Source organism: Gigantopelta aegis, chromosome 2 (genome assembly GCF_016097555.1).
Source record: "Gigantopelta aegis isolate Gae_Host chromosome 2, Gae_host_genome, whole genome shotgun sequence".
NCBI classification, from domain to species: domain Eukaryota; kingdom Metazoa; phylum Mollusca; class Gastropoda; order Neomphalida; family Peltospiridae; genus Gigantopelta; species Gigantopelta aegis.
This window is the reverse complement of record NC_054700.1, coordinates 23,997,751-24,069,839: the sequence shown is the minus strand read 5'-3', so window position 1 is coordinate 24,069,839 and position 72,089 is coordinate 23,997,751. Positions and strand designations below refer to the sequence as shown.

Genomic DNA, 72,089 nt, shown 5'->3' with positions numbered 1-72,089 from the left:
GCAAAACATTTGGAAAACACTCAATTCCGGTCACATCGAAAATCCAGATTATGATTTAATTTATAAAATGATAAGAAACGTAATTGCAGTGAGAAAACATCTATACGAGTGGCAGATTGAGCCCACTCCGGAATGCCTTGTGTGTAACGAAGTGGACTCAGTCTTGCACGCCTTTTTTCACTGTAAGAAAACTAAAACATTTATTAAACAATTACAACCGATCTTCAGGAAAATTTTAGGCAACAATTTCCGCTTGAACCCGTACGCCATGATTTTTGGCATAAAACATAAGCCTGGAAACAATGCATCGAAACTAGGAATCTTTCTGTGGAGTAAAGCTATAAGGGTAATTTGGACAACACATAAATTATTAGAGGGAGATAAGCCATGTAATGAAATGGCATTGTTTAAGCACTTAGTCTATTCAAGGGTTGAAGCCGAGTATTTCGCCGTCTTAGAGCGGCCAAACAGAAAAGAAACATTCCTGAAACACTGGTGTCTCGGAGGGGTCATTGCCAAGTGCAATGACGCTTTCGACATTACATATCAGTTATGAGAATAATTGGCAAATGCACAAAAAATGTAGTAAAATAGATCTGGACCCCCCGGCTTGTAGCTTTGGGGGCCAGGTCCGATAACCAGGTATGACTTTTGTAGATACACATCACTAGGCCATACACTAAACAAATTAAAGATTACAAGAACAAACACATGCACTAATTAAAATGTATAAATAATTAATACAAGCACTTATACTTTCATGTATATTTTTATTAACACTTCAAGGAGACCTGGTTTAATGTAAATAGGTAGGTTTTTCATAAATAAATGGGGTACCCGACATGTTCGGGAGTTACCTGAAACGAAAAAAAAAATAAAAAAAATAAAAAAAAATTTGTTGGTAACTGTCAGTGTCTCGAGTAATGTCAAGGTCATTCCAAATTAAAAGAATATCGTTGTATATATTCGGCATTGATTTAAAGTTAGCTTTATTATTTGTAATCTTACATTTTAGAATGTGTCTTTCGATATTTAGATTTTTATATTGGCCTAAAAAGTAATCCGCTAGGGCTTTCCAATTACCTTCCCCTTCTGGGCTTAATAATCTACTTACAAATTTAATTCTTTGTGCTTTAATTTTTAGCCGAATATTTACAACACCCAACCCGCCTAACTCCTTGGGTAGTTGAATTTGCTCTTTTGATATAAAATGTTTCCTGTAACTCCAAATGAAGTCGAAAATCATTTTATCAATTTGTTTGGCATATTTTCCCGGAAGTTCCAAAACGTTTGATAAATACCAAATGCCACTAGTTGCTAAAGAATTTACTGCAACTACTTTACCATGTAGATTTAAATTTCGATTGCTCCATATATTTAAGATTGTTTTGATTTTTTGAATTTTGGGTTCCCAGTTATCAGCTGAGACGTCAACATTTCCAAAATAAAAGCCTAAGATTTTAATTTTATCGTTTGTCCATCTTATATCAAGAGGCGTATCTTTCTCGTACCTAAGTTTTCCCATTAGGAAACCGTTAATTTTCTGAAGATTGACTTTAGCACCTGATGCACGTTCATAGATATTTAAGATTTTAAATAATTGTTTTACTGAGTCTAAGTCTGATGAGGTCGCGTTACCGTCGTCTGAATACCCTACCCACTTACTAACGAAGCCATCTGGTAAAGTTATCCCATTAATTTCGGAATCTTCCCGAACAGCCTCTGCCAAAGTTTCTGCTACTAAAATATATAATACTGTGCTGATCGGGCAGCCCTGTCTAATTCCCCTAGAGAGATTGAAATAGTTTGAAACATACCCATTTACTTTAACAGCGGATTGAATATCCGTTTAACAGGTTTTAATCATTTTAATAAAGTTTGGCCCAAAATTAAATTTTTGTAGAATTTTAAACAAAAAATCCCATTCCACCCTATCATATGCTTTTGTTTGGTCTAAGGATAAAATTAAGCCCGGTAATTCATTACGATTTACATATTCTATTAAGTCTCTTATCAATGACGCTCCGTCATGGATTGATCTGCCTTTTACTGAACATTTCTGATTTGGATGTATTATTTTTGGTAGAAAATCTCTGATTCTACTTGCCAAAACTTTTGTAATAATTTTGTAATCACAATTTAATAAAGAGATTGGTCGCCAGTTTTTTAAAAGTTGTTTTTCGTTGCCTTTCCAAATTAAAACAATAACACCACGGCGCATGGTAAAAGTTAATTTTTCCTTATCAAAGGCATCGTTAATTACTTCTACCAGATCGCTACCAATTAGACCAAAAAAATTCCGGTAGAATTCTGCAGTCAAGCCATCACAGCCTGGTGACTTATCATTGGCAAAAGATTTAACAGCTGATGATACTTCGTCAAGAGTTATTTCCCCTTCACACGCGTCTCTGTCTTCATCATTTAATGTCTGTCATTTTGTTTAATAAATAGTTTTGTGCCAAAACGTCTGTCTTTTCTGATGTGTAAAAAAATTTTTTTATAAAATTTAGTTGTTTCATTTAAAATTTCATTTTGATTTTCAATTAGTTTTCCATCTTCGGTTATTAAAGAATTCATGTTTATTGTTAGCTTTTTGTTTTTCGAGATTTACAAAATAAGCCGTGCATCGTTCACCTTGTTCAATTTCATCCACTTTGGCCCTAATTCTTGCCCCTTGTAGTTGTATTTGTTCATAGTTTTTAATTTTATTTTGTACGTTAATTAATTCTGCGTAGTCGTCTAAGTGTCCAAGTTCGTCTAATTGTATTAAGAAAATTTCGTCTTGTTCTAAATTGTGTATATATGTCCTTTCAGTCCTTCGTTTTTGTTTACAATAGTCTGTGGTTAGTGATTTGATTTTAACTTTACCCAAATCCCACCATAATAGGAGATCATTATAATTTCCCTTTTTGGTTTTCCACGTCAGCCAAAAGTCGTTAATTACGTTTACGTAGTTTTTGTCTTTCAAAACACTGTTGTTAAATGCCCATAGTCCTGGTCCTTTGTTGTTTTTGTCGAAAATAAATTGTGCCCAAACAAGCTTGTGATCAGTGTAAACGCACTGAGTTACACCCGCTTCTTTCAGGCCAGCAAGAAACTGCCCTGAGATTAAGATGCTGTCAATGAACGAGTATGTTCTGTAAGCCTTGCTGTGGTATGTGAAAGAGGTTCTGTTTGGGTATATATATCTGTATGTATCTTGTAGTGAGTGTTCGTTTATAATGTTATTTAATTCTTTAACCCCTACAGTGCCCCTAAGCTCTTGCTTCTTAGAGCCTGTCCGGTCGAGCGTTACATTGTCCACACAATTAAAGTCGCCGCAAAGAATGCAGCTACTCACGGTACGTTGGTCATCTGTCGTAATAAAGTAATTGACACAGCTTGCAATGAACTCAGCCCTTTGGCATGGGTTCACTGGACAATACAAATTAACTACGTTAAATACCTGACTATTAAATTGGCACAGTAAACTAAGAACTCGCCCATCTGTGTCTTTAAGAGAATTAATTACTTTAATTTCTAGCCAATAGCAACTCCCCATTTACGCCCAATGTTGCAAGAATTTGTATAGTATGTCACTTTAAAATCTTTAATGTTGTCTTTATCACTGAAGTGAGTTTCTTGTAGACAGATTATATCTATTTTTTCTTTTTCTAATAGTTTAATAATTAGCGCCCGCTTTGTGTTACAGTATCCCAATTAGATAAATTAGAAAAAGTTTATAATAAGGCACTCAGAATTTTAACTAAAGTTACTCCGAGTACCCCTAATGACAGCCTGCGTGTGGAGCTGAGTATCCTACCTCTCAATGTTAGGCGCACCCAGCTGTGTCTCAAACATTGGTTTAAAACTAAAAATCTAGTACCTTTAAATCCGGTTGCTACTATGATACCTAATAATGATGAATATCTCCATATTGATATTAACTCAACTATTAACTTTAACAATAGAATGGCGTCCAATTTAGAACTTTTGGATTTTGAGCTGGATACCTACTCCCCCCCCCCCCCCCGGTGCCTCCCTGGTTAATTAAACCACCGAATGTGGCATTACTTTTAAGAAATGAAATTATTAAAACAGAATTTGATCCTTTTAAAAATATAATTTTTAAAGCAGCCGTAAACGATTATTATGCTGATTATATTCATATATACACAGATGGCTCCAAGGATCCCCTCACTGGTAAAGCGGGCATGGCTTTCTATACCATGTCCGGTCTACCTCACACTTCTGTTTCCCACCAAGCCAGAGTAACCGACCATGTTTCGGTATTTACTACCGAACTGGTGGCCATTTGCTCCGCGCTTAAATGGATTCTTTCTAACGCTAATAAATACCCTGCTCCCCAAAAATTCCTTATTCTTACTGATTCCCTGAGCTCCTTACAAGCTCTCCAGAACCTCAAATTCAAGAGTTCATACTTGATTAAACAAATAATAAATCGAATTAATTATAATAGTAGTAAAGGCCTTTTTGTCACGCTTGAATGGGTCCCTGCCCACGTCGGCATCTCTGGCAATGAGCGAGCCGATATCTTAGCTAAAAAAGCACTATTAATGGACAAAATTGAAATAAATATCAAAATTAATTTTAATGAGATTATGGCCATAGCCCATAAATTTTTTCTTAAATTTTGGCAAATAGAGTGGAATAACAAGACCAGACTTTGGCACTATCTAATTAAATCAAAAATAAATTCCAAAAGACCCATATATACTAATGTTAAAGCTGAAACAATTATTACGAAACTCCGTTTAGGGGTGGTCTTTGGTTTGAACGACACTCGCTTTAAATTAAGGAAAAGTAATACATCGTTGTGCACAACTTGCCATAAAGTAGATAATGTAAGACATTATATGTTCTACTGTAAAAAATATATCAAAGAAAGAAACATTTTTAAAAATATAATTATTAATTTAAATATTAAATTTAATCCGGTTAAAATATTTAACCCGCCCCCGACGCTAACAAACAAATGGTGGAACGGGCTATTTTAACCTACGTAACAGATACTAAATTAATTGTTTAATTAATTAACAATAAGTAGCTGGCACATAAATATAATGATTAAGTAAATATTGAAAAGCTAAGAGCGACCCGAGGACTCTACTAGTATATTTGAACAGGAGCCGTGCAAGATATTACCTACCTTATGGTGGCGGACCGATGACTGGTGACCTTTCTTGTCCCCGGTGATAATTGCTCCGACGTTACTCTCCGGTGGGACAGAACGGAAATCCTTTTAATTTTATTGTTCCAATTTTATTGAATTTTTATGATATTTCTTAATTATATATTTTTAATCCAATTTTAGATCACCGAACAGCCGTAAACATTAATTCCCGCATCCACTCATTGAAAACTTTTTTGGCTGGACTACAACACTAATTACCTTCCTCTCTTTTCTTTTTTTTTACAGAGAAGGAATTGAAATCCAGCCAATCACGGCCTTTTATTTCCACCGCTTGTTGTTCATGCAACACTGGCCTTCCACTAATCTTTACACAGAACAGCTCCAGCTAGGGATCGAGTCTCAACCAATCACAGCCTTTCTCTTCTTACTGGTATCACTTATCGATCCGTTCTATTTTTAACATACTGTACACTGTCGCTCTAACAGAATCTTGGCCCTCATCGGGTGCCTCCGTGTTGTCGCTCGGCGGGTTCCGGGAAGCCGTGTTCCTGCCGTGTGTCACTAGAGTTCCCAGCTCTGAGCGTGCCTCGTTCCTTTTTTTCTTCTACTGTTAAGTTAATGTGGTAACTATCCACCTCTAGTTTTGATTGCTGCTTGCTAATTTCACATCTTTCTCCTTCCTCTTACTTTTTTCTAATGACTTCCTATTGGTCTTGGGGCTAACGAACGAGGAGGTTCGGGTTCTGACCAATCAGAACAAGGTCTCCCGTTATATGTTTACTATTTGGTCCGCGCTATTCTAGCCGGCCAAAATTGTTAAAAAAAAGCCTAGTATGAGAGCGTCTGTCCGAGTGTATGTTTTCCGCCTGGCTTGGCGGCGCGCACACCTGGCAGTGTCTGCGCCGCCCTGCTCTGGCGGACTATACGACTGGAGTGTGAATGTTGTTAGGTTTAATTCTTTTAGTTTAGATGTATATGGTTTTAATTAACTGATTAATAAATGATTAATTAGTTTAATTGATTTTTTCCTCTTAGTATTTTAGAATTGAAATATTTTAAATTACATGTACATTTTATTTTAATTAAATAGGTTTTAATTAGGTTATTAATTTAATCGGTCACTATACCTAAAAAAAAAAGGAGAAACCTGACCGATACTCGGCGTCACTCACTTAACGATTAGTGGTTCCCTGGGTGACGTCGAGGATTATATAGCAATGACTTTGTCATCCGTATAGGTGGCGCACCCCCTCGGGTGTAGAGCTCACGAATGCTTGGGGAGAACAGCAAGGACTCCTCGGGGACCAATCAACGTGGATCAACAAACCAACATCACCACCTATACTGAAACGTTTCACCACCTTTCCGGACGGCGATTCGCGGGCTTATCATCATTCATTGTTCATCAATATCATTCATCTCATATAATAATACCCACCCTGCTATATGGATAACCTGGGGGGGGGCGGGATGGGGGGGGACGCCGTGGTAGGGAGCTTTTTGGGAGCGATAGGGCGTTGGCGGTTTGGGCCGGTAGGTTTGCCTGTTAGGAGGCCTCCCCCCCCCCCCTGGAACGCCCCCCCCCCCCATGGAAATCCGGACTTGCTGGAATGGGTCTCCCGGATGTCGGTTCGCTAAAAAGAATGGGCGCAATGCTCCCCCCTCTACGAATCCTTGATCCTCCAGGGCTTAATAAGTTTAATTAATGCTAAGATTTAACTTAATTACATTAGCATAGAATAATTTCTTTAATTTTGACCAGCCCGAAACAAAAATGTTCTTGGCACCAACTAAATATAAAAGTAAATTCTAATAACAGGTTTTAGGATAATTGGTGCAATATTAAGTATATTAAAAAATAAAATTATTATAGCGTCCTTATTATTATTTTTTTAATAAATTTGTTTTTGTTTTTTTAATTAAGTGGTCTTACCACATATTTAAATTGTCCTCATCAACCACCACTTCCCCCTCCTGGCGAAGTCAGAAGCTAAATCCGAAGTGGGCGTGCCTGAACCTCTGTGGATAGGGGCACGTTAAACACAGTTTCCTTCCTTCACAAAGCCGTTCACGTTTAGTGTGCCAATTTTTAAGTGTGTGCTGTTAACAGCCAGCATTTCAACATATGAATATCGTGATAGAAAAGATAATAGTAGGAGTGAATAATCACATTAAACAACAGAACATAAACACACATATATACAAAACATTTACACATTGTCCTTGTCGTGGGGACCCCAGAGCACACCAAGTCTATGTCTAACCCTGGTTTAACAGACAGCAGGGTGGGGTGGTGGCCGGGGTCTTTCCCTTTGAAACATAGAAAGTTAACATTAAAACGATGTGTGCACGGCACAAACAATACTGGGATACATACGTGTAACATAAACAACACAGTTCCACATAAAACGAATCCACATAAAGTCACCACACAACAGAAACACACATTAAACAAGACACAGTCAAAAATATATACATTATGTTTGTGTACAGTTCCTGTCTTCGGGACTCCAGCACTCGCCAAGTTTGTTGGGGGCCCTGGCCTAGTAGGCGGCAGGGGGTGGGGGTGACCGGTGTCATCTCCATGGTTACATGAAACGTTTTTACAGATACAGTATATACATGACATACATAACGCTACAAAAAACACAGTCAACACGGTTTTACATATGACATACACATTAGGGCATAAAAACACGGATACACACATCACAACTCCTTTGAATAACACAGAAAAACTTGGGAACACATCTCCATTCGAATACACAGAAAAACAGCACATTTCACGGTTGAATACAAACACAGTGGTACACACATTGAGAACACACAACATGAACACGAATAAACACACTTTCTTTCCTGGTCGCGTAGCGAAGGGGGTGGGGGAGTCCAGGGGCGGGTCCGTTCCGTTTACCATAGCTAGGTTTAGATCGTTGTCAGTCTCGGTGTCCATGTCCAGTCCGGGTCGGGGGGGGGGGGGGTTGAAGACAGAAGAAGGGGGGGGGAGGTCCCCAAAACCTAAGTTTTGGAGGCCTTCTGGCCCTTGGATCTGGAGGGGGGAGCCTGGGGGAGCACATGACATGCCTTCTCCGGCGTAGTGTCGTCCGACGTAGAAAGATCTCTCTTTCTTTCCTTTTCCCTTTCCTTCCTCTTTTCTTTCCTTCTTCTTCTCTTTTCTCAACCTTTCTATCCTCTCTTTGATCTCTCTCTCCACTTTCTCTCTTTCTTCTCGAGGGCTGCTGTTGATGGTCAACTCAGCGCTTTCCTCGTCGGCTTCTGGGGTTGGGGTAGGGTTTGACTCACCTACTACGACCTTCCCTAGGTCCCCTCCTCTTACGATGTCCCAAAAAGAGACCTGCCTGTCAGGGCAGTCCCACTGATGGTGGTCGGGTTTCCCGCAGCTGAAACAAAGCTCTGGCTGATTCCTGTACCTTACAGTGAACCAATCTTGGGCAGCTGTCTTCAGCCTGCCCGGTATGTCCCTCTTAATGTCAATCTTAAGACTGCGTTCACCAGTCTTTACCAGCGTATTCCTCCACGTGGCGTGAGCTGTTTTAACAACAATAGTTCCGTAACGCTGAAGGACAAAATCAACATATACGTTGGCTACACCGAGCGGCAATCCACGGATCCGCACCCACGTACCCCCGGGGAAGCGTGGGCCGATCTCGCAGCACCTGTCACGAATACTAAGGCCTTGCAGCTCCAATCTATCTCTAATTTCCTGAGAGTTCAAGTGTAATTCCCAAGTGTTGCGCCCCTTGGGGACAACAGACAGGAGGTGGTGGACTATGGGCCCTAGGGCTCGGCAAATCTCCTCGCCCGTTAGGGGTGGGGTGAAACCCGGGGCGTTAAGGTACAACGGCTTATTGTACTCACTTGAACTGGAGCTGGTCGGGGGTATTTCAGCTGCTGTGATCGGTTCCTCGAACATTTTCCTCTGGTTGGACCGGGAAAAAAGCTGGGGGGGGGGGGGCTAATTTAAATAAATTTAAACTTGTTTAGATTTAAGGTAAACACACCTAAACCAAAAACTCACTACTCACCAAAAGGCCGAGAATTATTATTATTATTTTTTTTTTTTTTTTTATATTTCAGGTAACTCCCGAACATGTCGGGTACCCCATTTATTTTTCAAAAACCTACCTATTTATACTACTAAAAAGAATTTAAGGGTCAGACGATATTTTCGACATTATTTTCTGAATGTCAATTATATTAGCTAGACCATAATGTCACGCATGGTATTGTTCCATTTTGACGAAAGTGGGTCTAAGCAACCCATAAATGAATTAAAATCCACTGTCATTGACACTGTCGACTAGTTCTAATGGCGAAAACATGCTTACATTTGCACGTAAATTAGGGCGAAAGCGAAAGGTCTGCTAAGTGTCCATAACTTGCTTTTTCACATAGCGCTTCATTTGCACGCTTTGCACGTGTATTCCATGTTCCCAATGCTGAATTTCCGTATAATTGGAGCGTGCGTTCGTGTACACTGCAAATTCGACAATGGTACGACTTCAAATGACTATCGAAGATCGAGGAAGGGCTATTGCTTGGCTTCCGGATGGCAATACGCAAAGAAATGTTGCTCTGAGACTTGGTGTCAGTCAAGAGTGTCGTTGGCCGACTGTGGCAACGGTACCAAGCAACGAATTCTGTTCGAAATCGTCCACGTTCGGGAAGACCCCGAAGCGCTACAAATAGAGAGGACCGCTACATCACCAATATGGCTCTACGTCAACGCACAACCACTGCACGCCGATTACGTGACAATCTGCGGACTGCGACTGGAACTCGAGTGTCTGATCAAACCATACAGAATCGTCTGAGAGCCAATAATCTACGCTGCCGTCGCCAGGCTGTTCGACCACCACTCCTACCACGTCACAAAACGGCCAGACGTCACTGGTGCACGCTTCGTCTGCGGTGGCAACGTTTTCAATGGGGTCGAGTGATGTTCACTGATGAGTCCAGGTTTAGTCTCCAGTTCAACGACGGTCGGGTTCGCGTCTACAGACGTCCTGGGGAGCGCTTCGCTGACGTTAACGTTAGACAACGTCACCGGTTCGGTGGTGGCAGCGTCATGGTGTGGGGCGGCATCTCTATCAACCACAGGACCCCCCCTATATGTGGTGGATGGCAATCTGAATGGAATCCGCTATCTGAATGAGATTATCCGGCCGTTGGTTCTCCCAGGCCTTCAGCAGATTGGCGACGGGGCAGTTCTGCAGGATGACAATGCCAGACCCCACCGCGCCAGGGTGGTAACAGACTTTCTCAGACAACAAGGTATCGCCAGGATGGATTGGCCAGCATATTCGCCTGACTTGGCCCCAATAGAGAACGCCTGGGACGAATTAGGCAGGAGCGTTCGGGATAACCATGCCCCTCCGGCCAACCTTCATGATCTGGGTCAACTTCTTATGGCAGAGTGGCAGGCCATTCCCTAAGAGTTCTTCAGACGTCTGATCAACAGCATGAGGCAACGATGTGTCGAGTGTATTCGCGCCAGGGGTGGATTCACACACTATTAAACGAATGTTCTAATGTGTAAAATCCATGTTTGACAACCTTCAACTTTGACACCATGTCATGTGACTTTCTTGTATACAGTGACGTTTATTTGTGGTTTTTTGTAAATATGGAACAATAAATAAAAATGTTGGTGTAGTTTACATCATCAATCTAATACACTCTGAAACTTATTTGGTTATAAATTTTTGATCCTTAAATTCTTTTCAGTAGTATACATTAAACCAGGTCTCCTTGAAGTGTTAATAAAAATATACATGAGAGTATAAGTGCTTGTATTAATTATATATATATATACATTTTAGTTAGTGCATGTGTTTGTTCTTATACTCTTTAATTTGTTTAGTGTATAGGCTAGTGATGTGTATCTACAAAAGTCATACCTGGTTATCGGACCTGGCCCCCAAAGCTACAAGCCGGGGGGTCCAGATCTATTTAACTACATTTTTGTGCATTTGCCAATTATTCTCATAACCGATATGTAATGTCGAAGGCGTCATTGCACTTGGCAATGACCCCTCCGAGACACCAGTGTTTCAGGAATGTTTCTTTTCTGTTTGGCCGCTCTAAGGCGGCGAAATATTCAGCTTCAGCCCTTGAATAGACTAAGTGCTTAAACATTGCCATTTCATTACATGGCTTATCTCCCTCTAACAATTTACGTGTTGTCCAAATTACCCGTATGACTTTACTCCACAGAAAGATTCCTAGTTTTGATGCATTGTCTCCAGGCTTATGTTTTATGCCAAAAATCATGGCGTACGGGTTCAAACGGAAATTATTGCCTAAAATTTTCCTAAAGATCGGTTGTAATTGTTTAATAAATGTTTTAGTTTTCTTACAGTGAAAAAAAGGCGTGCAAGACTGAGTCCACTTCGTTACACACAAGGCATTCCGGAGTGGGCTCAATCTTCCAATCGTATAAATGTTTTCTCACTGCAATTACGTTTCTTATCATTTTATAAATTAAATCATAATCTGGATTTTCGATGTGACCGGAATTTAGTGTTTTCCAAATGTTTTGCCAATTTATGGTTTCATTAAAAGCTGTTTCCCACCTGGTCTTAAACGATGCATCTTTGTAAGTTCTAGATAACAAGGCTGTGTAAATGTCTTTTGTCTTCGCGTCTGTTACGTCCTTTTTCGTATCACCTACGTTGATCCGAAAGATGGCGTCTAAGTCACCATCATATGGGGCTTCGTTCCGTAAAGTCCATAGTAACGTCAACGGGAAATTGTCCTGTATGTCTTTTAATTGGCGATGAAATACCGCACTAGTTGAGCAACCAGTGAAGTCCAGAAAGTCGTTCGTACCCATGTCCCAAATGACTTTGACTAAATTTAGTCCTTCGCTACGTATATTATTGTGCATTTTCTTAGATATAGTAGGGTTCATATATAATTTGTTGGTAGCTGTCTGTGTCCCTTGTCAGGTCAAGGTCATTCCATGTTAATAATATTTCCCTGTAAATACTCGGCATTGAGACAAAATTTGCTTTATTATTTATAATTTTACATTTTAATATATGTCTTTCTATGTTTAAGTTTTTGTAGAGGCCTAAAAAGTGGTCAGCTAAGGCTTTCCAATTTCCCTCCCCCTCCAAACTTAGAAGTCTGCTTACAAATTTAATGCGTTGCGCTTTAATTTTCAGCCGAATATTTACTACCCCTAACCCACCTAATTCCTTAGGTAGTTGAATTTGTTCCTGTGATATAAAATGTTTTCTATAACTCCAAATAAAATCAAAGATCATTTTATCAATTTGTTTGGCATATTTTTCCGGAAGTTCCAAAACATTCGATAAGTACCAAATGCCACTCGTTGCAAGGGAGTTTACTGCAACTACTTTACCATGTAAAGTTAAATTTCGATTACTCCAGATGTTTAAGATAGTTTTAATATTTTGATTTTTGGTTCCCAGTTATCAGCTGAGACGTCAACATTTCCAAAATGAAAGCCCAAAATTTTAACTTTTTCATTAGTCCATCTTATATCAAGCGGAGTGTCCTTCCCATACCTAAGTTTACCCATTAGGAAACCATTAGTTTTCTGAAGATTGACTTTAGCTCCTGATGCACGTTCATAAATATTAAGGATTTTGAATAGTTGCTCTGCAGAGTCAAAGTCAGGTAAGGTTGCGTTACCGTCATCCGAATACCCTACCCACTTACTAACGAAGCCATCAGGTAAAGTGATCCCAATAATTTATGAGTCCTCCCGAACAGCTTCGGCCAAAGTTTCCGCCACCATAATATATAAAACTGTGCTGATCGGGCATCCCTGTCTAATACCCCTGGAGAGATTAAAATAATTGGAGACGTATCCATTTACTTTAACGGCGGATTGTATATCTGTATAACAGGTTTTTATCATTTTAATAAAGTTAGGTCCGAAATTGAATCTTTTAAGTACTTTAAATAAGAAATCCCACTCCACCCTATCATAAGCTTTTGTTTGATCTAAAGATAAAATTAATCCCGGTAATTCATTACGATTAACATATTCTATTAGGTCTCTTATCAATGACGCTCCGTCATGTATTGATCTGCCTTTCACTAAACATTTCTGGTTGAGATTTATTATTTTTGGTAGAATATCTCTGATTCTACTAGCCAAAATTTTTGTAATAATTTTATAATCACAAGTAAGTAAAGAAATAGGTCGCCAGTTTTTTAGAAGTTGTTTTTCGTTGCCTTTCCAAATTAAAACAATAACACCACGTCGCATGGTAAAAGTTAATTTTTCTTGTCTAAAGGCATCATTAATTACTTCTACCAGATCAGTACCAATTAAACCTAAACATTTCCGGTAGAATTCGGCAGTCAAGCCATCACATCCAGGCGATTTATCATTGGCAAAGGAGCTTAATAGCTGATGAGACTTCGTCAAGAGTTATCTCCCCTTTACAGGCGTCTCGGTCTTCGTCATCTAAAGTCTTTGTCATTTTATTTAAAAGAAAATCTTGAGCCGAAGCGTCAGTCTTTTCCGATGTATATAAAGTTTTATAAAATTTAGCGGTTTCTTTTAGAATTTCATTAGGTGTTTCAATTACTTTGCCATCGTCAGTTATTAAAGAATTCATGAATTTATTGCTAGCTTTTTGTTTTTCTAAGTTTACAAAATAAGACGTGCATCTTTCGCCTTGTTCAATTTCGTCTACTTTGGCCCTAATTCTAGCACCCTGTAGTTGTAATTGTTCATAACTTTTAATTTTATTCTGTACATTAATTAATTCTGAGTAATCATCTAACTGTCCACGTTCGTCAAGTTGCGTCAAGAAGATTTCATCTTGTTTTAAGTTATATATATAAGTTCTTTCCGTCCTACGTTTTTGTTTACAATAATCAGTTGTTAAATTCTTTATTTTAGTTTTTCCCATATCCCACCATAATAATAGATCAGAGTAGTTTCCCTTTTTAGTTTACCAAGTTATCCAAAAATCATTTATTAAGTTTACGTAATTTCTATCTTTTAAAACACTATTGTTAAAAGCCCACAGTCCCGGTCCTTTATTGTTTTTGTCGAATGTAAAGTCAGCCCAAACAAGCTTATGGTCAGTGTAGAGACACTGAATAATTATATTTTAAAATATACCTCTACTTTGTTACATCGCAGAATGCATCTATATGGTTAATACACATATCGCTATAATGTAATATCATGTATTTATATTATTAATACACATATCTTTATAATGTAATGTAATGTCATGTATTTGTATTTGTATTCATATATGTACCAAGCAATGTATCCTCCTGTTAACCATCTTGTCAAAATCAGAATATGTATGTTCCTCTTACGCCGTTGCATAACGGCCTGAGTGTAATAAAGTTCTGTTCTGTTCTGTTCTGTTCTGAGTCACACCAGCTTCTTTCAGGCCATAAGATAGATTAGAATTCAATGCGAGTTGTGTAACCCCTACAGTGCCCCTGTAGCTGTATGCTTCTTGGTAGCCTGTGCGTGCTCAGTCATAATAGTATTTAATTGTGTAACCCCTACAGTGCCCCTAAGCTCTAGCGTAACGCATCTACACAGAGAACACGGCTGGTCACGGTTCGTCGGTCATCTGTCAAAATAAAGTAATTAACACAGCTTGCAATGAACTCAGCCCTATGGCATGGGTTCACCGGGACATACATATTAATTATGTTGAATATTTGACTATTAAATTGGCACAATAAACTTAAAACTCGCCCTTCTGTATCTTTGTTTATTTTAATTATTTTAATATCTAAACCCTTTCTGAATAAAATTGCACGAATTAATATAATAAGTCCCATCAAAATCTTTAAGTAGTTCTTTTATATTATCTTTATCATTAAAATGAGTTTCTTGTAAGCAAATTATATCTATTTTCTCAGTATTTAGTAATTTAAAAATTAAACCCCGCTTTGTACTATTATTTACAAAGCCGTTTACGTTTAGTGTGCCAATTTTCAAGTGTGTGCTGTCAACTGCCAGCAGTTTAACATGTATGAACTAAACAAGAATAAATAATAATAATGAAATTGTGAATGAACAGTAAGAAACAACAACAACAAATATGTACAGCGTCTACGCATGGAAAGGTAATTTTTGACCCCGTGTGCCCAAGTCTCTATCGCGCCCTGGCCAAGCTGGTCGCAGGGTGGGGTGGTGGCCTGGGTCACTGCTGAGTTGGTCTGGCCTGTTGAGAAAGTCACTCATGCAAGGCACTGTACTAATCGGCTTATCTAACGTATGAAGCAAAAAACCACATACACTTAACGCAAGACAATAACACACATGAAATAGGTGAGCACCGTTAATCACAAGACAAACAAGAGCACACACGAAGAAGACTTAGCAGCCCTTTCAGTCAACGGGGTGTGGGGGTGGTCACAGTTAATTACACAGTTTTCACGCATATAAAGAGTACATAATTCATACAACACTAGAACACAAACACAAAACATGGTTTTATACACACAGAACACATTAGAACGTAGTAACACGGTTTTGCACAACACAATTCCATCGAATAACACTGAAACACGCACAGAACCACAGGGGATGGGGGTGGTCACATCTCCATACGAAAAAACTTGTGCACGGCACTTTTCACATTTGAACACATTTGACAACACAGTGAATATACATAACACAAACAAACACAACGAAATTTCCTTTCCTGGCCGCAGAGCGGAGTGGGTGGGGTAGACCGGGGCGGTTCCTGGTCGTTTACCGGGGCTAGGTTTAGATCGTGATCAGTCTCGTGGTCGATGTCCATTCCGGGTCGTGTTGGGTTGGGGGCAGAGAAAGTGGGTAGGTCCCCAAAACCTACGTCTTGGTGACCTTCAGTCCCTTGGTTCTGGAGGGGGGCGCCGCCGGTAGCACGTGGCATGCTGCCTTCTCGAATGTGAACTGGTCCTCTGATGAGGAAAGGTCCCTCTTTTTCTCTCTCTCCTTCTCTCTCTTCGCGTGTCTTTCTCTCTTTCCTCAATTTCTCTAGACTCTCTACTCTCTCTCTCTCTTCCTCTCTCCTGGCTTCTGACAATTCCTTGTCAGAGGATGAGGCCGTACTACTGATAATGAGAATCAGTTTGCTCGTCTGAGTCAACGGGTGGGTTTGGGGGGGGGGGGGGGGCGCCCCTTCCAGGACCGTGTCAATGTCTCCTCCCCTGACGATATCTGAGAAAAGAGTTTGACGCTGATGGTGGTCTGACTTACCACAACTGAAACACAGTTCTGGCTGGATTCGGTAACGTACCGTGAACCAGTCGTGCTGGTGGGTCTGGAGTCTCCCGGGGATATCTCGTCTAAAGTCTAGCTTAAGGGACCGCTCGCCGGTCTTAACGCTGGTATTTCTCCAAGTGGAGAAGCTAGCTGGTACTACTATAGTGCCGTACTTTTTCAGGGTGGCGTCCACATATGTTTGCAACCGTTGCAACCGTGAGGGGGGAGTCCTCGGATCTTGACCCAAGTGCCCCCTGGGAAACGCGGTCCGATGTCGCAGTTGGTCCCTGACGCGAAGCCCCAGTACCTCTAGGCGGTCCCTGATTTCCTTGGTCTTAACGTGGATCTCCCAGTTGTTGCGCCCCTTGGGCACAACAGCCAAGAGGTGATCTACAATAGGCCCTAAAGCCCTGCAGATCTCCTCACCCTTGAGGGGAGAGGTAAAGCCCGGCGCGTGTAAATACAACGAGTGAGAATACTCACTCTCTCCTTGGCTGCTGGGTGTCGTCGTCGGCAATGTCCGGTTGTGTCCGGCGATCGGAGCGTCAGCAGATGAAGCAGCGGCAGACAACTCTGGCTCATACATCTTTTTGCAAAGAATTTTTTTTGTTTTTTTTTTCTATTTTAATTTTTAGACAAATTTTTAAACTGTGTTAGAGTTTGACGCTAATTTTTAGGTTTTACCCTACAAAATTAACTGGCAACAAAAACTCATACTCACCAAAAGGCCGAGAAGCGGGACACTGACAGTTATCAACAAATAATCTATGAACCCTTACATGACAACCCAACTATAACAAACAAACAACATAAAAATATACATAGCGAAGGAATAAATTTAGTCAAAGACATTTGGGACATGGGTACGAACGACTTTCTGGACTTCGCTGGTTGCTCGACCAGCGCGGCATTTTATCGCCAATTAAAAGACCTACAAGACAACTTTGCGCCGACTTTATTATGGACATTGAAAAATACTGACCCCTATGATGGTAACTTAGACGCCATCTTTCGTATCAACGTTGGTGATACGAAAAAAGACGTGACAGATGCGAAGATCAATGACATATACACAGCCTTGCTATCAAGAACTTACAAAGACGCAGAGTTTAAGACCAAATGGGAAACCATTTTAAATGAAAACATAAATTGGCAAAACGTTTGGAAAACATTAAATTCTGGTCTAATTGAAAACCACGATTTCGATCTAATTTATAAAATGATTAGAAATGTAATTGCAGTCAGAAAACATCTCTATGACTGGAAGATCGAGTCCACGCCGAAGTGCCTTGTGTGCGACGGGGTGGACTCAGTCTTGCACTTCACTGTAACAAAACTAGACGATTTATTAAATTAATTGAACCAATTTTCAAAAAACTCTTTTGAAAGAAATTCCGACTAAACCCATATACAATGATCTTTGGGATCAAACACAAAGTTGGTAACATTGCGTCGAACTTAGGAATTTTTCTGTGGAGTAAAGCTATAAGGGTAATTTGGACAACTAGAAAATTATTAGAGGGTGATAAGCCATGTAATGAGATGGCACTTTTCAAACATTTAGTTTATTCACGGGTTGAAACTGAATATTTCGCCGCCTTAGAGCGGCCCAACAGAAAAGAAAAATTCCTGAAACACTGGTGTTTCGAAGGGGTCATTGCCACGTGCAATGACGCCTTCGACATTACATATAAGTTATGATAAAGAATGGCAATGCACAAACGTAGAAAACATAGACTTGGACCCCCCGGCTTGTAGCTTTGGGGGCCAGGTCCGACAACCAGGTTAAATTTTGTAAATAACTCTTAATGCAATATACACTAATTATAGTAAAGAAAACAAAAACACAAACATGCACTAAATAAACTGTATCTTAATCTTCTATTCACTCTTTCCTTCTATTTTCACTCTCCAATGTTCTATTCGTTCTGTTTATTGAAAACAATGCAAATAAGAGAAAATAAAAGTCTCAGAGATTAGGATAAAGGGAAAGGAAAACTAAAAGGAAGAAAGATGGAAAAATAAAAAAACGAACATAATATAGACGACAAACAGAACCCTCTCCACCCCCCAATGGAGTTACAAGTTAACCATATCCATCTTTTTCATCTCTAGCCACATGTAAACCTTATTCAAAAAGATTTGGTCGCATAGCTAGGTTATCAGCATTTTGAAGCCATCTTGCTCTAGGACATTTGATGCCTTCTATGATGATTTCCAGATGCAGCTAAAATGCCACTGTATTAAACACAAACTCTATACTGAATTTGTTTTATTACAAAAAATTTACGTTACAATAAGTGAGTAGCATTAGGTTGTTGGAGATGCCCACTTGAAGTTTTGCCTTGGGCCCAAATACACTTATGCTTGTCCTGAAAGACAACAAGAAAATACCTGATGGTAGTACTAAACCCCCAGAAAAGTGAAAATAGGAGATAGAAAAAGGAAATAGCAATAAGATGATAGAAAGACAAACAAAATAGACATAGACAAAAGGAAATAAGATAGATACACTGGAAAGCAGAAAGAAAATACAAGTCAGGCAGAGAAAACAAGAAAATTTAAGATAAAAAACCCCCCACAAAAGAATGAAATACATGAAAAATTAACAATGTTAATGGAAACTAAAGACATTAACCCACTATTGGCACATGCTATTTTTAATATAAAAATAAATTGCTATTAAAATCTTAGTTCAGGCTGCCTATATATAATACCATATTTAAGAGCAGTTGTATATGGCAAGTCAAATACCATGTAAAAAGAAATTATTGAAATCTTTACAGTATGAATTATAGGCCAAAACCAACTTTTCTTCAGTGCTAACTTTGATTCAAACTCCATTCAGAGCCATGTACAGGGATTATTGTCAAGGTCAAGGTCATTGTGAACTTGCATGGTCAAGTGATGGCTAATTAATCAACCAGTATAGTTTAATTAAATAAAATGACAAAATCATATTTTTTATTATGCACTGAATATGTGCTCTAGGGTGTATACTACCAAATCAAATCCCATAGACGACAATAGTAACATATGTGGCTAAAACTCCTACCTGCAGTGTATCAATCGACATAAACGCCATGGATATAAATACTACCACCCCTCACACTTAAAGTGAATCGGAAAAAATTGGGGGTCAAGCTGCTCGTTTCTATGACTACCCTAGTTCCGCACAAAATTCGAGTACTTTTTTTTACAGGTACCCCATACATGTTTCAAGCACAAGGCTACTTGACACACTGGTACTAGATGAAATAAAATTGCATATTTTTTTTACCCAGATGAAATTATTCTTTTTTACAACCAACACACTCGCATTTATAACCAATCACAGGACTTGTGGTGTTCACTTCTCTATCAAAAGTTGGGTGCACCTCGAACTTTGACCCAGCCAGAAGTTATTTGTTTTAGTACTACCATCAGGTATCTTCTTGTTGTCTTTCAGGACAAGCATAAGTGTATTTGGGCCCAAGGCAAAACTTCAAGTGGGCATCTCCAACAACCTAATGCTACTCACTTATTGTAACGTAAATTTTTTGTAATAAAACAAATTCAGTATAGAGTTTGTGTTTAATACAGTGGCATTTTAGCTGCATCTGGAAATCATCATAGAAGGCATCAAATGTCCTAGAGCAAGATGGCTTCAAAATGCTGATAACCTAGCTATGCGACCAAATCTTTTTGAATAAGGTTTACATGTGGCTAGAGATGAAAAAGATGGATATGGTTAACTTGTAACTCATTGTTTAGTAACAAGGAAATTTTATTACTGAAGAGGAGTAAGGCAAAAATAGTGTAACAAACAGGTTTATTTATCCTATTTTGTTATCACATACATCTATTGTACATAAACACTCAATATGTTGTTATCGCATACATCTATTGTACATAAACACTCAATATGTTGTTATCACCAAATAATTACATTTCCGTTACATTCATTACAATTTAGTGTCATCCTATTCGTCCTGCCGTAGCAACACCTATTTATTCATTTCTCTATGAAGGGCGGGATTTAGCTCAATTGGTTGAGTGCTCGCATGAGGTGCTTGCGTCGCAGGATCGAACCACCTGTATGGATCCATTCAGCTGATTGTTTTTTTCGTTTCAACCAGTGCACCACAACTGGTCAAAGGCTGTGGTATGTGCTTTCCTGTCTGTGAGAAAGTGCATATAAAAGATCCATTGCTGCATTAACAAAAATGTAGCAGGTTTCCTCTGATGACTACGAGTCCGAAATACCAAATGTTTGACATCCAATAGCCGATGATTAATTAATCAATGTGCTCTAGTGGTGTCGTTAAAAAAAAAAAAATCTCTATGCACATAAAAATAACATTATATCTGATGTCACTTTATATTGGTACTTTGTCTTGCTGAGCGTTATTGTTGAAGAACAAAAAAGAACAAAAAATCAAAATAAAATATGAACATTTAGAGTTATTATTAGTAAGTATATTTCAAATTTAATTATAAGGATTGTGTTATTTCTTTTACATTCATCGAATCACAGTTTGCAGATGATATTTTGTTGTGTGTAAAAACAAATTGCAATAAAAAATATTAAAATGACAAAATACAATTTTTTTTTTTTACATGTAATATAAATCCTTGAACAAGAACTCTGTTTAAATATTGTGAATCAAGAATTTAAGGTGTGTGAAACATGTATATCAGAGGTAATGTTGTTTGATAAAGTGTCCCTGCTGCATCATTTAAAAGGCGGTTTCTGAAGTGTTCGCAATGTCCTTTTCCCCTTGATTTCCTTCATTGATGACGGCGTGTCGTCAAAATCCAACTGATCCATGGAATCGGACTGTAAACGAAAGTCCGCAATTTCATTAGAAGACGAAGCTCTCCTGGTATAAAGCTGAGACAAGCTTCCTGATCTTTTTAATTGAAGAATTTCCTTGGCCAACTGCAAATTTGGTTTGTAAGACAACTGTTGTGATTGTCGTCCATCTGTTGATTTTGTCTTTTCAGCTGACACTAAAAATTTGGAAGGAAGCATAGCGAAGGAATTTCTACCTTTAACAGAGGATAACTGAGCTGTGTTGTTTTTATCCTTTGTTAATTCTTCATAACCCCTATCTACATTTAGATTGGTTACAGAAGGCTTTGACTTTGACATTTTCGAGGTATTTTCATGGTTTCCTTTTCTGTCAGAAACAAGGTTTTTAACTGAACTACTGTTGGCAATACAGGATTCTTTTTCATCCGAAACACCACGGACGTTTTTACTGTCACAATTTTCAGAAATAATGTGCCTTGATTCTTTTTTGTCCGAAGCAACACCGACAGTTTTATCATCACTATTTTCAGAAATACTGTGCCTGGATTCCTTTTTGTCCGAAACGACATGGTCATTTTGGACTTCACTGTTGTCAGCAACACTGTTTGTTTGCCTGGGATCAGACTGTTCGAGTTCCATGTCTCTGAGAAGTGTGCGGAGTTCATCATCCAGTCGTCGCTGTTCAACTCTCAGGTCTTCGTCTTCCCGCGTCGCTCGGTCTCGCTTACGTTGCTGTTTCTGAACAATCGTCTCAAGAGACTTGAAATACTCGTCACCGAAACTGGAAATGGCATCTGTATTTAATAAAATGTATTTCAGTATTTTTACATATTATGTTTTAAAAGAAATTAAAAAGTAACAGATGTTTGTACAATATATGGTTTACCAGCACTTTGTAGATACATAAAAAGTTGAAGAAACAGAGGAAAATAAATACAAATACAGTTGAATCCTGTTGGCTCGAACCCCATTGGTGCCCGAGAAAGTGTTCCACCCATCTGGTAGTTTGACCCAACCATTCGGTCAACAACGTGTATGTGTAACACAGGACTTTGTTTTTGGTTCGAGTGTTGCTGTGTATTTGACCCTTCTGAGTTCGACCCAATGAGATTCTACTGTATATTAAAACACTAGTTTACATAGTTCTGGCCACAGGCACAGCCAAAGATTAGTTTCCCCCCACCCCCCAATCACAAGCCTTCCCCTTCCCAATACCTTTTATATTTGCCTGTCGGTCCACAGCAGGACACACTGTGTCGTTGCAAACCACCCAACCCTGAATATAAAATCCTGGCTATGCCAGTATTTCAGGCCAATAGTATACATGTATAACTATACTGACACACATTGAAAATGCAAAACAGATATTTTTCAATATTTTGTTGTGCATAATGAAAAATATATTTATTGGACTTAAAATAACAATTTATGAGACGAAGCCATTGATTGGTACTTTTGTCTGGGTTTTAATCCTGGTTTTGTTTTCGTTACACATACAATAGCAGAAACACACAAAATGGTGTGAAATGCATTCACTACATGCTCAATCATGCTGCATGCAATGCACGTGAAATGCCAGTATGTAGACACATAAAAGTCACGTAACGGTGTCATATTCCTCGTTACATTAAGAATGCCACGACTCGGAGAAGAACAAAGGGAGCGAGCGTTGGGCATGGTTCAAGGGGGGACTTCGCAAAGCCAAATTGCTAGGACCTTCAGAGTCCATCCATCAACTATTGGACGACTTGCTGAATGTCATCAACAGACTGGGAGAGTCCGTGATCGACCTCGACCTGGTCAACGTCCCATTACGACCCCACGCCAAGATCGGCAGATTCGACGACACCACCTACGTGACCGGTTCAGAACTGCGACGATGACAGCAAGCAACATGATAGGACGTCATGGAAGGCCTATCCATCCGATGATGGTCATCCGTCGACTCAGAATGGCTGGACTCAGATGCAGACGCCAGTACAACGGTAACATCATGACACCGCGACATCGTGTTGTGAGACTACAGTTTGCTCTCCAGAATGGTAATCATCCACCATCTTCCTCTCATAAATTGTTATTTTAAGTCCAATAAATATATTTTTCATTAATCACAACAAAATATTGAAAAATATCTGTTTTGTGTTTTCATTGTGTCAGTATATATACATGTATAACTATTTTATTTCATATTTTATGGCAAGATGTAACATACCACAGATTTGTTTTATATTACAGCTGATACTTTCCTGGTTCACATTATCAAGTGGTCAGTTAAATGCCCAGTGACAAATAAAATAGAAATAATGTGTGTGACTAATGGTATAAGGAATAATTGTTATGTTGTTATGCTTTATGAATATAACAGTTGTGACAAGCTAACTTAATATTAACATGAAACATTCGGCCAGCACAGATGAAAATGACCCAAGCATAAATCATGGACAGTGATAGCATTAACTAGTTTACAAACTGAAGTTTGTTTCATTTAACGACAGCACTAGAGCACATTGCTTTTATTAATCATCTGCTATTGTATGTCAAATATTTAGTAATTTTGACATGTAGTCCAAGAGAGTAAACTGGCTACTTTTATTAATCATCTGCTATTGTATGTCAAACATTTAGTAATTTTAACATGTAGTCTAAGAGAGTAAACTGGCTAATTTTATTCTAGTGGTGTCATTAAACAATATACTTTAACTTCTAACAATATAAAGTACAGATAAATGTTCATAAAAGGTAAATTTTTAAAGAACACCACAGTAAAAACTAGTAATATAAACAAATATTATGTACCGGCTTCGGTGGCGTCGTGGTTAGGCCATCGGTCTACAGGCTGGTAGGTACTGGGTTCAGATCCCAGTCGAGGCATGGGATTTTTAATCCAGATACCGACTTCAAACCCTGAGTGCTCCGCAAGGCTCAGTGGGTAGGTGTAAACCACTTGCACCGACCAGTGATCCATAACTGGTTCAACAAAGGCCATGGTTTGTGCTATCCTGCCTGTGGGAAGCGCAAATAAAAGATCCCTTGCTGCTAATCGGAAGAGTAGCCCATGTAGTGGCGACAGCGGGTTTCCTCTCAAAATCTGTGTGGTCCTTAACCATGTCTGACGCCATATAACCGTAAATAAAATGTGTTGAGTGCGTCATTAAATAAAACATTTCTTTCTTCTTCTTTTTTTATATGCACCATTGCAGACAGGATAGCACATACCACGGCCTTTGATACCAGTCGTAATGCACTGGCTCGAACGAGAAATAGCCTAATGGGCCCACCAATGGAGATAGATCCCAAACTGACTGCGCATGAAGCGAGTGCTTTACCACTGGGCTACTTACTGCCCCTTTACAAACTGAATATAGAATATGGATTGAATATTTACTTTCATTGGACAAAGCTGAAGTATCTTTCCCTTCTTCATTTTCATCAAGTTTCTTAAACTTCTCTATAGCATCTATAAACTGAAAAACATTTAAAATTAAATAATTGTAATATTTTCTCTTCTGTACTTCATATTATACTTAAAGGTCGCAGATCTGTTTTCAACCCGTGAAAATGGACAATAAGTTTGATTAATCTACAAACATGTAACACATCTGAATAAAATTACAATAGAGTGAAACAAAAACAAATGTTGGTTTTGTTTAGCGACACCACTAAAGCACATTGATTTATTAATCATCGGCTATTGTAGATTGAAACGAGTCCATGATTTTGAAACAGGGAAATACCCTCTAAAAATAGACTTGAGCTAATCGCTATAACCATTACATTTAAAAATATTAAAAATGCATTTTGTGGTACCAGATGTACAGAAATGGATAATCTAAACAATAAATCTAGGCAATGTCAGCTCTCGTAGTAAAGAATATGTTGTAGTGTTTAAAAACTAGGGTCTGTTACTTAACAGCAACACTCTACAGCCGCTAACATTGTGCAATTTTCGTTTCATCATCAACTGGTTTTGAGATTTCACAAACACAGGATTAAACCAGAACAAAGTTAAAGCTTTCTTTGTTTATTCACCACTTTAACACACTGGAGAAAACTTGAGGTGTTTTCTCTTTTATAGATACATCACCTGTCCTCATAACTAGTGCATATTCCCTACGATTAGTAGACTGGTCCGAACATCCCAACAGCCAATGGGATGGCTTAAATTCTTCCACTGTGTACCCTTCCTGTTCCGGTCACATGACTACAACTTCCTTCTTTTCCCTGAGCGAATCACACAGAGAACTGGAAGAGGGGAGGAAGGGTGGGAAATCATTCCATGAGGACAGGTGATGTATTTATAAAAGAGAAAACACCTCAAGTTTTCTCCATTTCTTTTCAACATCACCTGTCCTCATAACTAGTGCAGCATTCAACAGATGGTGGCGGGATCCATATTCCGAAGATGTACAAGTGTTCACCCCATGGACCGGTAAAAACTGACAGTGGAAGAAAGAAAGCCAACCAAAATTAGCCCATCCTCCAAGCGATGCATAACAACCAATATCCATGCTGTTAGTATTGACAGTGGGTAAGGTGGCATCCGTCATGTGTGTGGATGAACGAAGTTGTGAATTACGAAAAGGGTCAGAAATTCGTTCTCCAACAAGGAAATTCTGAATGGTGGGTAAGCGTCACCACCGCAGATGCAGGTGTTTGGTATACAATTATTGGTTGGATGGTTACCTAACGGAAACAAATATGGTGGAAGCATCCATCAGAACATTAAACCAACAAAACCCCGATTTTTTCTTACTAGTAAACCGGTGGAGAAGTTAGTTCAATTAATAGGAAAACAGGTCGTTAGTGTGCAGTGCATTAACTAACTAGTGTTATCCATACAGTCGCTGGAGATGGAGACCATGAAAAGGCGCGTCGGAATCCCCCAGGAACCTGGAAGCGAACATCTGACGAAGATCGGTGACAACGGTCCATGAGACCCGTGATAGGCCATAAAGACCGACTGCGTGCACGGCTCCGGTGAGACGACTCAGACTGGTCACGAGAAGAGTATGAAGAACGCTAACCCGGTGAAACCGCTGAAGTCCCTTCCACAGTAGCCGCAGGCAACGTAAACAGCAAAGTAAAGCCGCAGGATGGAACGCATCCGGAACATCAAGACAAGCGAAGTCTAGATGGGGCCGGTAACAGGTGTCACTGGAAACGTCACTGAACCCGCCTTCTTCTCTTTTTTTTTTCTTTTTTTTTTTTTTAAAATCGCAAAAACCGTGGCAGTCATGAACAACGTCTTCTGCAACATCGTCGGTAGCACCGACCTGCAAAGTACCGGCTGTCAATGAACATCCGAAGCAATCATCAGTGTCGAGCCCATCTTGGAATGCGTCAACGGATGTAGACGTGACGGAACATGCCGTAAACCGCAGCCAGACAACCCCTCATCGTCATGTAGTCCGCAAATCCGTATCTATAACGGAAGCAGTCGAAGACGCATCTGCTCTCATAACGTGCACACCAGCAAGGTGATTGTCAATAGTGGAAGCCGCAGCTGAACCGAACTGAACCAAACCGTAAATGGTCCCGTCTGGAACCCTCAGAAACTCTGGAAGCCGCTTCAGCCAAAAATCGGCGACGATAATCCATGGAGCCCGTGGGAGGCCGTGAAGATTTAATCACAACATCCTCTGGGGCTGCGTCGGTAGCAATCATGGTAACCGGTCCCTTCTGGGTAGCCGCCAGTGGCCGAGGTAGCGATGGTAGAAGCTTGTAACAATGGATAAATAGACCTTCATAGTCATCTTATCCGCGGTATCTGTATCATCCATGACGGAACCATGTGGTTCATTCTCAGGTAAGTCCCGCAAAAGTCGAGCACAAGCATGCCGATCCGCAATACTTGAAAGTCGTGGAAACCGTGAACGGCCGTAACGGGAACCGGAGGGTGACCGTGAGACATGATTCTGTATACTTCGCGACCGAAGACGGCGACTGAAATAAGCCGTAGATCGTGGAAAACGGTTCCGTTCACGGCTGCGATGCCCAAAAAAACATGAAGTAGATCGGCGATGATCCGCAGTGGAATCCCTAGGCGGTCGAGACACTGTAGCATCCATCGGTGCGGTAGCCATGGTCACCGTAGCGCACACCATAGTAGACACTGGAGTAGTAACCGGTACTGTCCCGGTAGCCGTAGGTCTAGTAGTGGCTTGTAGCGAAGCGATAGTTTCTTGAACCATACTTGGGAATAGTGACTTGAGCAGTTCAGCCACAACTCCAAAGTCGGCGTAGCTGGTGGGGAAGCCGCCGAAACAGAATCCGATTTCTTAGCCTGCTGAGTCAAGACCTTCAAATAGTTGTCAATTCAGCCGGTCCGAGAGGAAGACAGAGTAGACAACGTGACTCGACATCACAGGGTGACCGACACCCGGGACAGACGTCGTGCGGGTCTTCTACTGCCAAAAAGTTCCTGCATTTGGTACAGGAACGCATAACTCTAGAAGAGCTAGTATCCGACATTCTCAACAATACTGTAATGAGAAAGCAAACACATAAAAATGCACAAATCTGGTAAACAAATAGACGCCATTTTAAAATGGCGACCTACAGGGTAACCGGCACACATGTAAAAAATAAATTAAAGTGTAAATAACACTTAAAGTAAAATGATTACAACCAAAATAATGGTATAATAGCAAAGTAACAACATTAAAGAATGTGTCACCACGATAAATCGAAACATAAACCAAGTAATAAAACAGATGGCTCAGATTATGACAGAGCAAATAAAGAACGTCCGAACCGCTAGAAGCGAAGGAAAAAGAAGGAAGTTGTAGTCATGTGACCGGAACAGGAAGGGTACGCAGTGGAAGAATTTAAGCCATCCCATTGGCTGTTGGGATGTCCGGACCAGTCTACTAATCGTAAGGAATATGCACTAGTTATGAGGACAGGTGATGTTGAAAAGAAATGATTTATTAATCATCAACTATTGGATGTCAAATGTTTGATAATTCTGATCCATAAGTCTTCAAGGAAAAAACACTACATTTTTCCATTAGCAGTATGGGATGTTGTATATATACTTTCCCAGACAAAATAGCACATACCACAGCCTTTGATATACTGATCATGGAGCACTGAGTGAGGGATGGGGAAAAACCCAACTGAACTAGATCCTGACCCCACCTAAACAAATGTGTTGAATGAAATGTAACAATGTGAAATTCTTGAATCTAATAAATAAAGGTTATTACCAATGTTTTTTGGTATTGTCAATATCATGTATTAGAAATAAAAATTGTATATGCCAGCCTCTGGCAATTACATCTAATTTGCAACGTTATCAAATTCTTAAAGTATGTGATCTGAAAAATATCACCTACTTTGACTGTGTACACTGGATATGCTAGATTAATAGACTCCATCATATGTGGTCATGTGGGACGAGGCTTACCAAAACCCAGGATCGAAATTTCCACCACTGACGGTGTACTTGTTCTATCCCACATGACCACCTATGATGGAGTCTTTTTCCTTCCATCCATTCGATAAATAAACCATTATTTTACATGAACAAAGATGGCTGAAAATGTAACTTCTTTATTTGACCGTTTTATCATAAATAAACGACACTATTATATTTGCTGCGTCTGTTTCATGTGTTAAATAAAATTTAACACTATAAATTAACACGACAGCTTTTATAATGAAGGTATTGATAACAAAATATCGGTTGATCTAAAACTAACCAACTCTCATTGATATGACGTCATATATTACCAACGCCGTAAGACTCCCCATATTAAATTCAATGACATCATAGCCCATGCAAGACCGATTTATTCCGCATGGGCTGACGTTATGAAATGGGTCTGTCTTGCATGGCTAGAGATGGGAGAAAATATATGATAAAATGCTTTATTAGATAGAAATACTGTAGCAGGTAAAAATTGGATCATGCGCCTAAATCTTGGAAATGGGTTTTTATATTACTTGTTGCTTATTTTCCTTGAAAGTACTTAGAAATATCTTCAGTGTATTTTCCGAGGCAGATTCCTCCAGATTGTTAAAAGCATCAAGGATATCTGCAAAGAAAAAAAAAAAAATGAAAGTATCAAATTAAAATACTGATGAGAATTAAGGTGTTGAACAATGTGTTTGACACAGAAATGTGTTTAATTTATTTTCAAAAGTAGGCTATGCCCATCCATCCATCCATTTTATTATTTCTCTCTGTCTCTCTCTGTCTCTGTCTCTCTCTCTCTCTCTCTCTGTGTCTCTCTCTTCCTCTTTCTTCATTTCTCATTTAAACAAAATAGGTTAACATTATCAAAACCAGAACAAAAATTAATATTATGATGGATGTAGGTTAGAAAGCTATCAATCAAAAAAAAATACACACTTCTCATAGGCTGAATGAAAACATCCTGGAGAGATTTCTCAAAACTGCAGTAATTATCCCTGTAAATAAACAAAACTGACAAATGAATGAGGAGTTATAAATATATGGCATACTTTTCCAGGCAAATAAAGTACATAACCACAAATACAATTGGTTTACCAAAGTTGTAAACTGAAGCAATGAGATGTAATAACCAAAAATATTTTACAGTTTAAAAACAACTGTTTTGACAGCATTTAGAAGTCTGTTAGTCAAATTACCCAACTGTATAATTTCAGCTGCACACCAAGTTTGATAAAAGAAAATTGAAAGGATTAGATGTTTTATTTTCATAAATCGATGAAATAATCTTACAGATCATAACTACAGGTTGCACTTCAAATTTGTAGTTCTCTACTTAAGACTGAATCCACTGTAGACTGAATCCATTGTAGACTAACCTGAGTGAATCGAACAATATCTCCATGTATTGCACCTGGTGGCTGTACACTTTCTGGTGAAACTTGATTTCATTCTTCAGTGTCTTTATCTATTCAATAAAACACTAATATAATGTGGATAATAATTAAACTTGACAAAATCTCACAACAAATGATGTCTTTTAAATAAAAAAAAAAAAATTTAAAAAATGACATCGCATCACAGGGTTTACTCTGAAGCAGAGATGAAATCCTGGGCCCATATTTTCGCAGCAATATTAGCGCTAAGAAATTGTAAAACCATCGTAGGCTATGACCTGTGCTATGGTGACGTCATAACCTACGATGGGGCTCTGGATGTAGCCCAGTGGTAAAATATGTGCTCACTTGATGCGCGGTTGGTTTAGGATCGATCCCCATTGGTGGGCACATTGGTCTATTTCTCGTTCCAGCCAGTGCACCACGACGGGTATATCAAAGGCTGTGGTATGTGCTATCCTGTCTGTGGCATGGTGCATTAAAAGATCCCTTTCTACCAATGAAAAAATTATAGCGGGTTTCCTCTCTAAGACTATATGTCAAAAGTACCAAATGTTTGACATCCAATAGTAGATGATTAATAAATTAATGTGTTCTAGTGGTGTCGTTAAAGGGATAGTAAACTGAAATATGAGCCTTGTGTGTTGGAAAGAGGCATACACAGAACACCAAAACATACTGACACTTTAAGAAATGAAAAACGCGTAATTTTAGAGTCAATAAAAAAACGTTATTATTCTTGCTAACTGGAGAATAAACCAGCGAACCATTACAATTAATCTGGGATGAAAAGAAGCTCCTAGATAACAAGACATCAATAATATAGCAGATTCTGTGTTGTTTGTTTAAGAATAAACCAGAGAAACATTAATTACCAGAACCTTTTGTTTGTAATATAGCAGATTCTGTGTTGTTTGTTTAAGAATAAACCAGAGAAACATTAATTACCAGAACCTTTTGTTTGTAATATAGCAGATTCTGTGTAATATAGTTCTGTGTTGTTTGTTTAAGAATAAACCAGAGAAACATTAATTACCAGAACCTTTTGTTTGTAATATTCAAGTGGTATTAATCATATTTTCTATAAGATTCTTTAATCTGAAACTATAGCAAAAGTTGAATAAGAATTAATATTAAGTAGTATTTTAAATCGTATTTAATCAATATACTTATCCTTGTTTGTTCCTAAAATGTGATTTTATCAATATTTAAGACCAAAAGCCTGTATACAAGTGTCAACAATAAGACTTGAATCACATTAGTCATTTTGCGTAATGGCTGGCCATGATTTTCAGTCATTTCGAGAAATGCCTGGAATTTTCAGTCATTTTGCGTATTGCCTGGTGGTCACAGGCACTTCTCGAAATGACTTATTTGTTTAGGCATTACACGTAATGACTGATTTCACAGATTGTGCTATCTATAATACCACACCACTCAAGTCCTAATGTAACGCTTTATTTAATCTCAAATCAAATCACTTCAGAAGTTGTACATGAAGATGAAGTTGAATGTTACCAAGTAGTCAGTGTCAAATCATTAAACTAACATATTGGTATAGAAAGGTCACTTTGATAGCAGATAGTATCCATGTCTGCTCTTTGGTCCACTATCAGCTGCTGCTGTTTTAAGATCTTCTAGCATTGTGAAATATGCATCTTTTGGAATTAACACTTTTCTACAAACTTCATACTTTTTGTAAGGCTCAGTTTTAAATTTATCTTCATTGGACTCTGCCATCATGTACTGGTTGCAACAGAAGAACTTTTGAGTAAAACCCAGAAACATGTTTAGTTTTATAAATTTGTACTAAAGAATTAGAAGAAGCCACTGAAAGTAGCCATGTCTTGATCCATTTGTTTATAGAAACACAAAGCAAGGCTAGGTTTGAGAATAAACCAGCGAACCATTACAACTAATCAGGGATGGAAAGAAGCTACTAGATAACAAGACATCAATAATATAGCAGATTCTGTGTTGTTTGTTTAAGAATAAACCAGAGAAACATTAATTACCAGAACCTTTTGTTTGTAATATAGCAGATTCTGTGTTGTTTGTTTAAGAATAAACCAGAGAAACATTAATTACCAGAACCTTTTGTTTGTAATATAGCAGATTCTGTGTTGTTTGTTTAAGAATAAACCAGAGAAACATTAATTACCAGAACCTTTTGTTTGTAATATAGCAGATTCTGTGTTGTTTGTTTAAGAATAAACCAGAGAAACATTAATTACCAGAACCTTTTGTTAGTAATATTCAAGTGGTATTAAGCATATTTTCTATGATTCTTTAATCTGAAACTATAGCGAAAGTTGAGTAATAATTCATATTAAGTAGTATTTTAAATCGTGTAATAAATATACTTATCCTTGTTTGTTCCTAAAATGTGATTTTATCAATATTTAAGACCAAAAGCCTGTATACAAGTGTCAACAATAAGACTTGAATCACTTTAGTCATTTTGCGTAATGGCTGGCCATGATTTTCAGTCATTTCGTGAAATGCCTGGAATTTTCAGTCATTTCGCGTATTGCCTGGTGGTCACAGGCACTTCTCGAAAAGACTGATTTGTTTAGGCATTACGCGTAATGACTGGTTTCACAGATTGACTGTAACATATATATATTCAATGTAAAATCAAAAATTAATTTATTTTTTTATATGTATACATGTAATAAAATTGTAAAAAAATCTATAACATACATATAATTACAGAAATAAATATTAAATTTTCAAATGATGAAAAATAAACAGGTAATATAAAATATTAAATATACTGTTTTTGGTTCTTAATTTTCTTTTTCTTTTTTACATGTAAGTAGAAATATAACAATGCTTTTTCATGCACATTTACATGAAATTAGAAATGATAGTGGTATTGTTTCGCAATATTTATAATTTGTTAATGTAAATAATTTAATTTGTGTGTACAAAATGACATAATCTGATAGGTATTCTGATTTCACTGAGCCTGTTTTAACATAAATCTATTTGACATACCGGTATCTAAATATTCTACTTTTCAGTACTTGTATTAAGAAAAGTCCACTGTAAATTATCTTAACCATGGTTCATACACTTATTTACCAAGAACATTCATGACATTCATGACTTTCATTGATTTCCACTGATAATAAAATTAAAAGCAATTGAAAACTGCTTTAGATATTATACTTTTTTTCTCTCCAAAGGCTGTAAGAGTAATAAATTATAAATTAAAGAAACAAAATACTGTTATTTTACAAATGTGGATTTTTAAAACCAGATGCAGCAAGAAATAATTATGACTATATATAAAAGTACACTTTTGGTTTACTAATAGTTTAAAGTGAATAAGGTATAAGGTACAACACCAATTAACTTAACACTAATTACATTAATTTCAAGAGATGCATTACATGCAGTATTCACACATCTTGTTTTATGTTTATTGTTTTTCGTATATCTTGAAATCTTTATTAAAAATAATAATATTAAAACTTTGATTAGTTCAGCAAAACCGGAACTGCCCGTGAATGTCAGACCAATAACATCTTCGGTTCAATTAAAAGACGAGTCTTCTTGTATTTTGTATAAACATTTTTGCACTATTTTGTAGGCAAAATAAGGAGTATATATGTCTTTACACAAAGTCTACCAACACACAACAATATGGTAACCAATCTCCCTCCCCTCCCCCCTTTTTTTTTGAGGGGGGCAGGTTTGTTTTTTTGAAGGGTGTGGTGCCGCGAGGCCGCCCTCCTTTAATTTTCACCCAGTGAGAACACTGGTTGAAGTTTAGTATTTTTAAAAGTAAGAAAAAAATGTGTGTGTCCTAAATATACCACCATATTATTTATTTTAAAGTGCTGTTCCAGATGTATGATGTATTGAGCTATATCAATCAAGATATTATTTAATATGATTAGCAAATAATTTTAAAAAATGTAAAAAAATTATATACCGGTATATTTTCCATTTAAAAATATTCCCCTTAAAAACAGAACCAGCTGAATTCGTTTCGGGAATTTCCGTAAGATTTGATCCGTGACGTCACGAAGGGAACTCCTTTCGATAGTCGGCGCTATTGTTCATTGCTTCTTTTGTGTTTATTATGGTTAAACGGCGTGTTGTTGGCGGCTGTAGCAATACAAAAGCCGATAAATTTAGTCTTCACGCATTTCCTAGTAATGTTGCTGTGAGAAATCTGTGTGTGAATTTTATTAACACAACGTAAAAATACTGGACAGGAAGAAAATGCCGGAGACCGTTGTGACTGCAGGCACTTTAGTTTCGATTCGTCCTAACTGGCTTGTCGGCTTAAGCGAGATATGGGAATACCATGTGTTATGGCTTTTAAAAAAAGATGCCGTACCAACAATTTTTCTGCGACACAAAACAAATGACAACAAGCCGATGCCATCCACACCGAAACGACCTTGGGGTGCACATCGTCAATGTCCCAAATTGCGTTATGCTTTCAACTCCGGTCAGTTTGTTTTTTCATGCACGGTTTGTGCAATCATCGAGATCCGATTTGTTGTCATTTGCATCTCGTTCATTTGTGAGATTTTTCTTTACAGTTCGAGAACATTAAAACAATAAAGTACAAACAAGTAAGTATCTATAGCCTAGTCCGTCCCATCCTACAAAAATGTATGGGGTTTTTTTGTAAAAAAGAAAAAAAAACAGAAGCTAATTTTGTATGCATCTTAGAAAACAATCGGCTCAGAAATAAATGACTCGTAAATTCCATAGCATGAAAAAAGGCGTTCCCTGTAAAACAGACTATAAATACATTAAATTAATTTTACTATACCTTCCCACAGAGAAAACCTTTTTTCATACTATGGAATGTGCTATAAGTTATTTATTTCTGAGCAGACTGTTTTCACAACTGCACACAAAAAAATAGTATTGTTTTGTTATTTCCAAAACACTTTTACTTTTTTTTTTTTACGTCAAACTAAACTGAAATTATTCACACAAAAAAACATCTTCATGGATGGATGGGACGGACTAAAAGTCGTTTTTGTTTATTTCTTAAAATTAAAATAGGTTATTTATTTCTGAGCAGACTGTTTTCACAACTGCACACAAAAAATAGTATTGTTTTGTTATTTCCAAAAAACTTTTACTTTTTTTTTTTTTTACGTCAAACTAAACTGAAATTGTTCATAAATAAAACCCATCTTCTTAGAGGGATGGGACGGACTAAAAGTCGTTTTTGTTTATTTCTTAAAATTACCGATATTGGGTCCACCTGACTCGTAGAATTCAAGAGTTATTTATCGTCTTTTCTACTACATTACAAGTATTAGAACATACAGTGTAGCAAAATAATTCGCACGAAAAGCTAAAGAACAAAACAAGAATACAAGTTGTAAATTAGTGGTAAGCTGTCTCCACGACGGTGCATTTTCATCGTCATCTGTCAGGCCAGGCCGGTGGTGTGTCGGAAGATGTTCCAGGTTCAAACTGATAAGGCATTATTTGTTGTGTTGCACAAATATTAGTCCAGTCGTCATTACTACACTATTCATCATCGAAAGAAGAATCGCATGATCAATGAGCTTGGCAGTCGCTGTCGGTCCCACTTTCGCTTGCGCTGGCAGTCATCTCGTGGTAGGTTTCCGTGAAGCGCGTTCCCTTCGTGACGTCATGGCTATTTACAGGCAAATGTTTTTACCGAGAATTTTACTCGGTCGTTTCCGGCAGTGTTCTACGGGAGTGATGTTTTAATACTTTTATGGGGCATTTTCGTAATTATTAATTTACATATCGGTGTAAAATATTATTGCAATGAATTAAGAAAGCATTTAATTGTGGAATTTGAAATTTTAGTGTATGGTCTGGCACAGCACTTTAATGGATGGTGTTTTTAGACTGTATGAAATGAAACTTTGAGATCTTGGTACATTTTAAATTATTGGTGTTTAACATAATGATAGTTATTTTAACACTGTATGGCCGAACGTTGATTTATTTCTATGGCAACGGGATAAAATAATAATCGTAATCATTTTGCATTAAGGTTATAGGTAGTACTAAACCACATAATTTCCAGCTGGGTCAAAGTTCGAGATGCACCGAACTTTTGATAGAGAAGTTAATAACACCACAAGTCCTGTGATTGGTTATAAATTTGAGTGTGTTGGTGGTAAAAAAAAATTAGTTTCATCTCGGCTAAAAATGTATGCAATTTTATTTCATCTAGTACCACTGTGTCAAGTAGCCGTGTGCTTGGAACATGTATGGGGTACCTGTAAAAAAAAGTACTCAAATTTTGTGCGAAACTAGGGTGTGGTAAATACATCTAGTGATACCAAAAATGAGCCATGAAAGGCAGGCATCAAAATAAGCCGAGACGGTTGTTCAGGTTACCGGGAGGTTATCACGTAAAAAAAGTCAAGAACGGTGTTTCGTTCTCGACAAAAATTTCAAGAACGTTAGTTTCGTTTCCAAACGTAAACCAGACAATGCATTCCGGACTCCGCGTTTCATTTTCTCGTAAGGATTTGCATCAATGTTCGTGTGCACTTGTGCAATTGCAAGCAATTATAGTCACTCCGCATTTAAGCAGCTTCCACTAAATTAATTTACTTCCGCGTTTCGTTTTCTCGTACCAAATTGCACCGATGTTCGTGCGCACTTGTGCAATTGCAAGCAATATCGGAAATCCGCGTTTAAGCAACGCCCACTAGATAAATTTACTTCCGGATTTCGTTTCTCGTACCGATGTTCGCGAGAACCGATAAAATTTCAGAACGACTGCCTAGTAGTAACATGACTTCAATTCTAAATTTCATATAGTTGTGGTAACCTATAGTTTACCAGACTATATTTTGTGGTAACCTGTAAATGGGTTACCAGACACAATACTTATTTCGATGCCTGGAAAGGTACCATTTTCTTCAGTTAATACTTTGTGGTAGTGGTTGTAGTACTGATATTTATGGGTCATAGTTTGGTTGATATATTGCATATAGTGTTTTTAAGCACAAACATTAACATGGTCGCCTATGGGATTTTATTTGGTATAGTACAACCTATATATGCAGTCCTCGGCTGTTACAGTCATAGTTCATATAGCCGAGCTCCAATTCAATTAGATTGCCGCTTAAGCAATAGGCGAACTTGTTGAGCTATTTCAACATTATCACGTTATATCACGGCTGTAAAATTAGTTTTCGGTATACTTTGTAATTCACCCAAATCATTCTGTATACCCTCGGCATATTTCCAAATGTTTTCAAATTCTTTTCAAATCACTAGCATGATTCTGCAAGTAAGGTTTTGATTGGTCGAATGAAAAGTCAACTGGACATGAGCTCCAACGGGCTGCTGTTAGATCCACATGTAATAGTGGAGCTAATTTTAATTAGATTGAACTAAAGGTCTCTGTAAATTGCAACAACAATTTGCACATCGTTCACGCAAATTGTTATATTTTTGTGTAACCCTAAGCAGATTTTACTTTCATATAATATCGTACCTACAAAAAAAAAAAAAAATACTGTATAACCGGAAATTTTCGAGGATTTTTATTTTCGTGGGTTTCATGGGTAAGTAGTCAGCATCGAAAATATAAATCCTTGAAAATATCTGAAAACATCAACAAATTCTATCTACAATATTTAATGTGAAAACCATAACACACTGACACATTTACCGGAACATTTTATTTCCTGTCATGCGCAGTCCACCGGATATGACAAGAGAATAGTTTAGTCAAGACAACAATTTAGAATTTAAAAAAAGTTATTGTGTGAATCTCACTGTTTGTAGAATATAATGAAATATTTTTTAATTTTGTATATTGTTTTTGTCAATGTCTGTCCTTGATTGTTAATCACAAACTGCACAGTTACAAACATAATAATAAATAAACATGACAGATAACCATGTATTGCTCGGACATTCATCAGTACTGGATACACAAAACAGTTAATTATCACTGCGGACCGCCCGCACTGCAACAGTTTACTAGACGAGTGTAAGTGAAACATGTCAAGCTCAGATTAAACATCAAACACTACACAGACTAACTTAGAAAACATCTCACACAAATCGTAATTGGCTTTACACAAAATCAAAGACTGTGATCAGTTGTCTTGCGAATAGCATACCAGGTATCACAGTGGCCAAATTAGGCTACAGCCGAGTGCTCTATTGTTTAACTTTACACATCGGTGGTATCGAACAACTGGCAGCCGAGGTGAAACTTTAATCAACAATAACAAGTATTCTCGCAACTAGACTTGCTAAAACTCGAAAATAAAAAACCTTTCAATTTAGATATGGCAAACGACGAAAATAAGAAACCACGAAAAATTAAGATCGCGAAAATTTCCGGTTATACGGTATGATGTAAAATGAAAAATGATTGCTACAAATATTAGTACACGACCACAAACACATTGAATAAACAGACACTGGTATTCTCAATAAGAAAATGTATTAAATTATACAATTTTAGTCAGAAACATCTTACAGTGGCTGTAAACTAAAGATCTCTGTAAATTGCAACAATGGTAATTTAGTTTGCACATTGTTCATGCAAATTTATATATTTTTGTGTCACACATTTTTTATTTGTGCATTACTAAACTTAAGTCATAATTTACAAGGTAATGATAGGTTACACAAAAATGAAAAGGGTTATCTAATTTGGTTTTGCGTAATTATAAATGGCTGATGCTAATTTACAATTATCAGAGGCCTGTGATAAGCTACATAGGACCATCTTGCCACTACCTGTTTGTCCATCATGTGTTGCCGATAGTTACACGACTTCAACAGGGCTTGAATACACAGGTGAACCTCCTGAGTCTTGCTGCGAGGTAAGGTTGGAAGACATGACATGAACTGTTCACAGGAAACATCCTCGACCACTGGCTTCTTCAATACACGCTACAACAGGGGAAAATAAGCTGTGATTCAGATACAGAACAAAATGTACAAGGGGAAGAAAAAAAAGTGGGGAAACAATCCTAATATATGTACTCAAAATGTTTTAAAAAATGCAAAAATTACTTCAATATTTAAAAAAGGCCCTGTGCTTTTAAAACTTGTCTAAATTCAATTATTATAAGTCGGGCTGCTTGTTCTGAATGTGCACGTTAAACCCTATGACCTGACCATACCTAATTATTATATGAAAGAGATTTCTCTGGTTTTGTGTAGCAGGTTTCCTCATAAGAATGAGCAAATGTTCAACACCCCTAGCAGATGATTATTTAATTGGTGTGTTCTACTGTTGTCATTAAACAATACAAACTTTTTTTATCATAAATACCATCTCAACTCTTACCCAGGGTGCACTGGGATAGAGCAAGGACAAGGCCATGAGGTCATCAGCACAACCTTTCATCATGGCACAGGATTTCAGTATCTGAGTCTTCAGCCTCTCTCTCACCACAGTAGTCACATGACATGAAAACAGCTTGTGATTGGCCGATTCTGTCTCAACCATAAGTGCATGGATTCTGATCAGCTCTTTGTACAGTAAACTAAGTTTTGATTCCAGTTGTGCCTAATAAAAAAACCATGTTCTGCTTCATATTAATTCATATATAATTTATTTTTTCTCTTCTCTGTCTGTGTGTCTGTGTGTCTGTCTGTCTGTCTGTGTGTCTCTCTCTCTCTCTCTCTCTCTCTCTCTCTCTCTCTCTCTCTCTCTCTCTCTCTCTCTCTCTCTCTCTCTCTCTCTCTCTCTCTCTCTCTCTGTGTGTCATATCTGTCTTAACAATGTTAACAAACAATGTATTTTGAGAGTTCTAGAAAGTCACACAGACATAAACTGTTTAACACTGGTTACAGTGTGAACAATTATTAATAAGACAGAGATCAAGAGATCTCACCACATGTTTGAGATTGACATGATCCAGTTTTCCAGAAGCAATATTCAGCAATGTGACTTCTTCCTCGCGACCTGGCAATATGAACTTATTCATAAACATCAGGGGGCGTGACAAGGTCTGCTTTGAGCAATTCTGTAACAAAAACAAAAAAACGTTCAGTGATTTGCAATCAAATTGAAATAAAATAATTACAAAAATGTTGTGGAATTAAATTGTTAACCTGCCATAAACATATTTGAAATTGTTGCCAGTTGCATCCATAGTATATATCTCAATGCATGTTAAAAAACAAACAAAAACACACCCAATCCTCAAAATTAAGTTTAATTTAAACTTAAGAAACATTAATAGCAAAAAAATTTAATTAAAATTGTAATTAAATTTTTCTTTTTAACATCCATATGTATAAATATAAACCAAATATCACTGAGGTAGGACTTGCAGTTTGTGAAAAATAACTGAGGATTGTCTGTTGTTTCTTTTATATTCTTACAGAAGTCTGCAGATGATTTATTTTGTTCATACCCAGATTAACGTAAAAGAAATAACAGACAATACTTATAATTAAATTTCAAACATACTTGCTAATAATGATGCTAAAAGTTCACATTTTATTTTGAATTATTTTTAGGTTCTTCAACAATGCTCAGTACCGTTAAGACAAACTACCAATATAAAGTGATTATGTTCATCGAAAAATGTACAAATTAGCATTGCTATGGTTGGACCAATGGGATGACATTAAATTGTAATGACTATAACGGAAATTTAATTATAACTAAATGCAAAATTTTAATTCATAACGGCACAACAAAAGCCATAAAATATTATATAAAACTGAACAAAACTTGAGTCATATCAATATTGCAGACTTCGTTGGGAAGGATAATATTTCTCACCTCAATGTTCTTAAACAACTTTATTCTTGCAGACTCTGTGGACTCCACCATTCGAGTTAGCTCCCGTCTTTCAACAGGGACACAAGGACCTTTAACCTCGGCAGTAATGTACAATCTACAAATATCATAACAAACGTTTGTTTTGTTTAATGACACTATCACAGCACATTGATTAACTATTTATCAGTTACTGGATGTCAAACATTTTTTAATTCTGACACAGTCTTCAGAGGAAACCCGTTACGTTTTTCCATTAGCAGCAAGGGATCTTTTATATGCAGTGTCCCAAAGACCCAATCTTTGATATCCAAGTTGTGACACATATGTTGATATAGGAAAAAAACATCCGGTACCAAACACAGAAAGAGTAAACATTTAAAAAACAAACATTTTTGTACCTAAACAAACTGAGTTTTAATAATTGTAGACAGAAGAACACAAATTTTAATTCAATCTGCATATAATGCAAAATTTGATTGACTAGTCAAATTCATTTGCAGCACATTTTTGTTTTTTTAATGCATAAATTTATTGAATTAGAATGGGGATAACAATGATGTAGTTGACCATTTGCGGACGTTAATGTTGGCTTTACAAAGGATTATTTTTTATCAAATGCACTATGCAACCTCAAGTACCCATCCTCCCAAAGTGAAGATTAAGTTAACTACTGCACCTAAAGTTGTCTGCGAGCCAACAGAGAACATTCTCCACCTCCATCAGACTCTCAGTTCTACTCCCGATCGCATCAGACAGCAGCAACATCTGAAAATACATGGACATAAACATTTATTTCACAGAATTACATAATATTATGAATAGCAAATTCTAGCAAGTCTAGTTGTGTAAATATATATAGTTAAATATGTGTTAAATATGTGGCATCAAATACATGTATACTGAGTCAAATTAAAAACTTCACAATAATTTCATCTTGGCTAATTAGCAAATATGACAGAAGAACGTGTTAAATAAGGTATTTTTTTTATTGTATGACGTCCAAAGAAAGAATAGGAATAAATGCTGAGTCAAAAATCTGTTCGATGCGCCCACAGCATTTGTCAAAACCACAAACAGTCAAAATGGTAATTCACAAGCAGGGTCATCTGATGAAATCACAGGTTCAGTAGCGCGTATGCCCTCCATGTGTACCCACAACTGAAAGGCAAAGCCTCCTCATTGACTGGTGGTTGTGTGTAAAGACTGCATTAGGGATATGGCGCCATTGTTCCACTAATGAGGCACCAAGTTCCTGCAAAGTCTGTGGAGGGCTCCTGAGTGTGCAGGCGTCTTCCCAGCACATTCCAGACACGCTCTATAGGATTCAGGTCAGGCAACCTTGAAGGCCAATCCATGACATTGATGCCCGCTCTCCTCAGGTAATCCCTCGTCAAGATGGCCATGTGGGGTCTGGCGTTGTCATGATGAAAGATCAGACCGTAACCATGAGCTGCCATGAAGGGCAGAAGTTCCTGGGCCAGCACTTGGTCACGGTATGCAGCAGTGTTGAGGTTGCCATGGATGACAAGAAGTCGAGAACGTCCATTTCCACAGAAAGCACCCCAAACCATTACACTTCCGCCTCCGAATCTGTCAACTTCACCGACACAACACTGAGCATGACGTTCACCACATCATCTCCAAACCCTCTGCCTGCCATCGGCAAATTCTCTATTCCATTCTTTATTCCATTCCCTCCGAGTCCATCTCAAGTGATTTTGTGCCCACAGTGACGTTGACGTCGATGAAATTGGGTCAAAATGGGTCCAACATATGGGCGCTGTGCGTGGAAGTGAGCGGTTTGCAGCTGATTTTGGATTGTTCATTACTGGTTGCTGTAGCTGTCATGAAACGGTTGTGTAGGTGACGTAACACAACATGACGGTCATCTACCTATGACGTAACACGTGGTCTACCCGGTCGGGGGCGATCAGCTGTGGTGCCTGTTTGTTGTACTCGTGTCTGCAGATCATAAATTGCCCATCAATTGCAACCCAATGCCCATGCAACGTCAGCTATTGACGTTCCCGCTTGCAACATGCTGACGGCACGTTCACACTGCACATTTGTGAGGCGTGGCATCGAAACAGGCCGTAACAAATATACATGTAGTTTTAATGTGTTTGTTTGTTTTGTCAGACTACTGTGAGCAAGTAACGATAAAAACATGTGTGCTATTGTAGTCACGTGACCAGTGGCACGTGCAAAACCAATTTTGCCTCAATGGTGCTATGCACATGATATGGATCGGGTCACGTGGGCTGTGATGGGCTTCAAATGGAGTGTAGACATTGCCAATACAATATTTATTCCTGAAAAATACCTGCTTTCAACACTCGTTGACTTTTCTCAAATTTTAGATTGTGAAGTTTATAATTTGACTTAGTATACATGGTTTTAACACTAAACAGGTTATGCAAATTGACTGGGTTTTTTTAAGCAACCCATAAATGTTTTGAGGCACTGCATATGAACCAGTTTTTAGTTAGTTTTTTTTTCCTTGGAAATTTGTCCCATCACAAGTACAGTATATATCCACAACAGAATGTTCATTCTAAGTCTAACACTAACCATATCCCTGTCCCTATCATTCCATTTGAACAACAACAACAACAACAAAAATGAGTTTGTTTTGTTTAACATCCAATAGCCGATGATAGAGCACATTGATTTATTAATCATCGGCTATTGGATGTCAAACATTTGGCAATTTTGACAGTCTTAGACTTAGAGAGGAAACCTGCAACATTTTTCCATTAGTACCGTAAGCAAGGGATCTTTATATGCACTATCCCACAGACTGAATAGCACATACCACATCTTTGATATACCAGTCGTGGTGCACTGATGCCAATGGGGATTGATCCCAAATTGACCGTGGATCATCCCGCCCCTTGATTTGACCAACTATAATGGGTTCCCTGGGCTTGACCTTAGCGGTAGCCCAGACTAATTTGGCTAAACATTTGTTTCTCGGGCTACCAGATGTCTAAACCTAGTAGTCCGCTGGGCTACAAGATTATTTTTTTTGCACATCAAGTTACTCTGCAATCAACAAAATGCTTAAACACCTAAATAACCAACCTAAATTATTTTGCTTTTTTCTCATTTTTTTTTTTATTGATTAAAATTATGGGGCTACCAATTTTTATTGAGGGCTACCAGATTTTATAACGTGGGCTACCACTGAAAAAAGTTAAGGTCAAGGCCTGGATCCAGTATGTAGGCTGCAATGAAATTACATTACATTTTATGCCCAGAACTGCAACATGATTTTTTAATGGACTCCTTGGGATATTTATCATTGGTATTAATTAAATAAATTAATAAAAACAACCTTTGCTGCAAAATCAGGATCATAGTGAAATAAAATAACATATTTCTATCAATAAATTCAGGGTTTTATCACCCATGTTTCTAGACTCTGATAATTGGCCAGGCCTTTTCCCAGGATTTTTTTTAAAGGCGCTTACATTTTTAGCATCAGTTTAACACAAATCAAGCCAAAATAAGTGGGGTAGTGGGTAGAAAACAATTGTTTGCCTTCAATCCAGCAAATCATGTTTTTATTTTATCTTTAAATTAAAATTATTATATTATTTATTTTATATTTCTTTAATTATTTTTCTTTAAAGGAATTTTTAAGCAAGGCTTTTGGACTGGTATGCATGTTCAATGATATACAATACACATTGTTGCTTAATATCAACAAGTATAATCTTACATTTAATTAATAAAACAGTTAAATGTCATGTCTATTATATATAATGGGTGCAGCCATTTTGTTCCATTCCAGTGAATGGCCTGGATCCAGTCTGGTGAGCAGATGGTATGTAATATTTAACACATAACATCAGGAATGAGTCTTAGTACTAGAGAAATAAATGTACCTGGTTTTTGCGGGATGATAAAATAGGCATGCATTGCAATGTTCTGTAATTATATGCAATGTGATGTCTATTATATATAACGGGTGCAGCCATTTTGTTCCATTCCAGTGAATACGCCCTCTGGTGAGCAGATGGTTACATAATACTTAACGCGTAAATTCAGGAATGAAGGAACGAAGGAAATGTTTTATTTAACGACGCATTTTAATTACGGTTATATGGTGTCGGACATATGGGTAAGGACCACACAGATATAGAGGAAACCTGCTGTTGCCACTTCATGGGCTACTCTTTTCGATTAGCAGCAAGGGATCTTTTATATGCACCATCCCACAGACAGGATAACACATACCACAGCCGTTGATATACCAGTCCAATGGGCCCACTGACGGGGATCGATCCCAAACTGACCACGCATCAAGTGAACGCTTTACCACTGGGCTACGTCCCGCCCCACGTCAGGAATGAGTCTTCGAACTAGAGAAATAAATGTACCTGGTTTTTGCGGGATGATAAAATAGGCATGCATAGCAATGTTCTGTAATAATATCCATCCAAGTAAGCCAGCAATTATTTTTTAATACAAAATAAACCACCACTGTCAAAGTGGCTACATAACAAGTCGAAATAATTGTACCATATGTTTTGTCCAGGCATTAACCTATGGACTGAAATGATACACGGAGTGTTTTCTTAGTTAATTGGTCCATTCTGTTAGTTGCCTCTACCTGTGATTCCTGATTGGCAGGTGTATATTTGATAGGTACTCAGACGAGCCAATTAATTATCACTGTCTAGCTGTAAAAATACAAACTGGTTATTGTGTAATAACCTGTCACCCCTAAAATTGTAATGGACATGATTTATTACTGTAAATAGTTCGATAAAACTATTGATTAAGTAGACTTTGCCATCTAAAATCACAGAACTGACCAATTATGTAGTGCCAAAGAAAAGAAAATTATTATTTGGGTATCGTGGGTTGTCGTTTTTGCTCCAACGTAGCATACCAATAGGCCTAATAGTGTATATTTTTCCTTTGGATTATTTAACAAAGAAAAATACTATATAACCCCATTTCGTACTGTTAATGCAACTTGAAATATATTTAGGTAAATAGTTTATTAGACCTATATTATCACATCATTTATGTTGTTTTACTGTTTCTGTTTACACTGTGCATACAGGAGTTGGTCGGAGCGGATGTCACTTCGCCCCAAGCTAGAGTACTGGACACATCGAAAACAAAAGAAAATGGCTGCCCCCAGTTAGCAGGACTAATCACATTTTTTTATTAACTCTAAAATTCATTTGTTAAAGTGTCAGTATGTGTTGGTGGTCCAGGTATGCATCTTTCCAACACATACGGCTCATGTTTGAGTTTACTCTCCCTTTAATTTATATTATTTTATTATTATAATAATTATTTTATGTTTATTATGTCAGCATTCTGTTAAGACCGGGCATTGTTCTCGCTGGGTGAAAATTAAAGGTGGGCAGCTGAGCTAGCGACTCTGACAAGGCCTCCTCAACCCCTCACCCCCCCCCCCCCCCCCCATGTCCTTCCAAGTAAATAAGAAAGAAAACATCCACTAAAATATTTGAAAGCTTGGTTACCATATATCGTTGTGTGTTAGTTGACTACGGATAGGCCTATCCCTTATTTAGCCCCTCAAGTATCTGGTAGAATAAAAGATTGGTACGACTGGTATGAATTGGTGCTCGGGTGTCATTAAACATCTATTCTATTTTATGCTATTTATGTAATTCAACCAGAGATAATGCCAATCTGTCATTCAAAAGGATTCATTTTGGTGAACCGATTAGTTTTAATAGTGTCCATGAGCCAGAGGGGTCGATTGGTACCATCTGAGGGGACGAATACACATAATGATTTTTGTCAAGGCCTACATCCCTTAGGATAGAAAATTTATGATAGCATTGCAGGATTCACAGCTTTCTGTGTGTATCTACCCGTTTTGTGACCCTACCCCCATTTTCATGACAGTTATATTTTTACAGAATTGCTAAAGGGTGACTATATGAAAAGCATTGTAAAATATTTGTCAGGGCATTTAAGAACACAAAACTTGAGGATTGGGAGATAATTGACTGGACAATTCAGATATATTACCAATATTGAAATCTTTTGAGGATTAGGGATGCATGTAACACTGTTTCTGTAACGTTACAAAATACAATTCACACAGTTTTATTTTTCAGTAGAAATTTAACAAAGTTTAGGCTCAGCACTTCAAATATTTTGTTTAAATGTTCTAATTACAACATAAGCTCATTTGAACATCCAGTTATTATTTACATCCTATAAATGAAGTTTTGGTGCAGGATTTGCTGTGTAATTAAACATTTTATAACCCACACCTATTTCCTCAACAGGTATATATTTACAGAATTGCTAAAGGGTGACTATATGAAAGGCATTGTCAAATATTTCTCAGGGCACTTAGGAATACACAACTTGGAGGATTGGGAGACAATGGATTGGAGAATATTACCAATATTGAAATCCTTTCAGGATTAGGGTCTCATATAACACTTTTTCTGTAATGTTACAAAATACAATTCATAGTTTTCTTTTTTTTTAGAAATTTAACAAAGTTTAGGCCCAGCACCTCAAATATTATCTTTAAATGTTCTAATTATAATAGAAGCTCATTTGGACATCCAGTTCTTATTTACATCCTATAAATAAAGTTTTGTTACAACATTTGCTGTGTAATTGCACATTTTATAACCCACCCCGATTTCCTCAACAGCAATATTTCAATGGAATTGTTAACAGTGACTAAATAAAATATAAAATATTTATTAGGATGGGCGAGACAAAAATAAGAGAAAGCATGTTAGTGGAATATGATTTTCAGAAATAGAAGCAATCGTGTCATCCCTAGAGGGTTAGGGTCTCAAGTAACACTTTTGTTTTATACATTATGTAATACAATTTCCACCATTTCTCGACGGTAATTTCACTTGAAGTTTAAGGTGACATCCTCAAATCTTCTGTTTCAGGAGTTTTATTGCACACAAATCTATATTAGGCTGTTAAATACTACTTAGGTCCTGCATTTGAAGTGAATTTGACATTATATGTTGGTGAGATGTCATTAAAATGATCTCTCATTAGACCAAAACCGATTAAAAGTCTAAGTTATTGATTTATAACCCATACTGATAATGTATTTATTGTTATCTTTGTAATATAACCATGACTACAGAGGTATTATTGAGTAAAGTTTTATCTTTATACAGAGTCCATGGAAGATATTAACATATCATAACTTGACCACACCCAAATAGGCATACTGTTGACAACTTAAAAGATCAAAACAACACATTTTTATTATATTCAAGTTTACCTATTTATTAATTGCATTAATACACTGGTAAGTGATTCAGCTGTATACATTTCCTAAAATGTAATATTAATGCATTACTACCTTCATAATTGTGTTGAACTATTCCAGACAAATGATAGAGCTTTATGTCTCCTGCAACTAGAGGCTACCACGAGTTAGCACTTCAGTATGTTTCAACCACCATTTAGCTTAATACAGACGAATCTAGCTCTGAACAACATTGTTAGACTGGAGGTGGCATTCACTGGTGGAGCAAATATTTGAAATTTTATGTTTCTGGCACATGTGTTGGACCACAGTCACTGATAATGGATTGTACCAATGATAAAACAAAACCCCTAACATTTAGCTAAAGTTGCTTGAAAACAAATAACCTCAAATAAAGCAGACAAACACAGATAAATGAAAAATCCAAAGCTGGGCCGAATTCAGTATGAGTACCAGATAATTCAATATGAACAATCTCAAAGATACCTGCCTACTATCAATACATCATGTTCAGAGTCGACGATTACATGTATATCTGCAATATGAACCATCTCAAAGATACCTGCCTACTATTAATACATCATGTTCAGAGTTGACGATTACATGTATATCTGCAATTGTGAACCAGAGCACATGACAATAAAACTACCTTTACAAACCATTGCTGTACTGATGAATCAATAACTTTTCAAAGGCATAACAATGTCTATGTTGTGATTATTTTAAGAATGGAATCATTTTTAATGCTATAGGCATCATATGATGGTGATTTCAAGGCTTGTACATACACATGTAGGTATTGGGGTATAGGATTGCTAAGACATAATTAGTTGAGTCCTTGAAAGTTTAAGATGTATAACCATGTACAAGTATATTATGAAGCTCTAATAGTCTTATGAGACCAGCCTGGTCAGTTTACTATTTGGGCAAAAAGCCAACCAAAGAAAAGACCTAGCATGGTTAAAGACTTGTGCCAAATGAAATTTGATAGCCTAACAGTTTGCCAAGTTTTAGCTTAGTTAAACAATCTCTGGAAAGATTTATTCAAATGTCTGTTCCACAGAAATGACATTTTCCAGCATTTTTGATGCCTCACAGTTACATAGATGCATTGCTTAGCCTTCTACGAGCATCTCATGTGAAAATTGCACTTTAGGGCTATTAAGTTAGTGATTCCGCAATGCTCTGCTTTGACAAGCTGTATTATGGCACATATACACCAACTTATTAAGCATAAAACCCATCTTCCAATTGAACACCCTGATATGTTTGAAGCCTTTCAGATTGGCAATATTTTTTTTATCAGATGTCTGACAATATTTGTGGATGCATTCCTAAAAACCACTACATGTAAGTTAACGTGAACAAAGATGCTCGGACTCTAGAGGTCACAACAGAGTTAAGGCTAAATTCTGGTGCTTAAACGATACAGCAGAACATCAATGTGTCATCACAAAAAGTTTCCAAAGCCAAACGTTTAAAGGGATTATGAATATATTTCATAGTACTGGTAGTAAGCCTTATCCAATGTTGATTGAATGCATTTGCTGAGAATATCTGTACTGCATAGGCAGTTTCAGTGGATACTGCTTTTGACTTAATTTCCAGACATCCTTTAACTTTCATTAGTACCTTTATCATGGGCCTCGTTGCAGATGAATTTGACATGAGCAGAGTCTTACAGAAAATGTGTAACTGTTGTTGATGGGATTGACTTGGTCCAGGTAGTAAACAGTGATTGTGTTATTTGTTCAGAGGTGGTAAATCAATATTACATAAAGCATTATGATGTGGAAGCCACACAAAACGTGTTAATATTGTGGTTGATACATATCGTGGGACTTTTACTAAGAGCAACATATTTTGTAAAACAACTGAGAACCTTTCTGAGTCAGGTTACCAATATCACCAATTTAAATACTTTCCTAGTCAAAGAATGAAGGAAGGCAGTATACACAAATATACTTGAAGTGAAAGTGTTTTTATAACAAATATTAAAAAATATCCAAGGTTGTATGCCATCCGGTGTTTTCAAGTTGACTGATGCTTGCTATTGCATGCAGCTAATGTTGCAGTTGAGGGATACAAGTAAGTTTCCCTTAGCTCAGAAGACTATATTTTGTGCTTGGCATTCCTAGAGATCCCTGGAGTTCCATTGCTCTCAACTGTGGTCCTAAAATTGGTGAAAGTATCGTTGAATCTGTATTGACAATCAAAATGTTTGTAGAGTTGTATATGCTGGGGGTAATACTGCCAGTGCACCCAGGAATCAGAACCGTGCGTCTAATTTGAAGCCTTTCCGAACGAACGCAGGACATGACAAAACATTACAAAATGTACCAATAAATGTTCACTTCGCCTATTTTTATCACAATTCTTCCCTTTCTTCTTGAAAGAGAGAAATTTACTTCTCAATCTCATACAATTTTCAATATCTTGCCAGGATATATTTTTGTTCTGTGCCAAAAAGGACAGAATCAAAAGTGTATTAGGGATTGTTTGATAAAGCATACACAACATACAAACAACCAGATTGTAATGTAGAATATGACCAAGTAACACCAAGTGCCGTTGATATAGGCTGGAAAATAGAAACAGAAGAAGACACTATATAGCATCTATACAGACTGGTATAATGTTGATAATTGAAGACTGTGACAACCAGGTTGAAGACAGTGATGGAAATGTAGCACAGAAATTTTGATATCTGCAAAATATGCATCCATCTGTATCATGACATTTCTAATCTATCAAGGCAATGTATGCATTTCCAACTGATTTATTGTTTTGACTCAGTCTTGTACAACAATATGGTTTTAAACAATAATCTTATTATCACCTGCATGTAAAAGGAAATGTGTGATCAAAGTACATTGTAAGTTAACAGGAACCTTTAATGGGTTTATATATATTAGAAAATAATAAAATTTGTATTAATATTAGAAAATTTGTTTCTAATTTTCATTATTATTCATACTTACCTAGTGCTTTACACCTACCCATTGAGCCTTGCAGAGCACTCACTCAGGGTTTGGAGTCGGTATCTGGGGACTAAAACATTCCCAATCTGAATGCAGATATTCCTTTTGTTTATTATTATACACAGATATAGTTTGAAATTGATACGTAACATTTGACACCCCTTCACTCACCCATAACATTTCATAATGCAAAATAGATATATTAATTTGAATAAAGAAAAGTACATGTATATGTATAACAGGGGTGGGGAAAAGCCCTTTTTCCATGGTCTAGGACCGATTCTTAATCTCTGAGACTGATATTTTTTATAGACGCCGGTCATACTGCTGTTATTCTTGTCAGTCTGAAGCATGTGTCCATTTTTATTACTGGAGAAAATAAGTTTTTTTGGCAGTGTATTTGCACGTGTTTATTTGTCTACATCATTTTTATTCTCAAGACTTGAACCAGTCCCAAATTTAATAAAAAGTGGTCACTTGCATGCACCACTCTTGGTGAGAAAGATCTCAAGGCATTACACTTCAATTAAAACAAAAGATCCAGAGTTTGCAACTGATTACAATCAGTCCTATCTCGATGGAAGTGTCGTTGCAATCAACACCCGTGTACTGAGCCCTGTCGGGTTGAGTCTCAAAAGTTCGATAAAATGGCAAGAGGCCTTTGCCACTGCATTAAAATAACATAAAATGTACTAAAATAATCTATAAATGTATTTATTGTGGACTTCAGTGTAGTGTATATAAACTTAAAAATGGTTTCAACCTTTGTTGTTGTTATGAGCACTGGTTTTCACTTGAGCCGGTAGAGGTCAAGTGATTGGTTATCCAATCAGCGAATACTTGTACTTTATATACATATGGGAGTTAAAATTCAAAACTTATATTCTTGTCAAAACATTTATTCCATTAGGCTAAACGTACACAATTAGATTTTTTAATTTTGTTGCCGATGTGATTAAAAGGTTTTTTTTCTTTTCTTATTTTAATGAATATTGTTCTGTTCATGATTCAAGATAAAAAAATACAAACTGCAAAACGCCACTGTGATAATAATTTGTTTTACACTATTTGGCAAATATCACCTTTTAAATGTTACAGTTTATGCATACATGATGTATATTATTTTAGGTTTTTTAAATTCCTTTTTATCCCCTCCCCAGCCCCCATCCCCAGGAGGGTAGCATAATGACTATCTGATTAAAATTAGCTCTACTGGTCTACCAGTAGATCTAACAGCATTGCGTGGACTCCCATGTCCAGGTAATATTTCGTCTGTAAATAATAATTTAAATATCGACCAATCACACTTCGCCTTTTATAATGTTATTTGGGAGCATACAAATTTTAAAATTATCTGGCGAGACTATTTATGCAGCCGCCATACAATGAACCATATCAATACATACAGACTGGGTTTGGCGACTGCTCAACTGCAATATATATATATATATATATATATATGTGTGTGTACATATATACTCTTCAAAAAAAGAAGCTTGACATTGATTTTCAAAGTTTAATTAAAAAAAACCTGGTAGATATGATACAAGCAACCAAAGATCAAGACGCCATGGGAAGGGGATTACTCTGTACATGTCCGAAACAGTATATCTGGGCATGGTACAACACCACTTGTTGAGTTGCCCTGCTTGCAATCTCCCAACGGCATTATTGCATTGAGCTGATGGCATTATTGCGTTACTTATACTGTCGTTATGTGGTCTGTTTGAATTACTGCTGATGTGGCCTTTTATGCCCCACCAACTGAGGGTTCGGCATGCAAAGTTACAAACTTCATGAGGCTGTGTGCTACTCTGAGGGTTGCATTTTTGCATTTCAGTACAAATGTTGACTAAAAAAAAAGAACAGTAAAGTTTGTTTTATTTAACAACGCCACTAGAACACATTGATATTTTATCTTACCATCAGCTATTGGATGTCAAAAAACTTTGACTCTGGCTATGTTTATGCGAATCGGACATGTTTTCTAGTGTTTTTGCATCACCATTCGCTCACTTACGTACTTGACTGTCTTGCCGATGTTTTTGATTCTGTAAAAATAATCCGATAGCATTATTTTTATCAATGTCAAGTTTCTTTTTTTGAAGAGTATATATATATATATATATATATACTCTAGGTGTTCAATTTATGTTTTTAAAGAACTGAATCAATCTTCAATTTTACATTACAAATTATTTATTTTATATTGTCGAGATCGATCTGGTGAGATACAAGTTTGTTTTTGTTTTTTGTTTAACGAAAACACTAGAGCACATTGATTAATTGATCATAAGCTATTGGATTTCAAACGTGGTAATTCTGACACGCAGTCATCAGAGGAAACCCACTACATTTTCTAATGCAGCAAGGAATCTTTTATATATGCACTTACCCACTGACAGGAAAGCACATACTACGGCCTTTAACCAGTTGTGGTACACTGATTAGGTGAGATACAAAGCTACTGCAAAGATATATACTGAACAAAAAAAGAAACTTCCGATTTGTACATATAGTATTTGTTGTGTTAAAGAATTCATTGTGTAATGAAATTATATAGGTAGTATTAGCCGTGAGCTGTATTATCAGGATTCATGAATTTTATCGATTATTTTTGCACTGTTAATCGTCAACAACGTGAAATTCAATTTGCACGTGCATGCATGGTTCGACATGTCCCGTGTAGTATTCGGTCAATTTGTTTTACTTGTCTTACTGACATTGTTGTCAAGTGAACGAAAACGCTTAAAAATTTGTAAAAAAATTAACATTTTTTACATTGTAGCATTTTTAGTATGCCAAGAATACTCTAAAATTTACGCGAACGGGTGATTGGCATGCTTGATGCTGGCATGTCGACAGAAGACGTTGCAAGGCATGTTGGGAGTTCTAGTCGAGCGATACGAAATCTTCACGTAAGATTTCGAACGACAGGAAGCACTAACGACTTGCCACTTCGTGGACGTCCGTCTGTTACAACGCGTGGTCAAGACCACTATATCACGAACGCGCATTTGCGCAATCGATTCCAAACTGCCACTGCTACTGCTGCTAACACACCTGGGCTTCATAATAACCGAATCAGTGGGCAAACTGTTCATAATCGTCTGCGGGAGAACGGTTTACATGCACGACGTCCTTACGTCGGATGCGTTTTAACGCAACGTCATCGTCTAAATCGTCTTAATTGGGCACGTGTACACACTCATTGGATACGGCGACGCTGGAATACCGTTCTTTTTTTGGATGAATCCAGATTTTCTTTACAACGTGGTGATGGCAGGGTGCGCATCTACCGTAGGAGAAATGAACGCTATGCTGACTATTGTGTTCTTGAATGAGATCGTTTCGGGGGTGGGGGTTCTGTCATGGTCTGGGCAGCCATTGCCCATGGTTATCGTTCACCACTAGTCGTCATTGATGGCAATTTAAATGCTCAACGTTACCGCGATGACATTCTCACTCATCACGTCATTCCTCTGTTCCATAACAACGCCAACATCTCGATTTTTCAGCATGATAATGCCACCTCTCATACAGCTAGAGACACTGTAAATTTTCTTAGGACAAATAACATTGATTTCATTGATGACTGGCCCGGTAAAAGTCCTGATCTCAACCCCATCGAGCATGTCTGGGATAGTCTGGACAGACGATTGAGGCGTCATCCCAACCCACCCGCTAACGTCAACGAACTTCGTCAAGCACTCATTCAGGAATGGAACAATATTCCACAGGCAGAAACACTTTAGTCAATTCTATGCGCCTGCGATGCACTGCAGTGGTCAATTCAAGAGGTGGTCATACCCGTTATTAAGTGGGTGTTTTTATTTTTAACCCCTACCACACTTGGTCAAAATTTCTCCCAGTTTCTGTTAACCTATGGCCATGATTTTTACACCAAACGATGCATCATGGAACACTCTTTAAACGCATATATAACAATTATTCCCCCTGTTTGTTTTCATCAAGTTATTTTCAAGCAAAGTTAGCGGACGTTTCTTATTTTGTTCAGTATATATATATATACACTAAAAGGCAAAAGTTATTGTGACACACAAAAGACAAATATAATTGATGATAAATTTTTACTGCCGTGTATGAAACATTATAACATGGAAAGAGAAATGTCCGAAGGTATGGAAAGGAGCAATAATCCATGAAAAGAGCGCACCTGCCATATGCAAATGAGCCACATCACTAGAGGGGGTCCAGAGCAAATTTCACACAGTCAGTAGCGAGTGTGTCCACCTTGAGCACTGATACAGGTCTGGCACCGGCATCTCATTGAGACTACTAAACGCTTGAGAAAGGGATGGTACGGACTGTGAGGGTTTCTGGCTGGAACCTGGTTGAGTGCTCGCCTGAGGTGCTTGCATCACAGGATTGAACCACCTTGGTGGATCCATTCAATTTACTGTAAATCATGTAATTAATACGTCATGATATTATTGCGTCCGTACATGAGTGAACAAAAATGCATATTTTTATTAATGCGTCGGTTAAAAGTCCACATCACATAAAAACCAGTTCTGTTGTTATTATATTGTTTGGGCTTCATCTTTCATGTCAGTAGTTGTTTTCACAGCTACTACATAACCTGAAGCTAATCGCATGGTGGGTGGACCAAGAAGCCCTAATTACTTAAAGTAGTGTAATTAGTATAACTACACCTTATTGTTAAGGGTATGCCTCGCACTTTTGTGTGGTGATTGCTTCTAATTAATCCACTAGTAGGAATAAAAGGTAAACGGGTCGCTATTACAGGGCACAATATTTCACGCGAACGCAGACGTATTATTCTAATAATTGTTTTAGACTGATTTTATACACTTGATGTGCAGCACAGGAATAGACGTTAACAAATGCGATATATTGCAACAGTGACAACTTGCGACCAGTCTAAATTTAAATGCCATGTATAGAGTCGAGCCAAATGGTTTGAAGAAATACGCACGGATTGTTGGTTACGGTTATATAATTTTCTACTGTTTCATTTTTACAGGAATATATTTAGTAATAAAATTTGTTGATTATAATTTTACAAATGTTCAAAACAGTTTAAATGTATACAGTAATCCGAAGTGTTAGAAAATTTAAAAAATACTCACATCGCAAAATGAGCTTTTTAAAAACAAAACATTTGGAACATCATAATATTATATAACCGCTATGATATTCCAGGAAAGTGAAAATAGAATGGCAACATCGAAACGAAAGAAAGATTCTTGAAGTATTCACAAAAAGACATTTAAGAACAATTGTTTTTGTATTTTGTTTCATCTTTATATTATAAAAGTTTTATTTTATTGAGAAGTATTATAATAAAATCCTGCAAATTTTTTGTATTGGGAATGAGTCTAAACAAAATGTGTCAAGTTATTATTGCGTTGATGTGTTTGCCGCATTTTTTGCATTAATTACTTGCTCGCATTAATTTCATGATTTACAGTATTGGGTTTTTTCCTTCATTCCAAACAGTGCACCACAACTGGTCAAAGACCGTGGTAGTTGTTTTCCTGTCTGTGAAAGTGTGCATATAAAGATACCTTGCTACTAATGGAAAAAGTGTAGCTTATTATCTTGAGCTCTCAACTTATTATCTCAAGCTATCAATGTATTATGTCAAGCGCTCATCATATTAACACTTGTCAACATGATTGTTATGTCGTTTTCTTTTTCAATTCTCTTTTTGGCTGTACAGTACTGATACAGAAGTCGAGAGCTAAAGATAATAAGTCGAGCGCTGGAGATTACAAATCAAGCACTAGAGATAATAAGTCAAAAGTTTAACATAATAAGTTTAGCACTCAGTCAAACGCTTGAGATAATATAATTTAAGGCCTATTTCAACATTTAAAAAATGGGGGCAAAAGTGCGGTAATAAATTCTGAACTGCATACTAGAATGAATATATTTTATGGCTATAATATCACGTTTTTTCCATCTTGAAATGAAAGTTCAACATTAAAATTTTATATTGAAATTAGTTTCCGGCATACTTCGTAATTCATCCGAATCATTTCGTATACCCTCGGCATAATTCTGAAAGTTTTCAAATTCTTTTCATGTCACTGGCATGATTCTGCAAGTAAGGTTTTGATTGGGACTGCTGTTAGATCCACAGGTAATAGTTATTAACCAGTGGAGCTCATTTTAATTCGATTGGCCTAGTGATGACGTCACATGGGACAGATTGACAATTTTATTTTTCCCCACCCCTGATGTACAGTATTACTTTTAAAATCTAACTTGGTTTTAATAAGATGAAAATTCCATCTTTTGTTTTGTGAAATGACACAAAAATTCCCAAAGTCAAAGCCATTGTCGTCAAGTCAAATTTTAGAAATAAAATCCTGAAATAGATTAAATATACATTCTGCACAAAAAATGTAAAATACTGTTAACGTTTTTCTCTAAATTAAATGACACACACACCTGTCGTTCCAGCTGAATAATCTGACATTTGAGCAAATTGACACGCCGTTCATCAAAATTCTCGTGAGAACTTTCAGTCACCAACTGACGAAGGGTTGACCTGTTCATAAAAATATGCATCAGTAATTACATTAGAAATTATATCGAATACATAATCTAATGGAAATAATTACCCTGCTTTAAAAAAGCAAATGGACCTCGGTGGTGTTGTGGTTAGGCTAGTAGGTACAGGATTTGCAACCCGATGCCGGCTCCCTCCCAGAGCGAGTTTTAATGACTCAATAGATAGGTGTAAGGCCACTACACCCTCTCCTTTCTCACTAACAATTAACATATAAAACTCTATATTATTGTCTTGATGGAAAATAATTTTAATTCTATAAAGAAAAGGAATGTTTTTTCATACACCAGCAATCTTTAAACTACAGCTACCTGGAGTCTAACACCTGGTAATTGTGGCACTCGGTCTACATTTAGAAACAGAATAGCACACACAATTTGAATTGCTGTCATTTTTTATAATAAGCAAATGCATCTCTCTCAAGAATGAGCTGTTTTCAGTGATTCCAAAAGAATAATGAGTTGAAATAAAATACATAATATCTAAATATGTAGTATTTTTCTTACAAAAGATCTAAGAAGTTTACAACCAGATGAACTTATGAATGAATGAATGAATGAATGTTTAACGACACCCCAGCACGAAAAATACATCGGCTATTGGGTGTCAAACTATGGTAAACGCAAATCTAAAGCGATGATCAACATCAATTCAAAAATTCAACAGTTAAATAAAAACACAGTGTAAAGAACTGTCCAAAAATACAAATATCACAGATAGATACTGACTTTTACTCAAAATTTCAATTGTATCTCGAAGAAAACAAGGGGATTTGTGCTGTATTGGCCAATCTCAAAAAGAATGTTACACCCCTGCACCACGGTGAGGTTACAGCACGCGCAGGGTTGATGAACTTATGAAACATTATTACTATTATTAGGTCGTAATGGTGAATTAATTATACAGACAGATCTCTTTACCTGGTTTCTTCCAATTCAGTGCGTAGTTTCATATTTTCTTCTTTCAGTGCCTAAAAAATGTGATTTCTAAACTAATAACAAAACAGGAATTTTTTATAATAACATTATGTTTATTTGCAAAATAAATCAGAGAAAAAAAACTCATGTTCATAATTTATGGGCATATTTTAGTAAGAAGAGTAAAAAAAACATTCAACGTTTATAAACTAGCCTGTCTCAACTTCCTCCACGGGTTCAGTCTCTGTCAATCTTATTAAAATTAGCTCTACTGGTCTACCAGTAGATCTAACAGCATTGCGTGGACTCCTATGTCCAGGTGACATTTCATCAATGAATAACAATTTAAATATCAACCAATTACACTTCGCCTTGTATAGCGTTATTCAGGAGCATACAAATTCTAAAAATATCGAGCGAGACTACATGTATTTATGCAATAGGCAAACTTGTTAGTCCATTTCAACATTGAAAAAAACAGGGGGAAAAGTGCAGTAATAAACTCTGGATTGTATACTAGTATAAACAGATTTTATGGATATACCATCACGGGGGTTTTTCCCCGTCTTGAAACAAATTTTATATAAAATTTTATATTGAAATTAGTTTCGGCATACTTTATAATTCACCCGAATCATTTCGTATACCCATGGCATAATCCCGAATATTTTCAAATTCTTTTCAAATCACTGGCATGATTTTGCAATTAAGGTTTTGATTGGTCGAATGAAACATCAACTGGACATGAGCTTCAATGGACTGCTGTTAGATCCACATGTAATAGTGAAGCTAATGTTAATTAGATTGAGACTCTGTGTACTTCCTTGTACCCACCTGCTGCTAACATAGCTGGTCTGACCCACGGCACTAACTACCAACCCTGGTAGTAGTGGAGCCTCTTGACAATGCCAGAAGTAACTACTGAACACTTCCAGAAGTGGTCAGACTAAGCCCACAGCTAAAAGCTGATGGGGAATGACAGGTGTGTGGCAAGGATAACCACAAGAGACAAGCATATGTCATGGTTGGATAGACAAGGACTGGGATGTGGAGGTGGACAGCGAAAGAAGTCGAAAGATAGGAGGAATTGCCAGATCGGGAAGAAACGAGATGGAAATCAAAGGAGTAAAAGGAAACGGGGAAATGAGATACAAAAATAATAATAATAATAATAATAATAAATATGCTGTAGCCTAAATGAATCAAGTTAAAAATGTGATGATCTATCAAAACAGTATAATGGAAATGAAATTTTAAACCAAAGCTATTAGGGTCTGTTCCAGGGTTCAAATGTTAGCACAGCAATGATGTCAGGTGCTACGGTTTCCTTCCTATCTTGCCTTGACGGCCCAAAAATCACCCGTCGGTGGGCCACTGGGCTATTTCTCGCTCCAGCCAGTGCACCATGACTGGTATATCAAAGGTCGTGGTATGTGTTATCCTGTCTGTGGGATGGTGCATATAAAAGATCCCTTGCTGCTAATCGAAAAGAGTAGTCGATGAAGTGGCGACAGCGGGTTTCCTCTCTCAATATCTGTGTGGTCCTTAACCATATGTCCGATGCCATATAACCATAAATAAAATGTGTTGAGTGCGTCGTTAAATAAAATATTTCCTCCCTTCCCCAAAAATCAGATGTTGTCGACGATAAATGCTGTGTTGCCCTACCTATACACTCCATGATGTGCATGTAAAAAACAGTAAAGTGAAATCATTTTTTTCTCAAAAACTTGACAGAAAGTAAGTTGCCCTTTTGCTCCTCTTCTGAAGGAAACGTTCGTCTTGGTGTCCCTCGAACTTGCCTTGGTGCCCTAATGTTTACCCGGTACTATTAAACCAAAGCAGTGCACCCCTCCTACCCCACCTCCCAATTAAAATTTGACTGCTGCTGTTAATAATTAACAACTTTCTCATGAATATGAAAACTATATGCTAAGGGGTTAATGTTAATATTTTTTTTAAAATTATTTCTTATGAAATCAAAATTTGTTTCAAATTATTTTAAATAAGTATTAGTATAATGGTGGGAAGACACCGATTAAATTTAGATTGAAAAATGGGACTTCCACCAGACAACAAATCCTGCCAGAAATGGTTCAGGAAGATGTAACTAGAAGTTTGTTTTGTTTAACAACACCACTAGAGCACATTGATTAATTAATCATCGGCTACTGGATCTCAAACATTTGGTAATTCTGACTCAGTCATCAGAGGAAACCCGCGACATTTTTTTCTAATGCAATAAGGGGTCTTTTATATACACTTTCCCACAGAAAGTTGTGGTGCACTGGCTGGAATGAGAAAAAGCCCTTTCAGCTGAATGGATCCACCGGAGTGGGGAAGATGTAATAACTTCCTGCTCTCAGACATATGTACCTTAATTTCACGTTCAGCCTTAGCAAGGCTAGCGCTCTTGGTGCCAGTATCGAAAATGTGACCTTCAAAATTATCATTCCTTTTCAAGGCCGTCTGCAGTTTGAGTCTTCCACTGTCCATGTCAAATCTGGTTGTCATGACTGCTAAAGAATTTCAGGGGAAATGGTCTAGCATTATGATTTTAAATCTATAAAAAAAAAAAAAAAAAAAAAAAAAAATGATTCATTAACAGGTATTACCGGTATGACAATTTGAAAACAAAACAAGTTTAAGTTTTAAAAGATGAAAAAAAAAAAAAAAATTGTCAACATATTGATCAAATAAAAAACTAGTTATATGCAATAAAATTCCATGTTTGTTTTTTTCTTGCACAATTCACACAATCAACATCATACTTCAGGCCTTTTGATTAAAAATATGCAGGCGGGCTAAAAATGGCTGTCTATGTTTTGGTTAAATACAAATGTATGTAGGAGCTGGTTTGGGCACAACAGTTTTTTTGTCTGTTCTGACCAGATCTTGTTAGTATAGCAATGTTATTATGGGAGGGGGGGGGGGGGGGGGGGGGGCAGACTGATTTTTGCCCGAATTAAACAAAAGTACCCAAATCTGGATTACAACATTTATTCATATTAGTATTACTGCCAAAGAGCTACAGTGTTGTAAACGAATCGCCACACACATTATTTTGGGTGGAATAATGAAAATACATTGTGATACATGTACGTGTTCAGGCCATCTCATTTTGCCTGAATTTCTCTATTGTTTTTGCCCGAATTTGAGGATTTTCTCCAGGACTGGGGGGCAGTTGACCCCCCCCCCACACACACACACACACCCTGTCTTATACGCTTATGGTTATTATCAGCTGGTAACAGTTGTAGATATTCAGAAATGCATTTCAAGTTGTTTTACTCTAAATAAAGCTTAATATTTCAGTGGTTTTGAGTGAAATGTTTTGAGGTCAGTTTGTTTACCGTATATTAATTTATTAAATGTGTTTTTTTCACATTGGCCTTGTTATAGGTCCGAGGGGAGTTCTAACGGCCCTTCGGTGGCTATATTGGCCCAAGACAATGCCTCGGGCCAATATAGCCACCGGAGGTCTGTTACAACTGACCAAGGACCTATAACTAGGCCAATGTGAAAAAAACTATTTAATGACATTTTTATTAATCAACTTACTAGAATAGTGACAATCACATTGTGAATTGATCCCTCCGTATGATGAGTTAACCAACCTTCGCCCCCCCCCCCCCCCCCCCATAAATAACTGGCATAGCCAGAGAGTGGGTTGGTGGGGACCACATCTTTGGCCCTCCACTTATGTATACTAACATATTGGCCAGTTTTTATTCTGACAAGACCTATTAGGGCTGTGTACGTTTAGGTGCCCCATCCCCTCTTTATAAAATCAGGCTGTCCAGCACACCCTTATGAAAAAGTAGGACACAATTAGGAATGAAAATATAAAAAATGTAGGACAAAAGTAGGAAAATGTAGGACAAAAGTACGACTGAAACTGTACGTAGCAACATTATTCATGCTCATATCGAGAAAACACTTTTTTCTGTGGTGCTCAGTTTGTACATGTATTTTGTGTTCTATCAAAAATAATATGAATCTTATGCAACGGTCACATTATACAGTTACCGGTATTTCAAATTACTGTACAGTATATTAATCAGTATACATATTTACATGCATAGGAATGCTGGTGCCCAGTAAAACAAGAGTTAACATGATTAATTTAAGTTTTTCATAATGTATTACAGATTCTGAAGTCATGCATACACATTGTATATTATAATCATGTTAATCATTGGAAAATATGTTGGCTTTGAGGGTGTAATTTTAATATGTTGAGATTATATGGTGCCACAAATTGGGAAATATATTTTGCTGCCAAGAAAAATAAAAATAATTCCCTTAACTGTTGACTTTTATAATAACACAAGGAATATGCACACTTTAACAGCAATTCGTGGCATTTTTAAACAAAAAAGTACCAAAAAAATAAGTATTTTAAAGAAAAAGTAGGAAAAATAGGACAAAGACCAAAAAGTACAAAAAAGTAGGATCGCTGGACAGCTTGTAAAATATTTGCCAATTAAGCCAATACAATACAGTGTTTAAATAAATAATAAACTCAAACTTGAAGCTTCTGCCCTCCCCCAACCCCCCCCCACCCCACATTAGTTATCCTACTGTAAGCACAAACTGTACTCACAAAGATTTCTGTTCTAGAGTACTCAATATTATAAGACAACCCATGCCTACAGTACAATAATAATTATACAAAATAAAAATTTAATTTAAAAAATGTATGTAAAAAAAGAAAAAAAGGCAAAATTATATATTACACTAGTTTAACATGAAACTAAACCACAGACTGCAGTTTGCACAATATGTTTAATATTTATTATGAGAATACTTCCTAACATTAGTTGATGATTACTAAGTAAAGATTTAATTTTTTGACAATTTTTATTTTGTTTTGCTAATAAGTCAAGTTGTTATGATGTTGTCGACTGCTAATGCCAGGTGCAGTGAAATGTATCTGCACAAATTGTTCTATTCTCACGTTGAAGTATAAACATTAATGTCTCGCAGGAAATATAACTGACAATGTTATTGACAAATTTATGCCCAAAACAAAAGTTAACTTTGGAATGATGACTGGTTGGCATTCTAGACGATAACGACAATAGGTATAAGCCGTTAAGAGTAGCATGACTGTTTACAAAGCATCCAAAAAATCCAATCTAAAACAAACTCTAAAGAACAAAAAAGCAAGGGGAACTTTCTAATCTCGAACACAGTGGTGCTGGTCGACAACCAATGTTCTTCAAAAACGTGTAGATATATTCATAATTCATTTCAGGGCATAAAATTTGGCACAAATGATTTTGTTGTTCGTCTGTCGTTTATGCAAAACCAATATCGACACAAACGACGGATCGTTCGTGCAAAAACTATAATCGCTCATCAGAAAATGGTAACTATTTTTGGAATAAAATAATAAGAGAACGCGCCTAGCATTGCAGGTATGAGAAAAAAAACAATGTATTTTTTAAAGGTATGTAATAAATACAGAACCTCACATACGTTATTTTCGTGGTAAATTTCTTGCGCACAATAAACTCGTGCAATAAATAGGAAGCGAAAAAAATGGATGTGAACTTCTGTATATTTATTTACTTTGTGACACCTGTGTGGTTACGTTGAAATATATGCATTGATTCTGAAACATATATTGTAATGAAAACAAGTACAACCCTTGCTAAATCAATTTATTAAAGCGGCAGTATCTGGAATATTTTTATTATTTAAGCATATAGAACAGAAAATCCAATTACGTTTTGTGCATATATGACGCCGCACTCCGCATTGGTCTCACTACGCTGGCTTATCCAGGTCAAAAACAAAGCCAGTATTTTGAAAGTGGGACACTTTTGACGGGCTCGTACCGATCTCGGTTTTCATTGGCTTATCACAAGTATAGAATTCCCCAACAAGAGATCATGTGAGATTTCGCAATTTTTGAACAAATTTAACTGTCTTGATTAAGGGGTCGTCTCATATCTCCAAAACATATTTATATTCATAGAGGTATGGTACAACGCCTTTCCAGGGGTCACTGGGTGGGGGATTTGCCTTGAAATTTTGACAGTGGCCAGCTGTTGGCATACGCGTTACATGTAAGGGGGTGTTACTAATCACGTAACGCTCTAGGGGTAGAGGAAGAGGGTATTGTGTTCGATTTACGTAACATTTTTCAAGACTATGTTATTTTTATTCATTACTTAAGAACTAAAAAGGTGTTTTTTTGGAAATGTGCGGTCAGTCTAGGATCGATCCCCATTGGCGGGTATATAAAAGACAATGGTATGTGATATCCTGTCTGTGGGATGGTACATATAAACGATCCTTTGCTAAAAAAAAAATGTAGCAGGTTTCCAAGGTGTGTATGCAGGGACTTTCAGCGCGGTTGGGGTTATAGACTGTGTTGAGCAAAGTTTATATGGGGCTATGCTCCCCCCAAAAATACATTTCAAATTTTTTAAAGCTTAGGCAAGTAAGGGTTTCGACCTCCAATACCCTCCCCCTGCACATGCACCCGATTCCTCTCTAAGATTATATGTCAAAATTACCAAATGTTCGACATCCAACAGCAGATGGAAGGAAGGATAGGATATGTTTTATTTAACGACGCACTCAACACATTTTATTTATCGTTGTATGGGGTCAGATGATTATTAAATCAATATGCTTTATCTTTGATGTTGTTAAACAACCCCCCCCCCCCAACTTTACCCTTTCCAAATGAAATAATATTTATTTGAATTTGTCGATTTTAACACGTAAAATTAAGAAGTAAAAACGTTCATTGTCTACTTTAGTATATTTTATTTTAAAAATATATACATGATTAATGTGTTACTAATATACAAACTAAACTTAACACTTTATAAAATATCAATTCTGAAATAGGAAGGTACGACTGTTGATAATACGTTGTCAAGATCAAACCGGTTTTAACTAAAGACTCTAGTACCGTATCCTTAACCGATCGTTCTTCGTACAGCGCAAGATTTCTCTTTTAATTTTTTGACACGAACACTAAAATTTGAAATCGGCAAACGCACGTGTTAACTGAAACTGATAACAGGCTGTCGTTTGTGCTTTGCCAAGCTATGGTGGCACAGGCGACGAATCAAGTGTATACGTTAGATGACATCCGTTCATAGCGAACACACGCAACCTTTTTAAAAGTGCATTTGAGCTTGTATTTCACATTTGTACATGTTATAATATGGTAACCAGAGAATGTAACTTTAAAATATGATATACACAGTGAAGAAAATAGTACGTTTAATAAGGGACTTTATAATAACAAAGTGGAAATTAGAACATGATGAAACTGAGTTGCAGCATCGATTGAATCGATCGTGGATTCGCAGAACTTCGGGTCTTTCCGTTCAGATCCGGAAGCTCAGACTATTGTTTGGCGCCAACAAGTACTCCCCTGTAACAGAACCAATGGGGTAGTGTGCTGAAATGTAAATGGCAGCTTTCAAGTTAGTCCCAGCATACCAAATAATAATAATAATTTAGTATTTATGATAAGAACTTGGAGAAAAGCTAAAAAAATCGCCCATCTTAGATTCTCATTTGATTACCGTTGCTGGTTAACCTTTTCATTTGTATCTGAACCACTGAAGAAAATCGTTCGTGCAAACACTAAAACTACACGACATATCGTTTGTCTGAAAAAATCTATTTTTTCATAAGATATATGTGGAGAAAGGAGATACATGTCGGGCAATTATCATGACTGTTAGTAAACTGATCTGTATCAATATGCCTTCTGCTAGACTACACATATTTAACCTAAGTTGCTTTTAACCTGGGTTAAATTACCTCTTGTATAGATGCACTTATGTAGCATATTCGAGGAAAATGTATGAATGAGATGGTTAAATGTCATATTATTCTCCATGTGAAACAGTGTTTTTAGAAAGGAAAACAAATATCAAATATGGCGATGACCATTCATTTTATTGCAGATAATTGCTGAAGCAGATTATGTGCACACATACATGCACACACACACATAATCCGAAGAACTGCAGAATACCATAAAATAAAATGTAGATGCAAAAAGGTACATTTTTGTAAGTCCTTTAACTTGAACAGAAGCAAAATCTACAAATGTGCCACAACCACCAAATTACATTGATTCATGACAGAGTAAAAAAAAACAAACACAACATATATATATATATATATATATATATATATACGGTATATATATATATATATATATATATATATATATATATATATATATATATATATATATCGGTGTGTGTGTGTGTGTCTGTGTGTGTATATATATATATATATATATTATACACATGTATGCGTTTGTATGTATCCGAGATACAAGTATACCTTTATTGTTTAATACATTATACATTTGGACTATTACACGTCCATAGGTACAATATCTGGAGTTGGGTAGGGGGCAAAATCTTGAGTAGTAGGGACAATTTTGGTAGGGGGAGAAGCCATATTTATATATAAAGTAGTAGAAAACCTATATTTTCGTACTGCAGGCCTGCTACAGACACATTTGCACACACACACACACACACACACACACACACACACACACACACACACACACACACACACACACACACACACACACACACACACACACACACACAAAAGTTTAAAAAAGAACTTTTATAATAAATTATTATTATTATATGTGTGTGTGTAATTTAACTGCATATACTTTTATTTTAAAAATAAAAGTTAATAAATAAATAAATAAGATGTAGTAGCCGAAGATGGCAAAATAAAGTATAGAGAATGTCTTGATTGAACTCTAAAATTAGATTAAATGAAAAATGAAGACCACATTCACACAAATGTGATGATAAAAAGAGTATACTCTTTATTCAAGAACTGGATGCATCCGGGTTTTTTTCTCCATTAAAGTAGATGGAATTGTGTATTTTATTTACAGTATAATGTGGAAATGTTATCAATGCACATGCTTTAACCATTTTGGTTGCTATTAACGTCGGTTATTGTTGACAAGCAACAACATTAAACTCAACGTAGTCGCATTCTGTGTGGGAAGCCATGGTATTGCATCAGATTTGTCATGTTTTAGTGCCTCTAACCAGAAGTGGTGTCTGGTCTCTTCTTTTCGAAATTTGTAAAACGATATTTTTTTTAACATCAAGTTATGGTTTAGGCAGCCAACTGCACAACATGTTTTAGGCATCTTGGCCGTTAACTGTTGTAAATGATCGACTGAAATTGACTAAGGTCTCACTACACAGATCACTTCCGGGTGAGAGTTCATTCATCACAGTCCACTATAGTTCCTAATTGTGACACATGTTATGGTTCACATATTCACTTCTAGGAAATGGTGAAGAATTAAAACAATATGTATGTTTAATGGTAAGCCTTCTGGCTGTATTTTGCCCATGTTATTTTGTAATATTGTGCATCGATCTTTTGGGGCAAGTGACAGCCGGAGTGAATCGGTTAATGAACCACCTGTTCGGACCGGTACTACAACCAGATGCGGTCATATAACAAAAAACTGAGACGGAAATGTTCTCAATTTTGGAGTGAAAATAAATGCTTATATAATGTATGTTCTCAATGGTGTATGTTGTTAGTACCAACAAGAACCCGTTCTATTGGCAATCTTCGCTTGAAGTTGGGCAGTTTAACATGGGTTTCAATGGAAGATGACATCTGTGTAGTGAGACCATAATGTAAAACATGAAATTACTGTTTATCCCCAAAAATATAAGTTTACCAAGCCAAAATTAAAATGTACTAGTGTAGCATCCTTAAAAAAGGTAATTACATCCATGTGGATTTGAGCCAAGCGTATGGGGGCCCTATTTGGGTAAATATTGCAAATATGTCCATTTTTTTTTTTTTTTTTTTTTTTTAGGGGTGTGTGTGTCAAAATGTATATTCTAGTGTTCTTACATGTAATAAATAAATTGATCTGAGTGTCTAACACTGAGTTTCTCATTGTAAATGGTCAAAATTCAAGGACACACGGTCAATATCCAAATTCACCCTAATTTCTATGATTTTGTGCATAATGAATTTTTTCGAATGTACAGTCATAGTGACAAACAGTTTTGATGGTATTGTGAATATATAACATAGTATTCTACTATAAAAGTAGAATTTGTATCTGCCATTAATAAATATGTGGATCTTCATGCTGAAATATACAGAGAAAAAAACAGGATTTCAACACTTCAATATGAAACAATTGTTGTCCATAGCAAAACTAATATTTTTAATGATCTAACTAGATAATTAGCTTCTTTGTATGTTCCCCATATCAGAACTACCAACAAGGTCATACATTACCTTATAGTGGCTGCTTGTTTGATGGCCATCTATTGCATGGATGACCAAGGAGTAACAATGTGATATAGTTTTTATTGGATGGTATGGTGCATCTATCTTTTGGTGTATTGGTTAGAGTTCATAAGTTGCACGGCTCTAGTATAGCTTTTCATGGTGTAAATGACCCAAATTATCAAACTGACTTCAAACCCAGTTTGACAAAATCTGTCACTAGATTTTAAGGTCTCACTACACAGATCACTTCCTGGTGAGAGTTCATTCATTACGGTCCACTATAGTTCCTAATTGTGACACATGTTATGGTTCACATATTCACTTCTAGGAAATGGTGAAGAATTAAAACAATATGTATGTTTAATGGTAAGCCTTCTGGCTGTATTTTGCCCATGTTATTTTGTAATATTGTGCATCGACCTTTTGGGACATGGGTATATAGCGCAAGTGACAGCCGGAGTGAATCGATTAATGAACCACCTGTTCGGACCGGTACTACAGCCAGATGCCATGACGGGTACTACAGCCAGATGCGGTCATATAGCAAAAAATTGTTCATCAAAATAAACCTCGCGTGCAAGCACAACGGCGAGGTTTATCCTGTCTATCCATTCCGCCATTCACAGTTTCTGGACAACGGTTCCGAGGAATTTTGCTCGGAACGAAATTGCGGTCAAAATAATGATTACCATCACATTTTCCCACCCTAATCGTATATTGTTATCTATTTCGATCTTCACTTTGAATTAAAGGAAAAAAGTCCGTGTTTAGAACGTCGCCATGCGTGTCAGCTGATATTGTCTGCCAGCATAATTGGCTGCTAGAAAGTGGCTGCTAGAATCCGCTCGGTAAAGTCGGACTTTTTTCCTTTAATTCAAAGTGAAGATCATTTCAAAGTAAGTATTTCTTGGTCTCAGTGAGCTCGAAATAGATAACAATATACGATTAGGGTGGGGAAATGTGATGGTAATTGTTATTTTGATCGCAATTTCGTTCCGAGCAAAATTCCTCGGAACCGTTGTCCAGAAACTGCGAATGGTGGAATGGATAGACAAGATAAACCTCGCCGTTGTGCTTGCACGCGAGGTTTATCTTGATGAACTAAGCAAAAAACTGAGACGGAAATGTTCTCAATTTTGGAATGAAAATAAATGCTTATATAATGTATGTTCGCAATGGTGTATGTTGTTAGTGCCAACGAGAACCCATTCTATTGGCAATTGTCACTTGAAGTTGGGCAGTTTAACATCTGTGTAGTGAGACCTAAATTCACTATCAAATCATAGGTAACTAAGGAGAAGCTTCACCGCGTCACGTGATAAACAATGGCAGATAGGGCCGAAGTACCCCTATGTTCGGTTCCATGAATAAACTAATGTGACTTGAGAAAAGTAATGTAGTATTGGATGTACGAAGTATTGTTTTTATTATATTTTAATTTTTTGCTTATCCGAAGTTATCGTATCGAAAACATATGACACCAGAATACAATTTGTAACATGCAAATTTACCTTTTAAAAATTGCAAATTTATAGTGCAACTGCATGGAAAATTAACAAAAATAATAGTTGTTCAATAAACGAGTCTACAAAAGTAAGTAAACTAAGTGTTTTTGAGAATTACTCACAAAGAATATTTCCGAGGTAACTTAATAGAAAATAATACCGGAACTTCCGGTGGAAGTAAAATCTGAAGCTATGGTCTCACTACACAGATGTCATCTGCCTTTGAAACCCATGTTAAACTGCCCAACTTCAAGCGAAGATTGCCCATAGAACGGGTTCTCGTTGGCACTAACAACATACACCATTGCAAACATACATTATATAAGCATTTATTTTCACTCCAAAATTGAGAACATTTCCGTCTCAGTTTTTTGCTATATGACCGCATCTGGCTGTAGTACCGGTCCGAATAGGTGGTTCATTAACCGATTCACTCCGGCTGTCACTTGCGCTATATACCCATGTCCCAAAAGGTCGATGCACAATATTACAAAATAACATGGGCAAAATACAGCCAGAAGGCTTACCATTAAACATACATATTGTTTTAATTCTTCACCATTTGCTAGAAGTGAATATGTGACCCATAACATGTGTCCCAATTAGGAACTATAGTGGACTGTGATGAATGAACTGTCACCCGGAAGTGATCTGTGTAGTGAGACCTATGACGTTTCGCCCCCAGTTTGACCATGTACCAGTTCGCCCCCTATTCGATTCGCCCCTGTTTGCTCGTTCGGCGAACTGGTACTTTTGTGGGGGCGAACTAGTACATTTGTGGGGGCGAACTGGTACCTTTGTGGGGGCGAACTGGTTAAGCACGCAGGGGCGAACTGACATCCGATTTGGGGGCGAACTGACTGGGGGCGAACAGACCTGGGGTGAACTGACTGGGGTCGAACTGGCTTGGGGGCGAAACATCTGGTACCCGTAAAATCTTGTATAGCACATGGGTACTATGAGTTTTTCTTTTACGGCCCGCTAACAACGCGTATGATGCGGGCCGTTTGCAACATATTGCGGCAGGTTGATTAATAAACATTTATATAAACACTTATTTGGACATGCTTACCGAGCATACTTATTTTGGCCACAACGTTTATCGCCTCGACTCTGGTGCAATCTAAAGACCTAGGGCCCTATTTTCGAAGTCATCTTAGCGCTACGAAATCGTAAAACCGTCGTAGGTTGTGACGTCACTACAGCACATGCCATAGTGACGTCATAGCTTACGATGATTTCACGATTTCGTAGGCTAAGATGGCTTCGAAAATAGGGCCCCTGGCTAGGGATTTTCGAAGCTTTCTTAGCACTACAAAACCATAAAACCATCATAGGCTATGACATTACTACATCACACGCCATAGTGACATCATAGCTTACGATGGTTTTACGATTTTGTAGCTCTAAGATAGCTTTAAAAAATATGGGCCCTGGTAGTGTGTGTATTAGTGATTAGGCCTAATATATAAAATATTTGTTATCAAAAAAATAAAAAATTATGAGTGTATGGTCTCACTACACAGATGTCATCTGCCATTGAAATCCATGTTAAATTGCGCAACTTCAAATGACGATTGCCAATAGAACGGGTTCTCGTTGGCACTAACAACATACACCATTGCGAACATATATTATATAAGCATTTATTTTTAATAAAAAATTTAAGAACATTTCCATCTCAGTTTTTTGCTATATGACCACATCTGGCTGTAGTACCGGTCCGAACAGGTGGTTCATTAACCGATTCACTCTGTCTCGTCCGTTACACGAAAGGTCAGGGGCAGGACGTAGCTCAGGGGTACAGCGGTCGCTTGATGCACGGTCGGTTTAGGATCGATCCCCGTCGGTGG

General features: G+C 37.1%; 1 protein-coding gene across 5 annotated transcripts; it reads right to left on the bottom strand.

Annotated features, from left to right (window-relative positions):
- Positions 1-20,853: 20,853 nt before the first annotated feature.
- LOC121382960 lies at positions 20,854-71,430 on the bottom strand. Of its 5 annotated transcripts, none has more exons than XM_041512662.1 (14): positions 71,309-71,430; positions 60,809-60,995; positions 58,436-58,485; positions 57,395-57,494; positions 41,394-41,482; positions 40,718-40,832; positions 39,819-39,950; positions 39,269-39,490; positions 38,713-38,868; positions 29,959-30,047; positions 29,519-29,577; positions 29,110-29,201; positions 24,548-24,626; positions 20,854-21,956 (listed from the first exon to the last, which is right to left on the bottom strand). In XM_041512662.1, the coding sequence occupies exons 2-14, from the start codon at positions 60,944-60,946 to the stop codon at positions 21,082-21,084; spliced, it is 2,196 nt and encodes a 731-aa protein (XP_041368596.1). In that variant the 5' UTR covers positions 60,947-60,995; positions 71,309-71,430; the 3' UTR covers positions 20,854-21,081. The 5 variants fall into 5 exon arrangements, with proteins under 5 accessions (XP_041368596.1, XP_041368589.1, XP_041368605.1 ...); XM_041512655.1 differs by lacking the exon at positions 71,309-71,430 and adding an exon at positions 70,359-70,408; XM_041512671.1 differs by lacking the exon at positions 71,309-71,430 and adding an exon at positions 70,243-70,379.
- Between the last annotated feature and the right edge of the window lie 659 nt (positions 71,431-72,089).

What these genes read in the sequence shown, in the direction of transcription:
- LOC121382960 (XM_041512662.1), bottom strand. Translation starts at nt 60,946, where the DNA reads ATGACAACCAGATTTGACATGGACAGTGGAAGACTCAAACTGCAGACG. An exon ending in ATGTCAATCTCAAACATGTG is followed by an intron (nt 39,491 to 39,818) that starts GTGAGATCTCTT and finishes TTTTTTTATTAG; the next exon opens with GCACAACTGGAATCAAAACT. An exon ending in TTTCATTCAGCCTATGAGAA is followed by an intron (nt 29,202 to 29,518) that starts GTGTGTATTTTT and finishes TTTTCTTTGCAG; the next exon opens with ATATCCTTGATGCTTTTAAC.